At 36.0% G+C, this 72,089-nt stretch overlaps 1 protein-coding gene across 1 annotated transcript; it reads right to left on the minus strand.

Moving 5' to 3' along the window:
• Window positions 1-18,467: 18,467 nt before the first annotated feature.
• LOC148954862 (uncharacterized) lies at window positions 18,468-54,790 on the minus strand. The gene is made up of 5 exons (XM_089107971.1): window positions 54,611-54,790; window positions 46,265-46,842; window positions 44,069-44,219; window positions 21,576-21,834; window positions 18,468-18,658 (listed from the first exon to the last, which is right to left on the minus strand). Exons 1-5 carry the CDS (start codon window positions 54,759-54,761, stop codon window positions 18,616-18,618), a joined length of 1,182 nt encoding a protein of 393 aa, XP_088964097.1. The 5' UTR covers window positions 54,762-54,790; the 3' UTR covers window positions 18,468-18,615.
• Between the last annotated feature and the right edge of the window lie 17,299 nt (window positions 54,791-72,089).

Below are 72,089 nucleotides of genomic sequence, written 5' to 3' on the forward strand. Positions count from 1 at the left end.
TTTTAAGTTTCAATATCGCTTCTTACTCTCAGTTAGAAAAAACTTGTTTTTTTATTTAATTTCATAAAGACGATACTTTTGTCAACATATGAGGAACCGTGTATATTGCAATTGTATCTGTCTCATTTATATGCAAAATAACACAGGAGACGAAATTTATTGAACAAGAGAGTAGTGAAGAATTCTGGTATACAAACATTAGGCAGAGCAAGACCAGCCATCTTGAATCATTGCACTATGCGTGTTGTCTGAATGGCGCCAAGATATCCTGGAAACAATGCATTGTTCCCAATAGTAAGCTATATTTACATACTGACGGTACGCCATTTATGGAAGACTAAAAATAGCCGTAGACACTATATCTTGTCAATGCTACTGACTGGACACCATATATGGGACACTGAACCTTGCCAGTACTACACCGGTAAGAGCAATGAGACAGAAATTCTAGTCTTAATATACTATGGCTATTCGGGCGTATAAATATAGCTTACAATTGCTTTTATCTCTAACAGTTGAAAAGATCTTTGGTGATTGAACAAGTAGTTGTTATGAACAGACAATCTTTTGCTTACACTATGTGGTGGAGGGGGGGGTCTTACACCCTTTTATTATATATATATATATATATATATATATATATATATATATATATATATATATATATATATATATATATATATATATATATATATATATATATATATATATATATATATATATATATATATATATATATATATATATATATATATATATATATATATATATATATATGTATTACGTAAAGCATTTAATTACAGTTCAAATTATTGGGCTGAAATCTGTCAAAAATCCGCAATGCAGAAATGTCATGTAAATGTCTCGTATATGCATATATCAATTGACATTTAGACAAGGTTAAGCCAGGTCAATGCTTTATTAACAGACTTTCTATGACTAGGGGGAAAATGTTTTGGCTCAATTTTTAGAATGTAAATAGCTTTCATATTTGAAAGGAGATATTTGTAAATGTGAATGTATACTAACTATTTAATTATGAAAGTAACTTACTTCGAAAAAACGTTCATCTTCAGTCTGTCTGTCCATAATAATTACTTGTTCAATCACCAAAGATCTTTTCAACAGTTAGAGATAAAAGTAATTGAACGCAATATTTATACGCTCGAATAGCCATTGAACCATTGTATATTAAAACTAAAATTCCTGTCTCATTGCTCTTACCGGTGTGTTACTGGCAAGGTTTAGTGTCCCAGATATGGTATGCAGTCAGTAGCATTGACTAAATTTAGTTTCTTATGCTATTTTTGGTCCCCTCATATTTGGTGTACTGTCTTTAGTATTGACTAGATTTAGTGTCTCATGCTATTTTTAGTCCCCCATATATTGTGTACCGTCAGTATGTAAATATATCTTACTACTGATCTTAATGTATAGCAGCTGTTATTTTCTATGACCGTGTGTTATAAAACTCTCATTATCTGTCCAAATAGCTATAAAGGTGCAAAAAGATAGGGTTGTGCTTGAATCTATAGAGCCCATAAGAGGAGTTAGTAACTCCAACTGTCTCTGGTACACCGGGATAGGGCTGCGCTCGGACTTAGAGACTCTATACGAGGGTATAGTAACTCCAAATGGCTCCAGGTACATCCCCTATGTGTGTTGCAACATTTGTTGAAGGGATACGAGGGGTAAGCAATTCCAAATAGATACAGGTGCTTAAGGGAAAGGGATTCTCCTGGAAGACTGAATAGCATACTACTTATGTGTGCTAGTTTCCCACTTTTGTAAAACTTTTGTATCCCCCATTCTGAAAACCTGGCGTGCCATTATCAGATCGAATTGGGCAGGCAATACTAATCCATCGATATAGAGGAGACAGTCATCCACCACTCGTCAGTCATCAGTGGTAAGCGGCAGTTTATCCTCACAACCTGTACTAGCACAGAGACCTTCTTTCTTTCCACGTCAGATTGCTCCTCAATGGATCTTTTCTTGCACCATGGCTGGCGCTTCACATGTTCTGGAAAATTGACACACCTCTTCCCTTAATCATAATTTTGGCAGTCATTACTGGCTTAAATCCATGCAATCTCAGAAGCGTTGTCCTCAAAATACCTTGCTTCATTGTCAGACACTAAGGCAGGGCAACTGGGAGCTGGATGGTGACTGAAATTAACAATGGCAGGCTCCTAAATGTGTCTATTACTCTCAGGTATCACGGAAAATTTGTCAGCACTACCTCTGTATCCGTAATTTCTTGGGTCAACATAGCCTCAATGCACAAGAAAGAAAAAAAAAATAATATTGGTTCCCCTCCAAAAAGGCTGGAATGGGGACAAACATTTTTTCCCTGTGGCTTGAAACCCAAAATCCTAAGTACTTGCATCAAGAATACCCTAATATACTAAAAGAAAATTGGGGGCAGGGGCCTACCAAAAATGAACGAAAAATTTGTTTTTTTTACTCACTTTAAATTTTTAGTAAGATTATTTCGGCCAAGAAGGCCCCAATTCACAAAAAAAGAAAACATATCGGTTCGCCTGAAAATTTGTTAAAAAAAAGGCCAGCGATTTTTGGCTGAATTGATTAAACCACTCCCCTTAAACTCTCTTTAGGTCTGAATTTTATTTGCGCTTTGCAATAAACACAACCAAAGGTGGGACTAGATCTTTTCCTGTCTACTTACGACTCATTCCAAAGGATTAAATGTAATGTTATACATCTTAAAGCATCAAAGACATCAAATAAAAACATTTCTGTCCCCTGGACCAAGCTTATGTTTATTCATTCGTGAAAACTCTGATTTTCAAATATTTTTCTTTTTTTTGTTTCAAAGTTATTAAGCTTTGAGAAGTGTCGTTGACACGTTGAACTGTGACAATAACAATCAAAGCCAATTGGCTAAATCTGACAGCACTTCGTTTGTAAAAATCCAAATAATAACAGTCTTATTTAATCTACTAATCTACTTAATTAATTTAGTCTATTCAATCTATTTAGTTTTCTTTTCTATAGTTTTTATTTTATTTGTATTTTCTTTTCTTCTCCTTTTTGCTCTTCTTTCTTTCTAAATCTGACAACACTTAGTTTGTAAAAATTCAAATAATAATAGTCTTATTTAATCTACTAATCTACTTAATTAATTTGGTGTATTCAATCTATTTAGTTTGTTTTTCTGTAGATTCATTTTATTTGTATTTTCTTTTCTTCTCCTTTTTGCTCTTCTCTCTGTGAGTAACTCATTATTTTACTTTTGTCTGTTTTTTTCTTCTCTGAGTAAGTGACTCTTCTGTCTTCCCTCTCTCCCCCTTCCTTACAGGCCAAAGAGCCTTTGGGGGAATAGTAAAATGTAATATTGTATGTTTATTTCGTGATGAGTAAATCTTATCTTTATCCTCTTATTGATTCCCAAAGGCAACTACACCTTCAAAGGAAAGCTAAACCTTCTTAAGATGTTTGGTGCTTTATGATTTTTTTTTTTTTTTTGCCTATTTTTTACCCACGTTTTTTTTCGAAATTAGGCACCAGCTACAACCAAAAAAGTGCCTACCTGCATTTGGAGGTCTTAGTCATTAAAAACAATTTCCCGATTTTTCCTAATTTTAAAGAATTAGGAGAATCCCCCTTTCCTAATTTTAAAGAATTAAAGACATGTATAAACAATTTTTAAGTAAATATATGGTTGTGTAAGTTTTAACTGAACCAGTACAAATTATTATATTTCACTATCACTATCCTCTAATGCTTTAAAGCAGTGGTTCTCAGCAGATTTTGGGCCATACCCCGACTAGGCATCTCAAAGATTTTTAGTCCCCCCTCGTGATACTTAAATTTTGTTCTTCAAAATTTAACGTGTATTCACCTGAAAGAATCTTAAAACTCCATTAAATTGGTATCTTATGAAAAACATTGTCTGAATAGAGCAACTTTTGCACAATCTATAATGCCATTGCAATGCTATTATGCATCTTTTTCGTTCTTTCAATGGATTTAAATTTGACTTCAATCACATAAAAATGTTTTATTTTCTCAAAATTCAGACTAGGTTATAGTCAGCCAAAGGATCCACGTAATGATCGTTAAAAACCAAAATATTGCGATGCCCTACCTGTGTTCGGTGCCACGGATTTAACGTTCGGAACCACGGATTTTAAGTCTTTCTTAACCAAATTAGCCGACCTAGCAAACATGTTTTGAGCAAAAAGTTTCATCTTTAATTTTTTAATTTTCAAAAGCAATCAGCTGTTATGAGTCATGTGCGGTCTATAGTCAATACCTAAAATTAACTGTAGTCATATTTTACTTAGTGGGGGACATGAGTAAGGTGGTGAACCAGCGGTCTGGAAAATGATGTGAAGTTACAAAAGCAGGTGCTTCGCTAAAGGGTACTGATACATTTGACACGCTTTGGCGAGCATGATAATTTATGGAGTGGCGTCTTGAAGCTGCTCATCCTCTTTGTCGCTTTTACTGAAAGGGTTAGATCTACTTTAACAGTTTCAGTAGTTGGGGAAGAAAGTACCAAGGACAGTGAAAATAATCATCAATTGTTTGAATTTGTTGAGTAATGCGGCCGTTCAAATGTGAAAACGCGTATATACACTTTTCATTATTCCAAGAAAATCGTCTTCAAAGTTTTGCGGCACTTTTCCCACCCATTGCGCCACACTAGAAAGACGACTGAACTGGAAAGGTGTTAGGGTTGGTTTTAGACAGTATTCTTTCCAATGATGCAATTAAAATGTATGCCAAAGTTCACTGAACCTGCTAAATGTCGATTTTTCAACTTTGGCAAACGTGGCAAAATGTTACAGATACGTGTTTTTGCAAGAGATTTTTTTGCAGGCGATTTTATTAGGGTAACTCGGGAAGTGACTTTTCATGTATATAGGCCTACGCGTTTTAACCTTTGGACGGCCGAGTGGTGGTTCTTGCCTCTCTTGCACCCGAAGAAAACTATTGATTAGCGTCCCCCCCTCTGTCTCCAAAAAATAAAAAGCAAGTTTTAACAAAATTGTCATTGATTAGCAAAATTTTCATTTATTACAATATTTTAGATTTATTTAAATCTGACTTTTCTTGCAGTGCATGAGAAAAGATATGGGAAAAATAGAAATTTTAAATTCAATTTGCTTATACTTACTGCCAGCTGCGCCCTCTACTTTATTTTAATTAATTAAAAAACTTTTTCCACAAAATAAGTTTGTCAAAGAAAAGTAAAGAACTCCATTAAACAAAAAATGAGCAAAAATAAAATCAAATAATCTACCAAGTATGAAACTACCACAAATCAGCATCAATAAATAAATGAAACCTAAAATTAACAGAAATTACAATAAATAACCGAGTCAAACTCAAAACTAGCAGAAATTAACATAAATTGGGATCAAAACCCCTATGCCTTCCCAACGCCATAGCAAAATCTGCACTTTACTGAAAAAAATATAAATGTTTTTAATTTTATAACTTTAATAAATCAAATAAAATTAACATTTTTAATACTAAATATCAGTAAATGTAGCCTATATTAAACTGTCAATGCACACTCATTTGTATTTTTTTGCAATGCACATTCATTGCCCTTTTTATTTCCAATTGAATGAGCCCTTTTGAAGTTTCTACGACAACGCTTTCAATAAAAACCTTATATGCACCCAGGGCATAACTTACAACCCTTGCCCTGAGGGCTGTGGGGGGGGAGGGGTTGTCACCCTCAAAGACCTAATTTCCTAAACTTTCAATTGCGTTGAACAAAATGGCTATCAAAAAATTTTGATTAGATGTGTTTGGGGAAAAGGTGGGCGTGAGAGGGGGGGGGGTCAATTACTCTCCAATAACTTTCGACTATTAAAAAGGGCAACTTCAATTTCAAAACAAATGAACCCTTTTTGAAATTTATACAACAACATTCTATACTAACCTTAAATGCCCCCAGGGCATAACTTACTTGCACTGAGAGCTCTGAGGGGGTTATCATACTAAAAGACCTAATTTCCAGAACTTTCGACTACGTTGAACAAAATGGATATCTCCAAATTTTGATTGGATGTGTTTGGGGAAATGGTGGGCGTAAGAGGGGGGTTTGTTGCCCTTCAATCACTTTCAACTATTAATAGGGAACTATCCCAATCAATTTTCAATTGAATGATCCCTTTTAGATGTTTTTACGATATCGCTTTCAATAAAAACCTTACATACTTCCAGGGCATAACTTACAGCCCTTGTTCTGAGGGTTGTGGGAGGGATGGGTCGTCATCCTTAAACACCTATTTTCCAAAACCTTCAACTACGTCCAACAAAACGGCCATCTAGAATTTTTTATTGTATGTGTTTGGGGAAATGGTGGGCGTGAGAGGGGGTTTAGTTGCCCTCAAATCACTTTTGTCTATTAAAAAGGGCACTAGCCCTTTGAATTTCCAATCAAATGATCCCTTTTCCAAGTTTCTACAACAAAGGTTTAAATAAAAACCTTATATTCACCCAGGGCATAACTTATAACCCTTGCCCTCAAGACTTTGGGGGGGAGTGTCTTACTCAAAAGTATAATTTCCTAAACTTTAAAAAGCGTGGAATAAAATGGCTATCTGAAAATTTTGATTGGATGTGTTTCGGGAAATAGAGGGCATGGAAGGGGTATTAGTTGCCTTCCAATTACTTGTGACTACTGAAAAGGGCACAAGCCACTTCAATTTCCGATGGAATGAGCCCTTTCCGAAGTTTCTATAACAACGCCTTAGAAGCGAAGTACCCATGTCTAAAGAAAAAAAAAAAATAATACATTTTGCCAACATTGTTTTTATATACCCCCAGGGCATAACTTAATACCCTTGTCCTGACGGTTGTAGGGGATAGTGTCCTCTTCAAAAACATATTTTCTATCTGGAAATCAACTACGCTGAACAAAATCTAATTTCTCAACTGAATTGAATCAATCTTAATATTCTTTTACGCTGAAGAAGGCAGTGAACAGTGGTCCTGTTAAACTTCCACTTCTTCATTTCAGTAAGTTCAAAGACATAACTTTCATCATGAATATTCTAATTTGACACGGGTATCAGACAAACAGATTGCTATTTGACCACAAGATTGCGCTTCAGTGAAAACTGACGCTTAAATCACACAATCGGCGCGTGCCACAGATGTTCGAATCTTGGTCAATCTCTTGGTAAACATGTTTTTTCTTCAAGGAGAGGTGAATTTGTTGAATCAAGTGGTTTAATGTTCTGTAAAGTATATTTCGTAACCACCGTGGTAATTGGTCTATGGCTGTAAGTAAAGCAGCTCGGTTATCACTAAATCCCCAAAATATGCGACAAAATGGAACGAATCATGCAATTGAATTATCTGTCTGTCATGGTTCACGTATGGTTACTTTTGGCCTACCCTTGATTTGTTTTACTTAATTACGGCAATATTGGTGTCATCTAACATCGCATTATTAAAATGAAAAACACACGTTATTGTCGAATAAAAGATAGGTACAATCCCATTTTATGGGCCTCTCGGCTTAATCACTGTAGACTAGGCAATGATAAAACCCGTTTTTCACGTCTTAACTGTTATAGAGCAGGCAATGATAGCAAGGTTTTCATTGCGTATACGATATTAAACTGTGTTTTTTTGGAGTTTGGATGGGGAAAAAGGTACCTAGGTTAGGTTAGGTTGCGTATTTAATGTATGCAATGCTTTGCCCCCCCCCCCCGCCACTAATGTGCAAGTATATAGCCCAAATTTGTTTCTAAACTATTATATATTCATCCTAATTTATTTTATTTCATTAGCATCAACTAAACTTGACTTTTTAGAGAAGCCCATAAAATGGGATAGTACCTAAAGATATAAAGCCAAACTGGCCAGTCATGATAAAAAACAAAGATATGAAAATCAAGACGACAAACGGATCTATGGCCAGTAAATGAAAAAAGAAGAGAAACAACAAAAATCGAACGAATATTTTGACCGAATACAGCAAGGAGTCTTCAGTGTAGAAAAAAAAAACTAGAAACTATAACGAAAAAATGTATATAAACTAGAATAGTCTAACATAAAATATCTAATATACAATTACTTACTTTTACAATTGGCAGCTACCTTCATGAAAACTCATTGTTTTATAGTTACAAAGCTTTATACTCATAGTTATGAAAATAGTTTTATATATATTTCTTAGTTTTATTTTTTAGTTTTAGCTCCCGTTTATTTTGTTTTTGTTTTTTTACGCTGAACATACCTTGTTGTATACGGGCGAAATATTCCTTTAATTTTTTGTTGTTTCTCTTCGTTTTCATTTACTAGCCATAGACCCGTAAGTTGGAGCCAATTTTCCCAAATCAGGTGAAAATTATAGTAAAAACTTAAAAATGAGCTATTTGGTTCCATAATAGTCAGGGTTGCCACCGTCACTAGGATTTTACTAGATTTAGTAAAAAAAATCTAGTAAATTTAGAGGATCTAGTAAATTTCCCGGAATCTAGTAAAAAGTCATGATTTATAGTAAACAAACTTATCGTTATTTTCCATGAATTCAGGGGGGGAAAATTAGGGTCCACTCATTACAAAATCTGATTTCGATTACGTTAGATATTAGGGCTACTATAAGTTTCCAGAACTTTCAATCATACTATGAAAACGAAAGAAAAGAGGAAAAGACAGAGAAAAGAGGAAAAGAGAAAAAAAGAAAAAAAAAGGAAAAAAGATTGTGAAAATCCCATTGATTATCCTCCTATAGTAAAAATCGATGATTGATGGTGCGATGATTGAAATACTCAGATTTTTTTTTTTTTGACCATTTAGTAAAAACATATGCGATTTAGTAAATTTTTCCTTTCAGATTTAGTAAATTCTTTCAGGCCAGGGTGGCAACCCTGATAAAGGTACTATTTAATACTATAAAAGTACTATAAAGGTACTTAATAGTACTATAAAGATAAATATATACAAAAAAAATTGATCTGTTTCTGTTGATGTTTGAATTATGCAAGTTTACCATAGTCTTGACAAGATTTTGGAAGAAACTAAGTTTCAGTGGGGCTGGTGTAAAGTATTTAACATCAATTCGAGACGCTTTTCCCGGTATCTCATTTCGTAGTTAGTTGGGGATTTATGTGTCAACAATAGCGGTCCAGGGGGGGGCTCTTGGGACTAAAGCTAGTCGTGGGAAAGTGGTCGTTCCCAGGCCTGGAACTTCCGTTCCAGGAAAGTTACATTCTTCGCTCATTTCTAAAGGGAGTCCATCTCTCGCCTTCGTCTTAGCTAGTTGTTCTTGTGCTACCTTATTTTCTCTATGTGTATTCTCACGTTATTCAATAAAGACCTTATACCAACGTTTATCGTCTATCTTTGGAATTTACGTAAACCATCACATCTGCCAGGATAAAAAGGCATATAGAAAGGACCTAAATATCCAGTTTACAGAGTGGTGGCAAGCGGTTAAGACTAGTGGAGCATATATCACTAGTGGAAAACCACCAAGTGACATTTGAGTGACCTTTGTAAGTATTTAGGACATCTTACGCTAAATACTGGCAAAATATTGAAGAGATATGTCACCCGCTAACAACATTACTTGTGATATTGAGCCGCAAAGATTAAAAAAGACTTAGGATAATACGTAGAAATGTTACTGCGTATTGACATTTTTTATATTCAAAGAGAATTTTTAAGAAACACTTACTTTTAAATGAACATTTTGAAATCGGCTGTTCCACAATGCCTAATATGGATTTCCTCGCGAGAGCTTCTACATAGTAATTCAAATTTCTACAACTGAGAGTCTCCGGTTCATTTCTACCTTCACTTAGCCATTTTACGTTTGGTTTTTTTTTTTACATGATTTTATAAAGTTGACGTGTGATCTATAATTTACAGTTTACAAAAAAAATTTAAATGTTTTAATTCTATAAACGAAGATTAATTCTCAATTGTGACTCCATTTGACGCTAGTGATTTAATTGAGACCAACTACAATTAGATGTAAGACAGACGACCTTTCGTAAGTGATTTAGCACGACTAAACAACCCAGTAAATTTTATTAGACCCAGTTAAATTTTATTTTATTGTTGTTAAAGGTGAAGTTTATTGCCCAAAATCTGGCGTCCGTAATTAAAGAACTGTGTTTAAAACAAATATTTAAATTTTTAGAATAACTGCTTTTCAAATTTTAATCTCAATATGTCAGTTTTTATTCCTATTCTCGATCCGGCGGAAACTAGATATAACAAAAAGGTTGCTTTTGATTTTGTAAAACAGTGGAGGGGAGATGGCATATTTCCACCTCTTTTATTTGACTCAAATGATCCTAATTTCGATCAAGATGAACTTTATGATTACCTTCAAAAGATCAAGACATGGGTCCCAACAAACCCTCCAACTCCCCTGAGCACCACCCCAATTAATCCTCCAATAGAACAGCCTCAACAATCCCAAGTAATAGGATCGCTAATTGACCCTTTTTTTTTAGTAATAACGCCACTCACAAAGTCAGAAAGTGGAAAAATAATTAAATTTGTTACAAAATTTGTTACAAAGTTACAGAAATTGAGTTTGTTGCAAAGTTACAAAAATTTCAGTTGTTGTTAAATTGGTCTGATTCAAAAGCTTTGCGTCATTTTTGGCCCATGGTTTGTTTCGCTCATTTTTTGGGAATCTGGATCCCTCGATTATAAATTTGTCAAGTTTAAAAGGCGGATTACTTGTAGTATATGCCCCAGGCACAATAGTAGGCAAAATGGTTGCAGAGTTTGTAGGCGTGGCTCAATTTAAGGATGAAAGGGTTTATCTATTCTATAGAAGGATGCAAAAATTAGGAAGGTCATTTAGGGTGTCCTTATAAGCCAGGGATGATGGTGCAGTTCTTGGAAGATTTGCTCTAAATTTATTCAAGGAGTGGATCAGACCGTCCTACAAACGGTATTTGTTAGAGAATAGTGCAGAATTTTTTTTTTGGTTAGGTGATGCGTATAAGGTTGCAATACAATATGAACAGATAGAACAGATAGTGGGGAAAGGAGACACGTCTTCTTTTTCCGATGAATTTCTTTCTGCGCTGACGAGGGTGAAATTTGAACTCAATGATAATGAAAAGGCACTGCGAGATGGTACTGAGTCCTCGCTGGGCGGTTTGTCTACCCAGGAAAAGGGAGCTTGGTTTGTAGTCCCGTGGGTTGGTACTGATGCCTCACGGGATGGGTTTTTGTTGAACTGCGAGATGGAACTGAGTCTTCGCAGGGAGGTTAGGATACCCAGGACCAGGGCGCGGGTTGTCATGTCACGTGTGAAGTTCCTGATGCCTCACGGGATGGTTTTTTTGTTGCACTGCGAGATGGTACTGATTCCTCGCAGGGCGGTTTGGCTACCCAGGAAAAGGGAGCTGGTTTTGAGGTCCCGTGGGATGGTACTGATGCCTCACGGGATGGTTTTTTTTGTTGCACTGCGAGATGGTACTGATGCCTCGCAGGGCGGTTTAGCTACCCAGGAAAAGGGAGCTGGTTTTGAGGTCCCGTGGGATGGTACTGATGCCTCACGGGATGGTTTTTTTTTGTTTTTTTTTTGTTGCACTGCGAGATGTTACTGATGCCACGCAGGGCGGTTTGGCTACCCAGGTAGAGGGAGCTGGTTGTAATATCTCGCGAGATGAGGTTGATGCCTCACGGGATGGGTTTTTTTGCGTAGCGCTAATAGTTATGTAGAGATATCAACAGTAGTACTGCCATTTGTCGAACCACAAGTTGTAGAGAAAAACCAAATAGGTCTAAACCGAGGCGTTCCGCAGCAATAAAACCCCGAGGATTTTATTGGGAATAATATCTTAACGTCATTGCTGCATGGTATGATTTTTAGAGTTTCTGCAATTTCATTTATTTGTCGCTGGTATTTTCAGGATTAATTAGCCTTTCCCGGTCATTCCTTTTGCCCTAATTCAAAGTTTATACATAATCCCAACTTTCCTTGTCCTCGTCAAATTCAGGAGATGGGGAACAAGTCTATTTTAAAGTATACAAAGAAAAATGAAGTGTTAAAATATCCAGTTTTCGACTACGGTTGTTAGTGTGGTTCGTTTATACTATGTAAGTATTTACTTATGCAAGTATTGTGTAGTGTTTATATTATGTAATTGTTTACTAGTTCATGCTGTAGAATGTTAGTAGGTGAGAAGTGAATAATTTGGGAAGGGAATGTTTTGAATTTAATTAAAGTTTGGGGGTTTAATGAGAAGGGGATAAGCCAAATTTGGAAAATTTAACTAAAAACAGGGGGGAGAATCTGTAAAGTATTAAACATCAATTCGAGAAGCTTTTCCGGGTCTCTCCTTTTGTAGTTAGTTGGGGATTTATGTGTCAACAATAGCGGTCCAGGGGGGAGCTCTTGGGACTAAAGCTAGTCGTGGGAAAGTGGTCGTTCCCAGGCCTGGAACTTCCGTTCCAGGAAAGTTACATTCTTCGCTCATTTCTAAAGGCAGTCCATCTCTCGCTTTCGTCGTAGCTAGTTGTTCTTGTGCTACCTTATTTTCTCTGTGTGTATTCTCACGTTATTTAATAAAGACCATGTACCAACGTTTATCGTCTATCTTTGGAATTTACGTAAACCATCACATCTGCCAGGATAAAAAGGCATATAGAAAGGACCTAAATAGAGGTTTACACTGGGAGGGACAGTTGCCCCCCTGCCCCATAGAGAATTATGACGGAGCCTGTTGAAAAGAAGTGTTGGTACTTGTTAAGAATCCAGTAACACGTGGAGAACTGCATCTAGAATCATATGAAATCCTAATGAAAAACAGGTTTCCGCTGCTTTTGAGATACGGCTCACTCCGGGAAAAAGATTTAGAAATTAACTTTTTGGGGGTTAAAGCGACAAAAACAGGTATCTTGCTTCGGTTACACATTAAATATATGCTATGCTTTACCCCCCCCCTCCCCACTAATGTGCGAAATTATAGCCCACATTTGTTTCTAAACTATTATACTTTATTATACTTTATTTTATTTCATTGGCATTAACGAAACTTCACTTTTCACATGTTTACTGGATTCTTAACAAGTACCGAAGTGTTTTAAAAAAAATAAAGCACGGGGACTTAACACTAACGAAAATGAATAATCAACTCAATTTTAAAACCAAAGAAGATCATCATGAACAGGAGTAGGGATACCGCCCCCTAAGCCTTGTGAAGGCAAGAGCGTCATTTTCGCTTTACTGAAAACAAAATATGTTTTAAAAAAAATTATCTTTCGTACCTATAACATTAAAAAAATACGAAATTGACAAGACGTCCAGTACTTAATATCATAGTATCTCAAACAGGGACGCACGTAGTAGAGGGATCCTCTAGCTACCCCCTCCCCCTCCCCCGATATGCTAAATTATCTTAAATATCTGGGTACGTCACATTAAAATTATAAAGAAAATTTGTTATCCCCCCACCCGGTTTATTATGGCCCTTCCCCCGAAATGATTTCTGGGTACGTCTCTGATATTAAATAATCAGTCTAGTTGCATTAGCTTTTTCCAGTAACCTTGACTTATAGTGGGATTTTCGTTTTCGTATTTTTACTTTCAAACCAATTACTAGTGGTTTTACAGCAAAATAAGCAGTGGAACGAAACGAAAAATTTGCATATTAATATTATTGATGTCTTCAACTGCCTGCCTTCATCGATCTTGTTATTCGGTACTTATCGGTTACACTCGAGAATTTCGATCGCGAATGATGCAAAAATGACACAAGAAACTTGTCCAGCAACTTCTTTATACCACACAATTGGCTCTGGTTTTGTTGGAAAATAAATTGTAGCTATATTTTACTTAATTATTTAGTTGGTATTTTGGTTAGGTTAGGTTACGTATTTAGCATATGCTCTGCTTTATCCCTCCCCCCTAATATGCAAATATTTAGCCCAAAATTGTTTCTAAACTATTATGTTTTCATCATATTTTGTTTGTTTTCATTAGCATTAACCAAACTTCACTTCTCGATTGTTTATTATATAATCGATAAGTACCTGTTATTCTTCTAAGTTGCTTTTACCGTCTTTATTGTTTTTGCTATTTTTGAAGGGAGATCCATAGACTTACCTGGAACAAAAGGAGTCCAGTTAGGTCACTGGGGGCAGTTGTTTCAATCGGATGGGGCTTCCCCCCTAAATTTTTGCACTCATCCTAGATTTAGGAAAATATCTGTTTGGGGGATACTTTCATTGAAAAATTAAATTTTTTGTGTTTTGTTGAAAAATTGATAAAGTGAAAAATATGCCGCAAAATAAATCCCCCCCCCTGAATTTTCAGATTTTGACCAAATTATTGGGATTTACACAGTGGCGTCATTGGGGGGAAGAGGGGGCAGCTTCCCCCCAGTAATTTGAAAAAATTATGATTTATTACGTAGCTTTAAAATTGTTGCTCGTTTTAAGTCGAATTTGCTCTTTAATTTGAGCAGATAATTTTTATAATCAATCCAAGCTCGTTTTAACACAAGGAAAACGAGAAAAATAGGCGCCCATTACGCTTCATAATATGTTCCATATTAATATTTTCCCAAATATACTGCTTTTGAAACCTTATCATCAAGTAAAAATGTGAACCTAGTTAATTGCAAAATTGAAAAATGTTCTGTTTCCTGTTTCGCCACATTTGCTCAGGTCAATTTTCCCCCTGATATTTAAGGTGCTATTTAAAGTGGAAATGAATACACCCTCTACATCTGTAAATATGACAGCAATGGAATCATTGAAGAATACGAAATGTCCTCCGAGAATAGAAAAAATTGAATTTAAACAAAATATTTTTATTTTCCTCACAGTTTCAGCATTTTGTGTGCACATATAAGAGGTACCAACCCATTCTATTTTTCTATTAATATCAGTTTTATCATGCATCACTAGGAGACAGAGTTTTGCTTGTGAAGGGAATTATTTACATAAAACGAAAATAATTAAAACGATATGCATAAAAACGATGTATAGTATTCGATTCAATCGAAAATACATAAAAACGATATTCAGTGTGACCCCCCTCCGGAAATGTATATCCCTCATACCCCATACCCTGATTTATGCAAGAAAAAGTTTTGTGTAATTTTTATAGAATTCGTTTTTAAACAAAGATAAAAAGGAGCGTATAATTTTTAAACTTTAAGAGTAAACTCTACCTTCCAGTTAGCATCCCTGGTAATTTTTAATTCTAACTTCAACTTTTTCGAGTATTTTCAAATTTAATTGTGCGGAATAGGTCACTATATAATGTTACACAATCTGTGTGTAATACTTAGACTTATCTTGCATCTTTACTTAGACAGTGCTATTGCGTTGCCTATGATTTTTGTTTCGGCTTTGTGTGGCCCCCTGGAATCAGTGCTGTTTATTAACATAAATTTGCGAACCCAAAAATGAATTAATTTAATAAAAATCCTAAATAATTTCAATAAATCACGTATATTAAAAGTTTAGTACAACAAATTAAACCTTAAGTCAAAATCCATTCAAAATTACGAGCAAAATGACTATTAGAATAAAGCTTGGTTCAATTATTTGATTGAACATCCTGTGCTGGGCGTGGGGATAGGGGAATTGGAGAGGGGATATGTACTGCAGTATTACTGGTGAATCTGGCTGAAAAAGCCGAGTGTATACGACATTTACCTTACCCAATGCATTGACATTACCATTGGATCGTTCGGGGTGCTCTTAATCGAGTGTCCTCTGTGGCCTATACGTGGCTTCGGTGGCCTCGATGGCTTTGGATAAACTAGAGTACACGACATTTACCTTCGCCCACCCGAAAGCTTGTTTACGCTGTACTACCGTCGTCTGCAGTGAAGTCTGCAGTGAAAAACTCATTTGCTGACAATTTTAGTAAAAAGCCAAGCACCAGAACTTATGTTCATGACTGTTCAACGCGTGTGTTTTGTTTATAATGTTTTGCATAGTTTTTTTTAATTCACCGTGTAACGTGTTTGTAAAATAGTTACTTTTCTTCGCTACCGCCTGAATAGTAATTACTTCAATAGCACCCCCTCTTGCCCCCCCTAACACAAATACTGAAGCTACGCCCCCAGTTTAAAAATATCATGTAACATGTTATTTTACAAATTTGTCTCAGTGTAAGGGGAGGATTCAGAAAAAAGATATTATTGATAAAAGTTCATTGACAATGTAAAAAAAAAAAAAAAATCATATCAGCGACGTATTCACTCATTAAACAATTCATTAGAACTTGGGAAAATCCAAATTGTATTTTAATCTGTTCTTGAAAACACCAAATCGTTTTATGAAGAAACTCGGTTTATAGTTCAATCATTAGATCATCAAATACCATGTTAGTTACATATGCCCCTTGAAAATAACTTGGCTGCTGACCCCATATTAAAGCATCAATCATGTTGTCCGGCACATGCTAAAGTACACGAAATAATTCGATTGCCAACTGCTACCGTCAACAGTTGGTCAGCGGGTGCTGATTCCAAAAGATTCACCAAACGGAGCAATTAACTTCGATGTGTCAGATTGGGTGCCAATGAAGCTGAAGTTTTAGCATATTAATTTACAATAAATCTAGTCCCGGATTGCTTGAAACTCAAGTTTTCTGACAGGACAACCAATGTCACATAACAACCAAAACTTACAAGACGGTTTTTTTTTCAGGAAAACCTCACATCCATGGAAATACAAAACATAGGCTATGCAGAAATGCGTCACCTTTAAAGGGGCACAGGAGATTATTATCTTTGTATTGATTCATTGTGATCTTCCCTTTTCGTATTGGTCCATTTTTGTTTTCTTTCCAACTTCTGTATTTAACTATTCCACAGATTTAATGCCTTTGGCTTACTTTTCCCCTGCCTTTTGCCCATTGTCATTAAAAATACGTCTGAGCCTTTTTTGACGATCTAAAAATACCCTGTGTGCTGAGTCAGGTCCAGCCCCCTCGTTCCAACTATTTGAACATGACAAAGGGGACAGTGTTTCCTAGAATACTCATTATTTCGGGGACGCTAGGCGGTGGGACACTGTCCCCCTCAAAAATCCTAAGTTTTCAAGAATTTCTGGGTATTTTTTTCAAGTAATGAAATAAAATTAGTTTTCTTATTTTTTTACCCCCTCCCCCCGCAAAAAAGTCTTCTTGTGGGTATTCCAACATCGTTCCCCTAGAATCATAAAAAATGAATGCGAAGCTAAATCCCGATAAAAACGGCTTTCCCGATAAAAAGCTGGTCACACGGCTTTCTCCAACGAACAAACCTAAAAATATTATTATGAACCCTCTCCCCTGCTCAATAATAAGAAAAACCGAAATTTGCCTATTATACTGAAGATACAAGAAATTATAGTAAAATTGTTAACCTCTTGAAATATGGAGGGGGCACACATTGCAAAAGGCCCCTCTTTATGCATGCTTAGGAAAAGGCTATCCTTTGTACAGAAAGAAGATGGGAGGGCTCTTGAATTCCCGTTATCAGTTTTTTTTTTTGGAAAAGGGTTTATTGGACCTCAGACAAACTTGGCTGCAAGAGAGACAGTGTCATAGTTATTCCTCTTGTTCTGTTTGTTTTTTTAACCTCCTTTATCTCTTTAGGGGTGTAGGTCCTTAAACTCTTTTCTTTGCTACATTCACCAGAACTGGTTGTCAAATCTCAACAGAACCTGGTGGGTAGTAGGAATAAGTATCCTACTTCTGGGAAATCGTACATCATCAAACCTATGTCAGGGAACGAGTGTCAAAGTTCTTGTCATCAGGACATTTACTTGAAGGACTCGTTGGATCTGAACAATGACCAATTCTACACCTCTGTGAAATAAGGGTGGACAATCCTATCTCTTGTTGTCAACACATCTTTTAGAATAGGCATTCAAATTTTCAACACTCTTTGAAAATAAAAGCTAGTATCGTAAACGTGCCTTTTCGGAATCTGGGCTCATTTGGACCCCTTTGGGAGGGGGGAGAAGGGGGTTCTTTAACACTTGTCATTAGGATGTCTACCCTTGTCATCAGGATATATAAAATAATGGGTTGTCGGATTTTGACCAATGTTTCGGAAAGAAAGAGTTGACTAATTGTCACTGAGTTGCCTTTCTGTGACCATCACCTGGTCAATAATTTGTAGGATGGGGGAGTGGGGGGCATTTGTAGGAAGGGGAGTAGGGGCTTTATTTGAACAATTTTTTCGTTGGGACATCATGCCGTACATGTTACCGAAATATGTTTGTAACAGCCTTTACGAGAATTTCAGGTCAGTTATCAAACAAACTTGCTGCATATGACCCGTGGGTCAAAGCTTTTGTAACGCTTCGTAGGGCTTGACATCCGAGGTCTAGTTTCCTTTATGTCTGATTTTATAAAACAGGCTAATTTCTGCTCGCTTTAATGTCTAGTACTGACTTTCAATTTTCGCTGAAAAACTTTTTTTCTTAATTTCATGCAAACTAAAGTATAAAATAAAAACTTAAAAAATTTTAAGCCATTATTGAATGGACTAGATTGACTTTTATTTGTTATTCAGGAACAAAAGGCACAGTAAGAATCGCAAAATGTATAATATAAGAAAAAAATGACCAACAAGCTTTTTGGTCCAGGTAAAGGAGAGTAACTAGTTGACGTTGTTTCACGCTTTGTCGAATCTAGTAGCTTCTTTTCACTGAAAATAATTCTTGACTAGACAGCCTAGAATAAAAAGTATGACAATTATAGTTGTACTAGTAAAATAAAACTAGCTAAAGTCAATGACAGTTAATAGTCAAAATATACAAAAGCTGTTGGCCTGCTGAAGTGTCTTCAGAGATATTGCTTGTACCTCATCTCCTATGCGCTCAGCCACTCAATCAGCAAAGTTCGTTTAGATCGTAAAATTTATCACCCTCTCAACAATTTTTACTCCGATTGTATTGTATGCCAATTTTGGTTCAATTTTATTTTTTTTAATCCCTAAAATTCGATCGGACTCTGTTTAGTTTCAATTATGATACTTCTGCCAATGACATATACGCAATACTGCATATACCTGAGGTCGGTAACTTGGCATACCCAGGATAATTGTGAACTGAGAGCTAATAATCAAGAATCGTGAACTGAAATGTGAATTGAGGACCATCTGCTCGAAACCTCATTCTGAGAAAAAGACGATGAAAGATTTCGAACGCTTCTTTTGAAATGCTCCATCAGCTAGCTTTATCTTCAGCCATTAATAATAGAAAAAAAACAAAGAGGTGGAATAGGATAATTTGCCCGTGGGATGATTTCCCTCGCTACAAAAAAAAATTGCAGACATGTTAATTATAATAAAATTAGTTTTTCTTAGAATAAAGCAATAAAAATAAAGTTCCTTAGAATAAATGTCAAAATACAAATTTCAAAATTTTCCAAGAATTAAACGTTGATTAGAATAAAACAACAGAAGGACCACATAGAATCTCCACATATACTCTTCGAAAGAGTGGGAAAAAAATTCAAAATGGCAGAAGATCCCCAAAATGTAGTATCTTACGAAATAGGACAATTTCGCTCTAGGGCCACGAAATAATCAAAGTTAATTTCAATTCAATAAGCATATTTCTAAAAGCCCTCTCTCTCACTTTGCTTCTATATATAACAGCGCTCAATGCCAGTAGTACGCATGACCAATAAGTAAATGATTCCCTGTGGTTACAGAAGGGGCAAGTAGGAATCGATCACTATATTTATCGTCTGTTGGTTAAGATCCTTGCTTTCTAATTGCATAAATCCTATAAAAAATTATGTAATTTAGCAATCAGTTATACCTCTGCAATTTTGCGAGAGAATGCAATGGCTTTCAAATTTTCGAAGATTGATTCAAATTAGCAATGTTACGAATATCGATTAAAATATGGTTGGTAAGTCAAATAGCCCTCTAAATTATATAGTTATGTCATTACAGTAATAATTATGTGACATTTTAGCCCCCAAGCCTTCTATAGTACATTTCAGGGGGAACAGGGTGAACAAAAGAAGGGACGTTTTTCAGGAAGCTCATTCTGACCTTTGATACATCGTTACTAATAGCTTTATCTTATATATATTCGAAGATGTCCAATGTATTATTTAAAAAAAATCAACATGTGTTGTTGTTGAGGGGTTTAAAACATTTATGTTGAGGACTTTAACTGCTTGGGCTCTACTAAAAAGAAAAGATCCAATTATTGAGATTAAATATGGCTGAACTTTAAATTCTAAGGAAAGTTTATCTAACAGCATATTATGATTAATTTCATCAAATATAAGTCCACCACTACAAGATTGAGCCTGCATTAGACTTTTCAAGCTTATTACTTTATGTGTCCAGGAAGTGATGAAGGTAGTGAGTGTTATGTAGTGTTTTATGAGTAATTAAGGATTATTGAACTATAAGTTTTGACGTCTCAAAGCTTTGTTTCCATGGCACAATCAGACCTGATTTAAGAGATACGAATTCTTATAGGCTAGCAGGGGTACAAGTACAAGTACGGTACAAGTAGAGCATATGTCATTTAAGGTAAACATTTAGAATATGTTTTTTTTTCAACCAGCCAGTTCAGACAGTTTTCATACAGGTTTAGAAGACGAGCTTAAGTGGAATGGGTTGAGCACCAGAAAAGCACTGTTCGTTACTTTTCTCTTTCACAAGGGTAATCAAACCCTATGTCCAACAATTGAGGAATTTACCAGATAGAGGGAGTTTCATTGTAAACTAAAAACAATGAGATTAGAAGATATTGCAAGAAGGTTTTAATTAGTTTGATGGGAATGTCAAGTGGATTGGTGCTGTAATTTCCACGGTTTTAACGTTTTTTTTTACGTAAAAGGATGAAATAGTAGGAAAGCCGAGCGGCATTAAATAATCGGAATTTTTTTAGATAGGCAAAGGAATCTTTGCGTAAAGGAGGAATTAACCCCGTACTTGTCGGTTATTGGAAACACATTCGAGAATTACACACAGGTTACATCTCAGAAAACCGGTTTCATAGCTACAAAAACCAGTGGAGGATGATACAATGCATTAGACTTAGACAAAATGCTTTGAAGTTGAATAATTTGGGCTATATTTGCACATTAGGGGTGTGGATGGGGTAAGGTTAGTTTGGGTTAGGCTGGGTTAGATTAGGTTTCCATAATTTTGTTTCTAAAGTATTATTTTATCATCATGTTTTGTTATTTTTCCTTAGGATTAGCCTAAATTCGCTTCTTGGGTGTGTTTCCAATAACCGACAAGTACCATTAATTCACCCCCCCACCCCTCGATGTTGGCCCCATAACAAAATCTTTTGTAAGTACCTACTTCCAGTCCTGTTTGAAATGAAAAGGTAAAAACATTATTTGTAAATAAGAAAAAATGTTTTGTGTGGTGAAAATCCGTAGAAAAATAGTTAATAACTTTTTTTTGTCGAATAAATCCCGCTTTTCAAAAAATACTTATCTGTTTCAGATCTGAGTTCCCGGTATCACATAGGTGCGAAATTTGTCCAAAAGACTTAAAGTTATTCGATTTGGCAGCCATGGTTCTCAATATTGCTTTGCAATAGCCTAACAAAAAGTCATACAAGCAAAGTTAGAGTTCTCTTGAAAAATAGTTTTTGTAGATATATACCTGTCACTGATGTCTGACGGAGAAACTTCTCTGTCCGAAGATCGTTGGTGAAACTGGAGCGGAGGTGGCAGAGGCAGGTGTGCTAAACTCGGATGCTGACTCTCTCTGTGTCTTCTAAGGTCAACTTTTCTTTGGAAAGCTTTCTCACAAAGACCGCAGCCGAATGGCTTATATCCAGTGTGTTTCCTCATGTGTGTGATGAGGTTCGAGGACTGAGAAAATGCTTTGAGGCACACAACACATTTGTGAGGTTTTTCACCTGGAATGAAGGACAATAATTAGAAAAACTTATATGTATATGATGGTTTGACGATAAAGACGTAAGAAAAGAAGATGAAGTACTAAAAGGTGAGAAAACGAACAGTTTGATGGTTGCTAGTTTGCTGAAACTTGTATTAGGCCCTAAATCTGACATTAATACGTCATTATAGACCGGATGATTTGAAGGAGGTTCGTAGAATTAATTTTCATTCTAGATATTGTAAGTTCTGCTACGTCTACCACTTTGATAAATAAATAAAAGTTCAAATAGGGATCAAATCATTTTAATAGACAGTGATTTTCACAAAAAGTAATAAAATTTCACAAAAAATACTAGATATTTCGGTCACATATGCAGTGAGCTTCATTAGCAGTAACACTCCTGATGACGGAGTTTTATTACTGTTTCGATATTAACATGATATTACTGTTTGTAATATCAAACAGTAATATCATGATATTACTGTTGATATTAGCTGATATTACTGTTTCGCTTAAGCAGCACAGTGGCACGATTGTCCAATTTACGGCCTTTAGCCTTATTCCTTTTTTATTTACTTACCTGTCTACTTAGCGCTTCGTTTTTGTCGTTTAATAGGCCAAATTGTGTTTGTTTCTTGTACTGTAATATTATGTTGCTCTGTGTTTATGTTGCGTTTTTTTTTTTTTTTTGCGTTCCACTTGTATTTTGTCCTAATTGAATAAACCAAGTATTATTCACTATGTTTACTCTTTATCTGCAGTGTATATAGGGAGCCGTCCGAAAGGAAAAAATGCTTATTTAAATCTGTCGTGGCTTCGGTTTAGAAACAAAATTAAGTAAGCAAACAAATTTTTTTAACTGAAAGTAAGGAGCGACGTTAAAACTTAAAACGAACAGAAATTATTCCGTATATGAAAGGGGGTGTCCCCTCCTCAACGCCTCGCTCTTAACGCTAAAGTTTTTTATTGTTTAAGAAAATAGAGTTGTGAGAAAGTCAAACTTTAGCGTAAAGAGCAAGGCGTTGAGGAGGGGACAGCCCCTTTCATATACGGAATAATTTCTGTTCGTTTTAAGTTTTAACGTCGCTCCTTACTTTAGTTAAAAAAAACTCTTTTTTTTATTTAATTTTTGAACGCTTTTGAATTAATGCAGGTTTTGATTTTTGCTCGCCGTACATGAATAATTAAAACAAAATATACATATTAGTTTTACTTTTATTTGGTTAAATGGCTTTCTCAAAAGTTGTTTAATTTTATTTACTAGCGTTTTCATTAGTAATAAAATATACGTAACTTACGAATTAGCTTACGTAACGAACTTCTATATTCATATATTTTTAATACGTATATTAGGGGGTTCGCCCCCTAGTCAATACCTTGCTCTTAACGCTAATTTTGTTCGAATTCTTTACAAATGACCCCTTAATCATAAAGGCCGTTAATAAGAATAAATAGCTCTTATGAAAGTACTAAAAATCTTTGGCTTAAAGAGCGAGGTATTGACTAGGTATTTGGCTTAAAGACTAGGGGGTGAACCCAATCATATACGTAATATTTTCTGTTCTTTTAAGTTTTGATGTTGCTCCTTACTTTCAGTTGAAAAACTTGTTTTTTTATATTTAATATCTGATCTTTTTTTAAATAATGCTGGGAAGTCCGGCACCCCCTTCATAGCAATGTACTTTCCCCCATGAAAAATTCCTCCCTGGAAAGATCCTCCCACATAACCGCCGACCCCCCCCCCTACCGGAAAAATCCCCCCCTGAAAACGTCTGTATACTTCCCAATAACCAATAGCCTACTATATGTTAACATTGGGTAAAGTTCATAACTTTCAGCCCTCCCACCGGGGACTTCGGGGGATTAAGTCATCCTAAAAGACATAGTTATCATATTTTCGACCATGCTTAACAAAATGGCTAACTCAAAATTTTGATCGGGAGACTTAGGGAAAAGTGAGCGTGGGAGGGGGCCTAGCTGTCCTCCATTTTTTCGGTCACTTAAAAAGGGCACTAGAACTTTAAATTTCCGTTCCAATGAGCCCTCCCTCTAGGATCACTGGTCTAGGATCACTGGTCGATACGATCACCCCTGGGGAAAAAAACAACAAAAAAACAAATAAACACGCATCCGTGATCTTTCTCCTGGCAAAAAATGCAAAATTCCTCATTAAGGTTCTATAACTTTTAGGGGGTATTCCCCCTTTTTTCGAAAATCAGCCAAATTTGCTCAGGCACGTAAGTTTTGATGGGTAGGACTAAATTTAGTTTTATAAAATAGTAAGTTTTGATGGGATGAAACTTATATATTTAAAATAAGCATTAAAATCTGATTCTTTTGATGTATCTATTGGTATCAAAATCCCTTTTTCTAGAGTTTCGGTTACTATTGAGCCGGGTCGCTCCTTAATTACAGTTCGTTACCACGAACTGTTTGATACAAAGACATAAGCCACCTGTAAAATAATACTGTAAACGTCTCTTTTTCGATCGTGCCTGTTACATTTACACCAGAAAGTAATATATGTTAAATCAGAATAGTAAAATATCAAAACCAAGTTGCGCCATCAAGCCATGGCTAATTGGAGCAAAAACCCTTTTTCAGGATTGTATAAAAATTATGTCATTTCACTTGTTGATCACTGGTGGAAAAAGTGCTTATTTAAATTTTTCGTGGCTTCGATTTAAACACACAATACAGAGACATAAACCACCTATAACATAATGCCGTAAACCTATCTTTTTTTATCGTACCTGTTACATTTACACGAGGAAGTAATATAGTTACCGCAGCAGCATCAATGGCTTACTTAGCTTGCCATTTGGGTTTAACCTTAAAGCCACACGATTTGGTCTAGTAAATGATTTCAAACACAATGTTGGAAAAACATATGGAATGATTTGTCTTGGGTGTGCCTAAATTACCGTCAAATTTGGGTAGAATTTTCTTTCGCTACCCTTCATATTCTAGCCCTGTCGCCTATCCAGATCATATTCATTGCAGATAAGGAAAATGCGACCCATAGGGCGTTTAACTTGTTTGAAAAATCCATGCTTAGTCTCCCTTCCCTCCAACTTTGGTGGAAAAAAAACACCAGAAATCAGTACTCTATGATTTCAGCGATCTCTTTGTTGCGATCACGATCAGGAGGGAGAAGTTTCTCAAGCAGGTCAAGCCCCTTGACCGACGAAGAGCATGGTATGTACAAAGCGTTGGTCAGCAGCAGCACTATTACAGCTTAAATCTATATACGGATATATATTCGTATACACATTTATGCTGCGAGCACTATGCAGAGGTTTTTTCTTGTGCACTGAGTTATTTTCGTTCGATACTCTTTCGATCAGTGAAGTATTAATTTAAGACTTCATTAATTTCAGTTCTTGTGCTATGGTAATTTCTTTTCATTTTTCTTCAATCCATTTTTTATTGTCAAGCATAGTCATTAATGAATAATAAAATTCATGCATTCAGGTTGATTGATTGTTACTGATCAGCTTTATAGCCATATGGCTTTTAAAATGTCGAATAAGCCCTGTTCATACCAGACAATTTGTTTGGTTAGTTTTCTTCCTAAGTGTTTATTTCTTTTTTTTTTAATCTTATTTTTGAGCATATTATTTCTATATCTTTTTACGGCTAATGGCCTTTTTACAATTACAAGATCATGGGCGTGAATCAGGGAGGAGGAACAAGAGGGCATTTGTCCCCTTAATCTTTTTGGCTCTTCCTAGATTGCGAAAAATACCTTTTTTTAGCAGATACATTAAAAAATTCTTTTTTTCAGAGAGGGGGAGCAAGAGGGTATTTGCCCCTTTAATCATTTTGGCTCTTCCCAGGTTGTAAAAAATACCTTTTTTAGCAGATACATTGAAGCATTCCTTTTTTATGGCATTTTCATTGAAAAACTATAAATTGAAGAAAATTTCCCCCCTCCTTCTCTAGATTTTGAACAATAAGTTTTGCTTTTCCCCCTAAAATTCTGTGAATTGGTGCCACTGCTCAAGATGTTCGATTAATAGTTGTTATCTGAATAAACGTGACAACGCACGTGTTGATATTCCAGAGTTTCAGCTGAATCGTATTTTGGCTCTATTCGAGCCAAAAATACGATCTTGGGGAACAGATAGCAGAGATCGGCCCTCTTGCTGTGGGGTGATCTTTTGTTCCTTGAAAGGGGAATAGGAACTTTAAATTTCCACTGAAAAAAAACAGCAACAATACCAGCTATAACTAATCACACAACTGTAAAAGGCTGGAGTGTCGTTTGAACTTCACTGAAAGCAAAATGTGTTTTATGCAGTTTTATTTTTCAAGCAGCATCTAGAAAATCTTCCTCTGTTTTTCGGAGTGCCCATGCTTCAGAACCTATACTACCAAAGATTATCCTTTTTCGGACAACCGCCTAGGGCTAAACGGAAAGCAGGTCTTCCGTGATTGGGGTGGAAGGATATCGTAAAGAAAGATTTAAGGGAAATGGAACTTCCTGTGAGGTTGTAAAGAAGGAGGCCTTGAATATATTGAGATGGAGGAGGAGCGTGCGTAGCTGTGTTTTCCAAAGGCGGCTTGGTGCTGCTATGAGTTGTTAGTAGTATTTTATTCTTTAATCTAACATTAATTTAAAAAACTTTTTGAATGAAACCCAAAACGAACAGAAATTACAATAATTAACCGAGTCAAACTCAAAACGAGCAGATATTAACATAATTTGAGCGCAAAACCTCTAAAGCCTTCCCAAGGCCAGAACAAAATTTGCACTTTACTGAAAAAATATAAATGTTTTTACTTTCATAACTTATGTTAATTTCTGCTCGTTTTGAGTTTGACTCGGTTAATTATTGTAATTTCTATTTTTCTCGTTTTTCTCGTAATTTCTCGTTTTGGATTTCATTTACTTATCGATGCTGATTTGTGGTAGTTTCACGCTTGGTAGATTATTTGATTTTATTTTTGCTCATTTTTTGTTTAATGGAGTTCTTTACTTTTCTTTGAAAAAATTATTATGTGGAAAAGTTTTTTAAATTAATTTCAGTTCGTTTTATATTGACATAGTCTTTTCAGGGAAAAAGAAAATAACACTTTAAATCTTTTCGTTTTTTATGACTTTATAGTTTGGCCTGCTATTTGTATGCTGGAGAAAAATTTTCAGCATTTTTTAACAACATACACCCTTTTAAAAATCTGGACACAAATAGTACTGTTTAATTTAGTTTCATACCTCTTCTAGTTGACCTGAAATGGAAAACTTGATACCATTCGCAAAAAAATATGTTTACTTTCTTTGATAGCTTGGATACACTTACGCTATTTTGATTTGGTTAAATTTTAAGAGCAGAATTGGGTGGGTTGGGATGGGAGGGTGGGAGTGGAAGAGGGATTAGTTGCCTTCAAATCACTTCCGACTATTAAAAAGGGCATCAGCCCTTTCTATTTTCAATCAAATGAGCCATTTTTGGAATTCCCACGACAACTCCTTCGATACGAAGGGCCCTGGTCTAAACAACAACAACAACAACAAATAATACATTATACCCACTTCGATCTTTACTATGAAAATGTCAAGCCTTCCAATCACTTTTGACTATTAAAAAGGGCACTAGGCCTTTCGATTCCAATCGAATGAGCCCTTTTGGAAACGACAGCGCTTTCTATAAGCACTTTATATGCCCCCAGGGCATAAATTACAACCCTTACCCTAAGGTCTGTTAGGGTGGTTGTCATCCTCTAAGACTGAATTTCCAGAACTTTAAACTACGTTAAACAGCATGGCCATCTCAAAATTTTGATTGGATGTGTTTGGGGAAATGATGGGCGTTTGAGGGGCTGTAGTCGCTCTCCAATCATTTTCAACTATTAAAAATGGCCCTAGCCCTTTCAATTTCCAATCAAATGAGCCAATCAAATGCTGGAGGGGGTCATTCTTAAAGACCTTATTTCAAGAACTTTCTACTACGTTGAACAAAATGGTTATCTGAAAATTTTGATTGGATGTGTTTCGATGAATGGTGGGCGTGAGAGGGGGGTTAGTTAACCTCAAATTAGTTTCTACTATTACAAAGGGCACTAGCCCTCTCAGTTTCGAATTGAATGAGCCCCTTTTGAAGTTTTACGACAACTCTATCTATAAAAACCTTATATGCCCCAAAGGCAGAAATTAAAACCTTTGCCCTTGGGGCTCTGGGGGGTTTGTCATCCTTAAATACATAAATTCCAGAACTTTCAACTAGGTTGAACAAAATGGCTATCTTTGAACTTTGATTGAATGTTTTTGGGGAAATTATTCTCCATTCACTTTCGACTATTAAAAAGGGAAATTTCAATTTCCAATCAAATTAGGCCTTTTTGAAATTTCTATAACAATTTTCTGTATAAACTTTATATGCCCCTAGGGCATAACTTAAAACTCTTGAACTGAAGGCTCTGATGCGGTTTTCATCGTAAAAGACCTAATTTCAAGAACTTTAAACTAAGTTGAACAAAATAGATATCTGACAACTTTTATTGGTTGTGTTTGGAAAATTGCTGGGCGTCAGAGAGGCGTTTGTTGCCCTCCAATCCCTTTCAACTATTAAAAAAGGCACTAGCCCTTTCAATTTCCAGTTGAATGAGCCCTTTTGAAGTTTCTACGCCTTCAATAAATACCTTATACAACCCCCCGGGCATAACTTACAACCCGTGCCCTGAGGGTTGCGGGGGGGGGAGGGGTTGTCATCCTTAAAGACCTAATTTCCAAAACTTTCAACTACGTTGAATAAAATGACTATCTAAAATATTATTGAATTTGTTTGGAGAAAAGATGGGCGTGAGAGGGGATTAGTTGCCTTCAAATCACTTTTGACTATTTAAAAGGGCACTAGCCCTTTGAATTTCAAATCAAATGAGCCCTTTTTCAGGTTTTTATGACAAAGATTTCAATGAAAACCTTATACGCCCCAAGGTCATAACTTATAACCCTTGCCCTGAAGACTGTGGGTGGAGTGTCCTGCTCAAAGGTATAATTTCCTGAACTTTGAACTGCGTGGAACAAAATGGCTATCTTTTGGGGAAATGGTGGGCGTGAAAGGGGTGTTGGTTGCTTTCCAATTACTTTCGACTATTAAAAAGGGCACTAGCTATTTCAATTTCCAATCGAATGAGCCCTTTTTTTTAAGTTTCTACGACAACGCATTATATAAAAGCCTTATATGCCCCCTGGGCATAATTTACAACCCTTGCCCTGAGGGTTGTGGGGGGGGGGGTTGTCATCCAAAAAGACCTAACTTCCAGAATTCAAAACTACGTTGAATAAAATGGCTATCTCAAAGTTTTGATTAGATGTGCTTGGGGAAAAGGTGGGCGTGAGAGGCGGGATAGTTGCCCTCTAATCACTTTCGATTATTAAAAAGGGCATTAGCCCTTTGATTTTCCAATCGAATGAGCCTTTTTCAAAGTTTCTACGACAACGCCTTCTATAAAAAGCTTTATATGCCCCCAGGGCATAACTTACAACCCTTGCCCTAAGGGCTGGGGGGACTGTCCTCAAAAACATAATTTCTATCTAGAAATCAACTACGCTGAACAAAATGGCTATCTCAGAAATTTGATAGGATGTGTTTCGGGAAATGGTGGGCGTGGAAGGGGTGTTAGTCACCTTCCAATTACTTTCGACTATTAAAATGGGCACAAGCCACTCCAATTTCCAATTGAATGAGCGCTTTCCGAAGTTTCTACGACAACTTCTTCGATACGAAGTGCCCTGCTCTAAAGGAAAAAAATTAATAAATAATACATTGTGCCAACATCGTTCTTATATGCCCCCCAGGGCATAACTGAAAACCCTTGCTCTGAAGGTTGTGGGGGAATGTCCTCCTCTTTACATAGTCCCCGTTTCTTGTCTCGTTCTCGAGTGTCCCCGTTCTTTACTTAGGCAGCGCGATCCTGCTGCGTATGATTTAAACAAAAACTTTCTATTTAAACCTTATATGCCCCCAGGGCATAACTTACAACCCTTGCACTGAGGGCTCTGAAGGGATTATAATCCTAAACGACCAAATTTGCAGAACGTTCAACTACGTTGAACAAAATGGATATCTCAAAATTTTGTTTGGATGTGTTTTGGAAAATGGTGGGCGTGAGAGGGGCATTAGTCACTATCCAATCACTTTCAACTATTAAAAACGGCACTAGCCCTTTACATTTCGAATTGAATGAGCCCCTTTTGAAGTTTCTACGATAACGCTTTCAATGAAAACTTTATATGCCCCGGGGCATAACTTACAACCCTTGCCCTGAGGGCTGTTGGGGGAGGGGTTGTCATCCTTAAAGACCTAATTTCCAAAACTTTCAACTACGTTGAAATAAATGGCTATCTGAAAATTTTGATTGGATGTGCTTGGGGAAAACGTGGGCGTGAGACGGGGGTTAGTTGCTTTCAAATCACTTTCGACTATTGAAAAGGGTACGATCCCTTTGAATTTCAAATCGAATGAGCCCTTTTTCATGTTTCTACGACAAAGATTTCAATAAAAACTTTGTATGCCCCCAGGGCATAACTTATAATCCTTGCCCTGAGGGTTGTGGGGGAGTGTCCTCCTCAAAGATATATTTTCTATTTGGAAATCAACTACGCTGAACAAAATGGCCATCTCAAAATTTTTATTGGATGTGTTTGGGGGAATGATGGGCGTGGTGGGGGGCTAGTTGCCCTCCAATCACTTTCGACTATTATAAAAGGCACTAGCCCTTTGAATTTCCAATCGAATGAGTTTTTTTGAGGTTTCTACGACGAAACCTTCTTTAAAAACTTTTTATGGCAACAGGACATAACTTACAATTCTTGCCTTGAGAGTTGTGGGGAAGTGTCCTCCTCAAAAACATATTTTTTATCTGGAAATCAACTATGCTGAATAAAATGGCTATCTCAAAATTTTCATTGGACCTGTTTGGGGAAATGATGTGCGTGGGGGGGGGGGCTAGTTCCCTCCAATCACTTTCGACTATTAAAAAGGGCACTAGCTATTTCAAATTCTCAATCGAATGAGCCCTTTTTGAAGTTTCTACGATAACGCGTTACATAAAAACCTTATATGGCCCTGGGCATAATTTACAACCCTTGCCCTGAAGGGGGGGGTTGTCATCATCAAAGACTTAATTTCCAGAATTTGAAACTACGTTGAATAAAATGGCTATCTCAAAGTTTTGATTAGATGTGTTTGGGGATAAGGTGGGCGTGAGAGGCGGGATAGTTGCCCTCTAATCACTTTCGATTATTAAAAAGGGCACTAGCCCATTGAATTTCCAATCGAATGAGCCTTTTTAAAGCTTCTACGACAACGCCTTCTATAAAAACCCTTATATGCCCCCAGGGCATAACTTACAACCCTTGCCCTGAGGGCTGTGGGGGACTGTCCTCCTCAAAAAAATAATTTCTATCTAGAAATCAACTACGCAAAACAAAATGGATATCTCAAAATTTTGATTGGATGTGTTACGGAAAATGGTGGGCGTGGAAGGGGTGTTAGTCGCCTTCCAATCACTTTCGACGATTGAAAAGGGCGAAAGCCACTCCAATTTCCAATTGAATGAGCGGTTTTTGAAGTTTCTACGACAACTTCTTTGATACGAAGTGCCCTGCTCTAAAGGAAAAAATTAATAAATAATACATTGTGCCAAAATCGTTCTTATATGCCCCCCCCAGGGCATAACTTAAAACCCTTGCCCTGAGGGATGTGGGGGAGTGTTATAATCTTTACTTGGTCCCCTTTTCTTGTCTCGTTCTCGAGTGTCCCCGTTCTTTAATTATGCAGCGCGATCGTGGGTCCTATGATTTATACAAAAACTTTCTATATAAACCTTATATGTCACCAGGGCATAACTTACAACCCTTGCACTGTGGGATCTGAGGGGGTTCTCATCCTAAAAGACCTAATTTCCAGAACGTTAAACTACGTTGAACAAAGTGCATATCTCAAAATTTTGATTGGATGTGTTTTGGAAAATGGTGGGCGTGAGAGGGGCATTAGTCACTATCCAATAACTTTCAACTATTAAAAAAAGGCACTAGCCCTTTCAATTTCCAATTGAATGAGCCCTTTTGAAGTTTTTTACGACAACGCTTTCAATAAAAACTTTATATGCCCCAGGGCATAACTTACAACCCTTGCCCTGAGGGCTGTTGGGGAGGGATTGTCATCCTTAAAGACCTAATTTCCAAAACTTTCAACTACGTTGAATAAAATTGCTGTCTAAAAATTTGATTGGATGTGTTTAGGGAAAAGGTGGGCGTGAGAGGGGGGTTAGTTGCTTTCAAGTCACTTTCGACTATTGAAAAGGGTACTATCCCTTTAAATTTCTAATCGAATGAGCTCTTTTTTAGGTTTCTAAGACAAAGATTTCAATAAAAACCTTATATGGCTCCAGGGCATAACATATAATTCTTGCCCTGAGGGTTGTGGGGGAGTGTCCTCCTCTAAAATATATTTTCTATCTGGAAATCAACTACGCTGAACAAAATGGCTATCTCAAAATTTGTATTGGATGTGTTTGGGGGAATGATGGGCGTGGGGGGGGGCTACTTTCGACTATTAAAAAGGGCACTAGCCCTTTGAATTTCCAGTCGAACGAGCTTTTTTTGAAGTTTCTGCGACAACACCTTCTTTAAAAACCTTATATGCCCCTAGGGCATAACTTAAAACCCTTGCCCTGAGGGCTGTGGGGGAGTGTCCTCGTCAAAAACATTTTTTTCTGGAAATCAACTACGCTGAACAAAATGGCTATCTCAAAATTTTTATTGAATCTGTTTGGGGAAATGATGGGCGTGGGGGGACTAGTTGCCCTCAAATCATTTTTGACTATTAAAACGGCACTAGCCCTTTGAATTTCCAATCGAATGAGCATTTTTTTAAGTTTCTACGACAATGCCTTCTAGAAAAACCTTATATGCCCCCAGGGCATAGCTTAAAACCCTTGCCCTGAGGGTTGTGGGGGAGTGTCCTCCTCAAAAACATATTTTCCATCAGGAAATCAACTACGCTGAACAAAATGGTTATCTTAAAATTTTGATTGGATTTGTTTGGGGGAATGGAGGGGGTGGGGGGGCTAGTTGCCTTCCAATCACTTTTGACTATTAAAAAGGGTACTAGCCCTTCAAATTTCCAATCGAATGAGCCTTTTTTTAAGTTTAAACGACCACGCCTTGTTGAAAAACTTTAAATGCCCTCAGGGCATAACTTAAAACCCTTGCTCTGAGGGTTGTGGGGGAGTGTCCTCCTCAAAAACATATTTTCTATCTGGAAATCAACTACGCTGAACAAAATGGCTAACTCAAAATTTTTATTGAACGTGTTTTGGGGAATGATGGGCCTGCGGGGGGGGGCTAGTTCCCCTCCAATCACTTTCGACTATTAAAAAGAGCACTAACCACTTCAATTTTCAATCGCAATAGCCCTTTTCGAAGTTTCTACGACAACTCCTTCGATACGAAGCGCCAGGATGAAGAAAAAAAATACATTGTGCCCACATCATTGTTTATTGAGGTATTGCTAGCGCGCTGCCTATGATTAAAATTAGATACTACCCTAACTTTCAGGGATTATTTTTGTCCATAGCAGTATTTTTATAACAACTAATTCAATTTTACTAATCAATGGAATTAATTTTTGTCAATTATTTCTACCCTTTATATCCATTCTTTTCAAATGTAAAGGTAATCTATTGGTTGAATTAGAATTTCTATTTACATTATTTATTTAGTTTTGAGGATAGCGCAAATGACTCTTTGGGAGGATTAAATAAAAAAAACAGTTTTATTTTAACTGAAAGTAAGGAACGACGTTAAAACTTAAAACGAACATAAATTATTCCGTATATTAAAGGGACTGTCCCCTCCTCACCGCCTCGCTCTTTACGCTAAAGTTTTTTATTTTAAAAAAAAATATAGTTCTGATAAACTCAAACTTTAGCCTAAAGAGCGAGGCGTTGAGGAGGGGGCAGCCCCTTCCACATACGGAATAATTTCTGTTCGTTTTAAGTTTTAACGTCGTTCCTTACTTTAGTTAAAAAAACCTTGTTTTTTAATTATTTGATTTTTGAACGTTTTTGAATTAATGCAGGTTTTGATTTTGGCTCACCGTAAATGAATAATCAAAACAAAATTTGCATATTAATTTTACTTTTATTTGGTTAAATGGCTTTCTCGAAAGTTGTTTAATTTTTTTTACGAACGTTTTTATTAATAATAAATATACGTAACTTACGAATTAACTTACGTAACGAACTTCTATATTCATATATTTTTAATACGTATATTAGGGGTTCGCCACCTAGTCAATACCTTGCTCTTTAAGCTAAAGTTCGAATTTTGTTCCAATTCTTTAATAATGACCGCTTAATCACAAAGGCCGTTAATTAGAATAAATAGCTCTTATGAAACTACTAAAAAAATCTTTGGCTTAAAGAGTGGGGTAGTGACAAGTGAGTAAAACAAATACTTTAGATATTATTTCCGGCTGGCTTGAAGTTTTGATGTTGCTCCTTACTTCATGCAGAAAAACTTGTTTTTTTTTATTTAATTTATTATCTCTTTTTTAAATAATGTTGGGAAATCAGGCGTCCCCTTCACAACAGTGTCCCTTCCCCCATGAAAACTTCCTTCATGGATATATGCTCCCATATAACCCCCGACCCACCACCCCACCCCCACTACCAGAAAAAATCCCCCCTGAAAACGTCTGTATACTTCCCAATAACCAATACTATATGTTAACATTGGGTAAAGTTCATAACTTTCAGCCTTCCCCCCGAGGACTTTGGGGGATTAAAAGACATAGTTATAGCATCTTCGACCATGCTGAACAAAATGGCTATGTCAAAATTTTGATCGGGTGACTTTGGGAAAAAATGAGCGTGGGAGGGGGCCTAGTTGCCCTCCATTTTTTGGTCACTTAGAAAGGGCACTAGAGCTTTTAATTTCTGTTCCAATGAGCCTTCCCACGATATTATAGGACCACTGGGTCGATACGATCACCCCTGGGGGAAAAAACAAACAAATAAACACGCATCCGTGATCTTTCTTCTGGCTAAAAATGCAAAATTCCACATTTTGTAGATAGGACCTTGAAACCTCTACAGTAGGATTCTCTGATACGCTGAATATGATGGTGTGATTTTCATTAAGGTTCTATAGCTTGTAGGGGGTCTTTCCCCCCTTTTTTCGAAAATCCGCCAAATTTTCTCTGGCGCGTAACTTTTGATGGGTAGGACTAAACTTGATGAAACTCATATATTTGAAATCAGCATTAAAATCGGATTCTTTTGATGCATCTATTGATATCAAAATCCCGTTTTCTAGAGTTTCGGTTACCATTGAGCCGGGTCGCTCCTTACTTACAGTTCGTTACCACGAACTGTTTGAAACAGCAGGCTTATTTTTTATAAAAAATTTCGACAAAACAGTTTTACTGTTTTAAAAAGACATTATGTTCGTCAATATTTTCTGTTTTTTTTTTAATGTATTCGTTTCAAATGTATAAAAAAAAAATCAGTAGCTAAATAAAAATCACAATTTCAGCTATATCTTTAGTTTTCAGTAAATCTCCATAAACACAATTAGCAGACAAAAGATTTTTCAAACCTTTCTTTTCTAAAGCTCAGTATTTATAAACAAAGGACCCGATCGTTGACTCTTAAGGTTTCTTGAGCTCATGGAAAAATAGACGAATCAAAAGCTCAACTATCTGATTAACTAACAAGGAAACCTTACAATAGTACGCTTGACTCGAACTCTGAAACAAGATTTCCCCAGGAAGCCCTAATAAAGGGGAAGGACCATATAAGGAATTTTTAAATCCGTTTCATGAAAATGTATAATATAAATAAAAAAAACTTCAAATATTGTTAAAATCAGAATAAGATATTTTATAAACAGTTCGTGATAACAAATTGTAAATAAGGAGCGACTTGGCGCAATACTAACCGAAACTCTGAAAACGGAATTTTAGCAATAAGAAATACATAAAAAAAATAGCTTTCTCGCTGATTCCAAATGTTTAAAAGTCAGTGAGTTAATTTTTACCCACCGAAAACTACGAACCTGAGGAAATTTGCCTGATTTTCAAAAAAAAGAGAAACACCCCCAAAAAGTCCCCTTGTTGGCCAAAATTTGCCCCTTGTTTACATATTGTAATTATTATTGAGAAGTGTACAGACATTTTTCGGGGAGGGAAAATTTTCTGATGGTGAGGGGTTGATGGTTTCTAGCATGAAGAATTTTCCGTTTAAAGGGAAGTTTCCGGGGATACACTTTCAAGGAAAAATTTTACATGAGTTGCCAGAATTCCCATACAAAATTCTTTGATTTGTTTTACTTTTTCATTAGTGACTCAATTTTATACGTGTAGCTGTTCCGGAGAGAATGCTCAGGTGATTTTTTCATAGGCTTTGGGAGTGTTTAGGGTTTTTTCCCGTGGGGGCCACGGGAAAAATTCTGTTACTTGTTAAGAATCCGGTAAGTACGCCAGAACGACTGCATCCAGAAAGACCGAGATGCTACAAGAAAAACAGGTTTTCTCTTGCTTTTGAGGTGTTGCTCACTCCGTGACAAAGATCTAAACTTTAGGTTTTTTTGGTTTAGGGGGACTAAAAGGTACCTAGGTTGGGTTAGGTAAGGTTAGGTTAGGTATTTAATATATGCTATGCTTTACTCCTCCCCCCTAATGTGCAAATATATAGCCAAATTTGTTTCTGAACTATTATATTTTCATCATATTTTGTTTTATTTCATTACCATTAACGAAACTTTGCTTCTCGCCTACTTACCGGATCCTCAACAAGTACCAAAATTCTCCATGGAGGAAGTTTCCACGGGAAGAATTTTTCATCGGGGATTTTTCTTCGAGAGAAATACTCCATGGGGGAATTTTCCGCGGTAAAGAAACTTTCCATTGGGGGACGGGGATTTCCAGGAAAAAATTTCCACGGAGGGGTATTTCCGGCATGATTTGAAAAATGATCAGAAAATCAAACGAAAAACAAGGCTGTTTGCAAATGAAAGTAAGCCAAGGAGAATTTTACAGGCGGAATTGTCCATAAGAAATTTTTTGGATGGGGAAATTTTCAGCGAGGATACAAGTGTCCAAGGGAGGGGAATTTTGCGCGGGAGGATATTTCCACGTAAGAAGTTACGTGGGGTGGGAATATTCAATAGAGGGGGGAGGCGGATTTACCGGCATTATTTAAGAAACGATCAGAAACACAGGCGTAGAGTACGGGGGGACAGGGTGCCAAGGCCCCTACAGGGTGACGCCCGGGGGGGGGGCTCAGACCCCCAAGAAATTTTGAATTCTGCCCTGTAACGTTCAGATTATTAGCACAAGCACACTTCACAGTTATCTTCTCAGTCTTAAGACTGATTGTTTTGACTTTCAGTAGTAGCAATTTGTCTAGTGTAGCTGATAGAGTCAGTGTCAGCGATTTCGGTAGTAATAGTACTACGAAGGGCAGAACATTTCAAGCTAGCTGAACTCGAAAGTACCAATGGTTACGACTCGACACGACTCAGAACGGTGCTGTGTGTACAGTCTGCACAGAAGCAGTGAATATGAAATTGTCCCTTCCAAAGACTTCTTGCGATAAAGACTCCCTTGACACATTCGTAACGAAAGGGTTCAGCAACTGAAAAAGGACGCTTGATCGCTTTAAGTCGCACGGAGCTTCGGGATTTCACAAAGCAGCTATCTCAACCACAGACTCTTTGCACCGCGGTAATGACGTGAGTCAACAGCTAAGTGCACAGTACAAGCAAGAATCACACGACTCTCGCAAAGCTCTGAGGCTCATATTCTCGTCTTTGAAGTACCTTGCCTCACAAGGAATATCTATAAGAGGTAAGCAAGAAGAGTCTTCGAACTTCCGACGCCTTCTTGAACTAAGGGCAAATGATATTCCAGTTTTAGAAAAATGGCTTGTCAGACCAGAAAAGTACAAGTGTTTGTCACCTGACATTCAAAATGAAATATTACGAGACACGTGCCATGCTACGATGAGACTCCTCATAGATCGAGTAAAAAAGTACAAGTATTTTGGAGTGATGCTTGACGAAACCGCTGATGTTTCCTGTAAAGAACAGATTTCCGTTTCTCTTAGAACTGTTGATGACAACCTCGACATAAGCGAAGCGTTTTTTGGATTTTATGTAACTGAAAACACAAAGAGTGAAACACTACTTAAGTGCTTGATGGATGTCCTTTGTCGTTTCGGTCTTTCGTTACAAAATTGTCGTGGACAATGCTACGACGGCACTGCTAACATGTCTGGGAGCGAAAGGGGGTCTACAGCCTCTGGTGAAGGCCCAGGAGGGAAGAGCCTTATATGTACATTGCCGTGCTCGCTGTCTGAACTTGGTTGCTCAGGATGCGGTGGAAACTAACATCAATATGAGGAATGTTATGAACATGGTCCAGAGATTTATCGCTTTTGTTAGAGGTTCCGTCAAAAGGCTATCAAGTTTCAACAGCGTAAAGCTGGATGAACGGGTGGCACTCCGACCATTCTGTCCAACTAGGTGGATCTTAAGAAAGCCCTCTATCACGGGAATCACTAGCAATTACTCTGAAATAATCCACTGGATTGAGGACTTCAGCAATCACCCAGAAAACCTAAACAGACAGCCGAAGCTGATCGATTTCTAGATACCTTTACCAACTTTGATACATTCTTCAAGCTATAAATTCTTCACATTATCTTTACTGCAGTTGAAGACTTCAATACTGCACTTCAAAGAGCGCAGCTCGATTTCAGAGATGCAGAGGAAATAATTGATTGCCTCCGTAAGGTCTTGAAAGGTATGAGGAATGAACATCGCTTTAAACTGCTATGGGAGGCAGCTGTCTCATGTGCAGACATTCTGGGTCTCAATGAACCAAAGCTTCCGAGAAAAACCAAAGTTCCTAGTCGTTTTGATGGAAGCAGGGCTCATCACCATCCGTCTAAGCCTGAAGATACTTATCGCCAAGTTTTCTATGAAGCTATCGAATGTATACTGATGGGCTTGACTACAAGATTTGAACCAAGCCAAACAACTCGACATCTCTTTAAAGTAGAAGAGTTCGTCATAGATGTATCTGACGTTTCGTACGTGCAAAACTTCTATAAAGTGAATTTTGAGGACTACGCCCAGTTGCAGCTGCATCAAGACATACTCCTTGATCAAGCTAAAGCGAACAAAAAGGAGATACAGAAATTTGATGCTGTTCTCAGTTTTCTGAAAGAAAATGATTCCTTGCCAAAGATGCTCACCAGATGGGGAAGTTAATTAAGATAGTGTTGTGTATGCCAGTTTCAAACTGTACTTCGGAAAGATCGTTTTCAGGCCTTCGAAGGCTAAAAACATACCTTCGGTCAACAATGACCCAGGAAAGACTGAATCATTTTGCTATTTTGTCAGTGCAGAGGAAAGTCCTAGAAAGCGTAGACTTCAACAAACTCACAGCCGAGTTCATCAAGCGAGCTCAAGTTTGGATGAATACGTTTTCACTATCCCATTAGATGTGCGTTAGAACTTAGAAATGAAGGAACTCTTTGTATTCGACCGACCCGTAGCATTGGTGAGTACCAACTATTCATGGCTTAAAGTCAAGGGGAAATTTTGGCACCTTGGGGCAGGTTCATTCTAAAACAGAAATATTTTGCAAATTAACGGCGAGATTCTATTCATATAGTAATTTTAATCTTATGCTAAAAGCATCTAGCTATTTTCAGAAGAAGGCCAAAGAAGCCTTTAATGCAGTGATACATTCTTAAACTTTTGCTTTTATTCTTGCTCGACAAGTCTCGATGTTGTACTTCGGATTTTTGTTCAAACACAAACAGTATTTTTTCTTTACCTCATCTCCGGTAAAAAAAAAAAAAAACTTCCACGCTTGTAAACCGAAAATCTGTAGTGAATTTAAGAGACTTATGAGATAAAACGACATGTCAAAATACACGTCCCATCTGACCCACATCTCCCCTAAGGCAAACACAGCTTTTATGTTGCTTTGCTTTCGGTGCAAGGGCTGCCCCCCCTCCCGGAGAAATCGAAACTCTACGCCTATGATCAGAAATGAAATAGAAAAAGACAATATTTTTCAACTGCAAGTAAGGAGCCACGTTTAAAATTAAATGAACAGAAACTGATCTGTATGTTAGGGGGATACCCCCTCCTCAATATCTTGTTCTTTACGCTATAGTTTGACTTTTTGTCCCAATTCTTTAACAAAGACTCCTGAAGTGCAAGGGATGTTTACTTAGAATCAATTAAAAAAAAACTTTCCGAAAAAGACATTTTTCAAAGAAAAGTAAAAGCTAAAAGCCATGTTAAACTTAAGATCAGCAGAAAAAAATTAATAAAACACAAAAAATAAATAAATAATATAATAAATTAATAAAACAAACAATCATAGCAAACAAAGATACAACGGGTACTAATACAAAAAAAAGTAGATCTTAAGACGTGTAACACTTAAATTTAGTATGCAAATCAAGCTCCAAAAGAACATAAATCACTATAAACAAGAGTTTGGCTATTATCCCCCTTCCCTAATTGTAAAAGTCTAAAACCAACTGCGTCATGGGGGGGGGGAATTACACTCCGATCACTTTTGGCTCTTAAAAAAGGGAATAGAAATTTCGACTTCCAGTCAAAAGAGCCCCTTCCGAAGTTTATACGACCCATCCATATAAAGTGCCTCTGGGAAAAAAATACAATAAAACTTTGAAGGTATATAAGATTTATTGATTCTTCTATATTTGCACCTGTCATCCTTATGTTTGCTATGATCGTTAATTTTAATTTCTGTTCGTTGTAGGTTTCATGTATTCTTTAATAGTAATTTCTGGTCGTTTTGAGTTTGAGCTATACTAGGATTTAATTTCCGTCGGTTTTGAGTCTAATGGCTCTTTACTTCTCTGTGAAAAACTTCTTTTAGGAAAAGTTTTTTTTTTAATGTCTGTTCGTTGTGGGTTTCATGTATTCTTTAATAGTAATTTCTGGTCGTTTTTAGTTTGAGCTATACTAGGATTTAATTTACGTCGGTTTTTAGTCTAATGGCTCTTTACTTCTCTGTGAAATACTTCTTTTAATTTTTTTTTTCAATTTCTGTTCGTTTTAATTACCAGAGTATATTGTTGGATTATAAAATGAATATTTCTACAGCTTTTCACGTCTTACACTTAAGATTTAAAATATACGGTTATAATTTATTAGTTACTTATTGGGCTGTTGAATTTTATTATCATAGGAACTCATTTATGTTTGTTTTTAGTTTAATGCCCTTTACTTTTCTTAGACAAACTTCTTTTTCGTAAAGGTTTTTTATTAATTAACTTTCCTTTGAAAATTTTCTTTTTATGGATTTTTTTTTAATTTCTGTTAGTTTTATTAAGTTCTTTATGTGTTTATAAAAAGAATTTTTCAACGGTTTTCACGACTTAGACTTAAGCAACACTTACAAGACTTGTAATTTATAGACTTATAACTTACAATGCTTACCGTCGGGCTCTGGGGATTGTGTCAAACCCGGAAGCATTGTTATATGATCTTAGGACTATTCTGAATAAAATGGTTATCTCAAAATTTCAATCAGATACATATGGGGAAAATAGGACCTGGGGGGAACTAGTTGCCCTCCTGTCACTTTTGACTCTTAAAAAAGGAACTAGAACTTTCAATTTGTACTCAAATGAGCCTCCTCCAGAGTTTATATGACAATTCCTTCCATAAGACTTCATACGCCCACAATCCTTTCCCCCGGGCTCTGAGGAGGGGGGGTATCAATCCCGGAGGCATTGTTATATGATTTTTGAACTATTTTGAATTAAATGGTTATCTCAATATTTCGATGGGATCCATTTGGAAAAAAGAGGGCCTGGGGTTGGAGCTAGTTGCCCTCCAATTACTTTTGACTCTTGAAAAGTGAACTAGTACTTTCAATTCCCAACCAAATGAGCCTCCTCCAAAGTTTATAAAGTGACCTCTTCCACAAAAACTCTTTAAGCCCTAAAACCTTGTATCTGGGTTCTGGGGGGTCACATCAACCGTGGAGGCATCGTTACATGGTCTTTGGACTATTTTGAACAAAATGGCTATCTCAAAATTTCGATCGGTTGTATTTGGGGAAAAGAGGGCATGGGGTGGGGAGTGAGTTAGCCTTTGATCACTTTTGACTCTTAAAAAGGAAACTAGATCCTTCAACCTCCAACCATACAAGCCTCTTCCAAAGTTAATGCGACCACCCCTTCCAGAGAAATCTTATATATCCCCAATTTTAACTTAGGCCTACAACCCTTGCTCCAGGGCTCCGTCTTTTTTCTTCAACCCTGGAAGCATTGTTATATGATCTTTGGGCAATTTTGAATAAAATGACCATCTCAAAATTTTGATTTTCTGCTGTTGGGGAAAAGAGGGCGTGGGGCGGGGGTTACTTGCCTTCTTATCACTTTTGACTCTTTAAAAAGGAACTAGAACTTTCAATTTCCAACCAAATGAGCCTCCTCCAAAGTTTTTATAGCCATCTCTTCCTTAAAAAAACTCTATATACCCCTGCGGCAAAACTTTCAATCCTTGCCCCTGGGTTATGGAGGGCTGTATCAACCCCAGACGGATTGTTGTATGATATTTGGACTATTTTGAAAAATAGCTATCTGAAAATTGAGACCAGATACATTTGGGGAAAAGAGGGCAGGGAGGGCTGTTTGCCCTCCGATCAGTTTTGACTCTTAAAAATGGCCCTAGAACTTCCTACTTCGAATTAAATAATTCACTTCTAAAGTTTATGTGTCTACCCCTTCCATATGGTGCTTCTGGGAAATACAACAACATTGAAGCCTTATGCCTTTTCTAACGCTATACCGATGCCTCTGATAAGAAGCTTTTAAAGTATTGAAAAACGTTTGTCTGAAGAGCGAGGTATTGAGGTGGGGGCATCCCCCTTATATATGGGATAATTTCTGTTCCTATTAATTTGTAACGTTGCTCCTTACTTTCAATTGAAAAAAATTATTTAATTACCACATGAAACGTTTAAAACTCCTTTTCAACGAATTAAAGATAACATCTTAAGAGTTTCTTATATCGGGAAATCGCTCTGTAAGGTAACATATCTCAACATCATGCTCATAAATATGAGCCAATAGCCATAAATTAAGGACTTTTGGTATGGCCTTTTGGTCCATACCTTTCAAGACTTCTTGATATTTTGATAATGTTTGGCGCTTTCACATTTTCATACAATTCGGGAATTTTACATTTTTTTTTTTTTTAAACTGCCATTCTTAACACTTTAAGAAACTTAGTCCAGTTAGGGGGTCACACATTAAAAAAAAATTATTGTAAGGAAATCATATTCTCGTTTTCAGCTATGTCATTTATTTTACAAATAATGATGTGGCTAATTATTCCTTAAAATAGAGGTGACATGGTCTTGGCATTGAGTTACGTTTGGGTAAAATATGTAAAAAACTACTTTTCTGATTCTGTCCTTAAAGATTAACCAAAGACAAAAAACAGTCAAAATGAAATACTATAAAAATAGAAAAAAACGCCTCTGTCTCGTAATAAAGTAAAAGGTGAAAAATTTTCTGCTAATTAGAGAATTTTAATTTTAAATTACTAAAAGTGAAAACAAGGGGCAGCTATGACATGTTTCAAGAAGATTCATAGACGATTCTCTATTAATGACTCGCCGATCCTTTGTTTTAGCGTCTTACAATTTCCTGATTGCAGGAACGCCTTTTTTTATACTTTGTGTACATTTAGAGATAAAGCATTAAAAAAAGATTGTTAGAAAAATTCATTTTACAGTATAAGCTATGTAAGTCGTTTTACTAATGAAAAAACACAGCTGTGATAACCTAGTAGCCTATGGAATTAGAGAAGCTGATTAAAAACAATATTTATTTATGTATTTATTATAAGCTCCATTTTTGAAAGAGTTAAATCGTGCATAATGACAACCATCATTTATAACTTGATTTCATGCATTTCCATCGTTCAAGTCAATCAATTAATAATGCAGCACAGATCATATAGCCTACTTCTACTATTATAGGATCCACTTTATTCAATAAAGCAAGCAGATTTTCCACCTGCCTCGTAAAGTTGAAAAAAAATCGGAAAAATGTAGATCAAAAAGTTATTAAATTGAAAACACATGGCGAGATGGCAAAGGAACAGCTGCGTTGATGCAAGTGAAATGCGGGCAAAATTAACTAAGGTTTGAGGAAATCTCGAACTATACCTGTATGTATGTAGGTATGCTTTTTCATGTCCGACTTCTGATGAAATCTCTTCCCGCAGAATTGACATGGGTACGGTCTTGTATCTGAGTGAATTAATAAGTGGGTCGACAAAGTCGATGACCGTTTGAAGCATTTCCCGCACTGCTTGCACTAAAAGAAAACCAACATAAACTAATGCAACTACAAATTCATTGAATCACGTTAAATCACCAGAAATCAAAATATTGACCAATCTGGTCCTCCCTCTTGCCTTGCTAAAAGAATAGATCATAACGAAGGATTAATGAAAAAACATAAGAGCGGCGTAAAATCGTTTCAACAAAACAAATAGTTTTCTTTCATCTTTAGCGGCTTCCCCAGTATCCCAGTGGCATAACCAAAATAGGAATATGAGAAATATGAGAATATAAACTTGCCTGAAACATGAGAAACTATCGATCAAAATAAACTTTTGGTGATACGATTCCAGCTAAAATGTACTGCATATAGAGATTTATGCATCCCCCAAAAACGTTGGAGGCCCTTCAAAATGGAATTCCAACTACACCCCATTATCATTGAGATCAATCAGGAACATCAAAGGATTGAGAGCTTTTAATGTTTTCAAGCAGGCCTCTTTGGTAGAGTTCCTTATATAGACTTATTTTACTTGTTATAGTAAATAACTAGTTAAATAACTTGCCAGGATAAACCCACCACGTAGATCGGCCCTGTCAAGTAGTCCACCCAGGGCTTTAATAAAATCAAATGTTTTACAACGTTCAGGAAATGAAGTTTTAAGTTTGGTTAGGCATTTGTCAGTTAGTAAGGGAAGCTTATCAGTCTTCGAAAGGTGAAATTACCAAAGGCCTCTACTTCCAGAGGCATTATATGTTTAACGACAAGGCATAGTTTTTTTTTCGTGTTTTCGTCCAACTGTTTTATACTGCAAAAATTTCAGCCGACCATAGTTGGTCAAATAGAATGAATAATAAATCCACGTCAATGCGTCAAAGGAGATGTTTTTGTTCTATGGCGTACCACAGGTACTTTCCAGCCGACGATTAGACCGTTTGAATTTTTAGTCTTCTCTTGCAATTATATCTATGATCCCCCTCCCTCTTTCTGTAATTGTCTTTATAACGAAAACATCAAAAGATGCTAGATTGCTAGATGCTAGATGCTAGAAAAGGACTTAGGATGCTAGATTCAATTTTAATTTTGGTTTAGTTAATGACCGCGCTGGGATGCCCTCCACTCTTTTTTCTCCTTTCTTTTGTCTTCTCCTTTTTGTTGCCTCTTTTTGCTTGTTTTCTTGGTCTGTTCTTAATTTTGTGTGAAGATCAGCGTTGCCAACGCTTTGAAGTAAACTGTACTATTTTTCCAACTAAAATGTAGCGCAAGAAAACCATCTGAACAGCAGCAGGTTGATAGTTTACCGTAACAATAAGAAAATTTTCGACAGTCCAAAACTTGAACAGATATCCGAGTCTGAAAAGAACATGTAAACCAAAACTTCTGGATTATTTGTATTGAACCAAAAATTGCAGATGTACCGCATTATGCTTGAACCTCTAAATTGTACTAAAAACGGTACAATTGTACCACGTTGGCAACGCTGGTTAAGATGTATTACTTTGGAGTATTATTTCCTTACAACTGTTGTACTAACAAAGATTGCTAAAAAAAAAAAAAAAAAAAAAAAAAAAAAAAAAAAATATATTTCAATGCGTATATTTTAATGCTTTAATTTGTTTCCATATTTTTGTATTTGTAATTATACACTATTTTTGTGAGTGGTTTTTGCTATTCCTTTTTTTTTGTTTTTATTCATTTTTTTAATTTTGAGGGAGTATCTTTTCTTGTTTTGCTTTGAAAACCAAACACAACAGTAGCGTGAGGACTGGGCAAGAAAGAACTAATTAGTACTTTCAAAAAATTTCTTAGCGGCCTCTATCTTTTTTTGACAATTTTCTACCAGTCTTACAAGATTGATAATTCTTTCAAAAAACTCCTGTGGAATAAAATGTAATACGTTTTGTTCCGTTTCAAGGATGTTAAAACAGATTTTACGACAATATCCTTCAGTAAGAAACTGGAATCACGAGAAAAAAAATGAACGTATGCCACAAATTATTAGGTAGGTTAATTTCATCCTTGAAGCGTATCTTAAAGATTTCGCCCCCAACCACGGTTTAAAATGTCGCTGTACTTACCGAATACGTTCTGTCTGACGATGTCGACTCTAAAGAACTATCTTGTGACAAGCTATCTGAAAATGATCTTGCAAACGTTGTAAGCATATCATCGTGCGATTTTTTCACATGTTCCTCATAATCTGCAAATGAAGGTAGTTCAAGTTCACATACACTGCACCGAAAGTTACTCTGGGATCGTTCTGGAAGTCTTGCAGCTAAAGGGCTTGCAGCAACACCCAGCTGCAATCGCAACCTTGCAAACGGATCTAACGGACGGAATAACACCGGGTAGAGAAGCTGCTGAGAAAGCTGATAGAGTCCTGATGAAAATCCATTGTAAAATGCAGCATAAGGGTTTAATTGTTCTGAATGATAACCGGAACTTGTGGCGACACTGCTTGTTTCATCTGATTCCATTTCTTCTGGATTATCTTTCCTACTTAGAGACTCCCCTTCACACATTGATGCAGGTGACCAAATGGAGCCTTTTTTAGTTGAGGTTTTTGTACTGAGATTTAATGGTCTTTCAGATTTTGTAAAATGCGTAGAATTGTCATTTTCTGAGTCAAATGTTGTACTGACGCTGGATTGAAAACCTATAAGAAGAACAATTTTACTTTAAAATATAAGAAAAAGTATAAATTCAGTAAATACAAATACAGGATTTCTTGTGGAATTAAAAAATCACATTAGACACCTTTCTGAACTTCGCTCATTAGCGGAGCTACCCTCACGTTGATCTCTTTGGTGTCACGTATTATCAACAGGTTGTTTTCAAAACGCAAAATGTATCTAACGCTAACAACGGCAAAAACTTATGACAGTAAAGGTGTGAAGAGTTCCAGTTATTTGTCGTTATCAAGCATTTATACTATGTTTGATAGGCTTAAACCTTTACAATAAGGACACCTAAAAATGTGCTTTTATTAGTTATTAAAAACCATTCACAGTCTTTAAAAACATAATGTTAACCACAGTTTAAAACAGAAAAGAAATCAGGCTTATCTTTTTCTGTCTTGTTTTTACATTCATTTATGGTAGGCAAAGTGTGGACTTACTGAAAAATATCTTGTCGTCGGTAAAACACATTCAAAAACAATGCACAGTTCACAGTACAGTTGGGGACATGCACTTCCGCTGGGCCTCCCAGGCTTTTGGCGCCGAGCCCTCCGAAGTCCCAAATTTCCCGAATTTCTTCGCACTTCTTTTTTCAAATTATGAAGCAAGATCTTTTCTTATTATTGCAACCACTCCCCCAAAAAAATTGAGTGTGCGTACCTATTTAGGATTCCAGACCTGGAAATTGCTCTCATTTTGATAATTGCAGATCAGTTCAAGTTCACAAGTTCTTAATAAATTTTGTATTTGTATGGAATGTAGCACTTCAGAAAAAGTCGTTAAGAATAATCGTTAACGGTTCGCTTCCTCCTAAATCGTTTGGGTATTAACCAAGGGCGTCTAAATATGGGGGGGGGGAGCAATTGCCCCCTTAATTTTTAAACCCCCCTCTAGATTTTGAAAAATACTATTTTCAGGGTAATTTCACTGACAAACGTCTTTTTTGAGCTTTTATTGAAAAAATTAAAAAAAACTGCGCCCATTCCTAGATTTAAAAAAATACATTTTGCCCCCCCCCCTCCAACTATAGTTCCGTAAATCGACGCCACTCTTATTAGTTTAAAGCCTACAAAAGTGCTTAAACCTTTAAACCATTTGATAAAATGGAGGGCATGGAGTAAACCAGACGAATGCCCAATAGTAACTGAACAACTATGTAACTCAAAACAATCAAAAAATACCACAAACAGAAGTAGGGCTACCCCCTCAAACCATTAAACTATTTAAAGGCTATTGCGTTATTTGCACTTCACTGAAAATCAAATATATTTCAAATATTTTCTTCTAAAGTTATTCCATCGAAAAATAAAAATTCCTTTAAACAAAATCTTAAATCGAAAATCGCTGAGATTTCTAGAAAATAATGTTGTCATATATTGGACATTCAGTTTATCTGAATAAGCTATTTCTAGTCATCTTGACTATCATGCTGTTTTATATATATATATATATATATATATATATATATATATATATATATATATATATATATATATATATATATATATATATATATATATATATATATATATATATATATATATATCAGCAAATAAATTTGGACCTGTTTAGAAGGATGCCATGAATTTTTGTATTGGCCTAGGTTGGTTCAAAATCTTAAAAGAAAATTAGCATCTTAGATATTTTATTTTATGCTTCTTTTCCATATAGGCTTATAGTCCTAGGCTACTCTGACAATGCACTCAATTCCCTCCCATGATGGTCCCAATAATGTGGTTTACCATTGGAGTTACATACCCCATAGCAAGACAGCTAACCACCACTTCATTGGTTAGATCACTTTGAAGCCTTCAATAAATTACCTAGAAAGTAGATTGTTCCAGAATTTAATTTGTCTGAATTTACTTAATTGCCAAATATCCAATTTTTCGAAATTGCAGTTAGCAAATTAATTTAGCAAGGATGAAAGTAAATACATTACTTGATGGCTCTTTTATGTTTATTCATAATTTAGTAATTGCTTCTGAAGGAAATTACATTTTGAGCCCTTGCAAACGCTAAGAGGGCTCACTGCAGCCCATAGTAACCAAAAGTTGAATCTGGTTGTTTTTCAGATATGAATCGACCTTAGATGGCTCAAAAAGCAAACAAGGTTTTATTTTCTTGTCCTTGGTACTTTAATAGCCATTAGCTTCGCATCTTAAAAAAAAAAAAAATGTGTGAATAATTGTGGTTTCTCTTTTTTAAATGAATTTTTTTCTTGGACTGAATGGAGTGTGCAGTGGTGTAGCAAGGGGAAGGGAAGGAGAGCAGCTGCCCCTACTGCTGCTCTGCCTCTGAAGGGGGACCAAACTAAGTTTTTTTCCACTTATATTGTGATAGTGAAGGTGGAGGGAGGGATCAAAAACCAACATTGTCCCCGGTCGCTGAAAACCCTAGCTACCCCTCTGAGAGTCTGTTCAGTTTTTACTGAGTAATCTGTAATCCTAGGCCTTTCTTTTCTTTTTATCTGGGTTAATGTTTAATTACCGTCAAGGAAACAGCTGTGAAAATAGGGTTTCCCAGGAAAACTTGTTATTTTTAACAATGAAAAAAGAGAAAAAACTTCTGTGAAAGAAGTTTTATTCTCCCGACTTTCGTAAGATTCTCAGTATAAAAATAATTGAATTCATTTATCGCTCGTTAATGACACTTGTCGACTACAAAGTTTGTGCGTCGGCCCTGCGTTATCTCTGATTAAACCCTGGGTCAAGCAGCGTCAATCTGGTTTGTCGTTGGACGAAAATATTGTAACATATTGAAGATTATCGTATTTAACATTTTTCTGCAGAGTGAGATGAAGCGACATTTTCAGTAACGTCGTATTTCACAAAGTAGTATATATATATATATATATATATATATATATATATATATATATATATATATATATATATATATATATATATATATATATATATATATATATATATATATATATATATATGTATATATATAATATTAAATTTTTTTTAGCGCCTTTGCATAAGCAAAACAGCGACAATGACACATTAATAGAGTTTTCCAATGCAAAAAACAACGTACCGAAACCTCCTCTGTAGCTCATTCAATTTCGACGATGCTGATGAATAATAGCGTTGGATTCTTAAGTTACGAAAATCTTACTTTTGTAATATACGCTATTTTGAACGTTACTATTTTAATAACCTTAATTTTTAACGATTAATGTAATTTTTAGTGTTTGCTATTTTATGTCACAAATCTCTCTAATAAATCAAGGAGTAAATAAAATTGCTGTTAGGCTATATTATTATTTTATAATTATTATTATTATTGCTTTTCACTTGTTAACTCTGCACCAGTGCACCGCAATAGATATGGACCACTTGGTGCCCTTCTGACATTTTTCTTAATGAACATTACGGAGCAATACGAAGGTAAGAAGAATTTAACCTCTCAACTCAACCCCATACAGTTTATAAAAGAACAGGCTACCATTTGGATTTTATTTTCTTTGATTACATATTCATTCATTAGAAAACACAGTTTGCTCAAAAAAACCTTTTTATGCATACAATCCTTACATTGAATTTGAATATGCAACGGTGAATATACCACCTACAGCTTCTATGTAAAAAAAATTAAACAGTTTTTCTACGAGATTTGGGGGTTTCATAATTTTAGAATAAAAAAAAATCAATTTTTTCAACCAATTTTTCTTATACTGTTTTGTATTCTAAATTCAAAACCGCAATCAAATCTTTTTAACACCCAAGATTTTGGAGTAATTTTTTTCCGTTGCTGGTGTCTCAGACGAAAACAAGACTGCCCGCTAAGTTTATTTAGTTTTTTTCTTATCTCTATGTCTTTTAGTTTATTCATATCCATTCTTTATTCTTATTTTTGAGTGAGGCAATGGCTATCTTTTGTTGTTGTTGGTCTTTATATTGAATTAAATAAATAAACAATGTTCTTTCGACTGAATATGAGGAGCAACATTAAAACTCCAAACGAACGGAAATTATTACGTATATTAAGGGGTTTCCCCTTCCTCAACACCTCACTCTTTACGCTAAAGTTTTTCGTATTTTTAAAAAGCTTCTTATTGTTCTAATTAAACGGTCCTTGTGTTTCAGGAGTCATTCTTAAAGAATTTCGACAAAATTCAAACTTTAGCAGAAAGAGCGAGGTGTTGAGGAGGGGGAAACCCTCTTGATATACGTAATGATTTATGTTCGTTTTAAGTTTTAATGTTGCTCCTTACTTTCAGTCGAAAAAACTTGTTTTTGTTTTTTTATTTAATTTCTGATCGTTTGTTAAATAATGCCCGGAAATCAGGCCCCACCTCCACAGAGAAACCCCTTCCCCACTGAACTATCTTCTAAACAATTCAATCCCGGTGAAAATTTACCCCGAACAATTACTCTTAACCACTCCGTGCGTAAACTTGAGACGGAAAAGAAAAAGCAAGATATATAAAAAATAATTTTTGTAAAAGAATTCTTGCAAATTCCCTCAGTGTATAACTTCCCCTGACAAGTTCACTCCCTAGGAGCTTCCCTCTCAAATTCACCCGCGAGAAACCCCTTAGCACAAAATTTGAACCTTTCCTCCGGAGCTCTGGGGGGCAGGTTTCATGTTATACCCGAAGGCATAGTTATTTTCTCTTTCAGCTATGATGAACAAAATGGCTATCTAAAATTTTGATCGGACGAATTTGGGAAAAAGGGACGGGGACGGGGCCTAGTTGCCCTCCAATTTTTTGGTAACTTAAAAATGGCACTACAACATTTAATTTTCGTTCAAATGGGCCATCTCCCGATATTCTTGGACCACTGGGTCGATACGATCACTCCTGGGGAAAACAAAAAACAAACAAATAAACACACATCCGTGATATATCTTCTGGTAAAAAATACAAACTTCCACATTTTTGCAGATAGGAGCTTGAAAACAAAATAGTAGGGTTCTCTGATACGCTGCTGAATCTGACGGTGCGATTTTCGTTAAGATCATTTGACTTTTAAGGGGGTCTTTCCCCATTTTTTTCAAAAATCAGGAAAAATTTTTTCAGACGTGTAACCCTTAATAGGTAGGCCTAAGACTAAACTTAATGAAATGTATATATTTCAAATCAACAGAAAACTCCAATTGTTTTGATAAATCTATTGGTATCAAAATTCCGTTTTTTAGAGTTTCGGTTACTATTGAGCCGGGTCTCTCCTTACTTACAACTACGAACTGTTTGATTGAATTTATTGAAAGTAAACATCTGCTTACAATCAAATTAAATTTTTTGACTCGGTGGCATCAATTGCAGGGGAGGGTAGGAGGAAGCGGGGAATTTTGATTTTTTGAAATCTAGATTTTGAAAAATATATGGTGCCCACCTTCATTCATTTTCGTGAACTGACTCCACTGTTTTAGATATTCCAAACGCTCAAAAGTACAGTAAAAATAGTTAACAAAATTAGGTTGTGAAATTTGTTGCTTGGTTCTCTTATTGTAGCTGGTTTGATTGTCATTGGAATAGACTGTTTTGGTCAGTAAGGTTGGATAAAAAGAAAAGTAACAAGAACGTTTATACGGGTTTCCCTCAATTAAAAGTTTTCCGTAATTCAAAGTGAAATAATTTATTTTGTGATGATAATTGATACAAATAAATAGAATCTAAGGTGAGTGTAGTTAAAATAATGCGAGTAACGCAAATCTTCTTCAAAAGCCGTGGATGTTAAATCAAATTGTTTTGCAGTGACGAAAGCGTTAAAGTAAAAGGGTGTAGGCCCAGGCCGTATTCAGGGGGTTTTACCCCCCCCCCCCCCCCCCGAAAATTTTGCTCGACTCGTAAGAAACGTAACAAAAATGAATATAAAAAAACTTTTGATAGTTTTTTTTTAGATTATTTGTAACCCCCACACGCCAAAAAAGTTATTTTGTAAACCCCTCTCCCCCAAAAAAATCCTGGATATGGCCCTGATTTCGTGAAGGAGTCACTTCAGGGGATAGGATTTGCCTAAACAGTAGCAAATGGGCATGTCGTCGGAAAAAATAAGCTACCAGATACCCCCTCACCCCACCTGGATACAGCCTTGTAAGCTGCAGAAAAATCATAGAAATCCGGACGTTTTGAATGAAAGACGGTTTCAGAATAAGGTGAATCTAGAGCAAAATCTTGGGAGGGGGAAATGTGACAACGGAGCCAATAATTGACCAAATTGTTTTAAAGAGTATTAAAGAATAATTGACCAAATATGTTTTTTTAAAGAGTGAAAAACAGAAAAAGTATGGAATGAGGGCTCAGGAAAAAAGGGAAAAGTCTTCCCCCGCCTCTTGGATCCGGCATTGGGCAAAGAAACCCCCATTGCGTGTTCATTCGAAAAAAAACCGCCAATAAAAAGTACAATTGTTCCTATCAAGTAGAGACGGATGAAAGGGAACTTTAAGTCCCTCTCCCACTCTCACAATACGTCCAGGTTCTTACAAATACCCCTTTTCTTTTCGTATAATTAACCAATTTTGAAGTTTTATCGAATTTTCTTCCCATGAACCAGGAGCCACCCCCTCTAAATAAATTTTAGTGTACAAACCAGACACCCAGTTGTGCTGGTTTGACTTTAACTCATCTTGGTTTGGTAACAGATTTGTTAATGTCCTCTTTGCAAGTAAACACTGGCATAACAGAGTTTGTACTTCATTTCATTCATAAAAAATTTATTTTTTGGATTATCAGAGTTGCTTTTACTTTAACTGTGCTCCCTCCCTAGTTGTCTGGGTATACCCCAGGTGTACATGCAAAACTTTGCTGAATTTGTTGGTGGGCATTTTGGTATAGATTCAGGGGTTTGCTCCCTCAGAAGGAAACACTATAAAATTCTGAAAACTACTTTAAAATGTTAAAATACTTGAGCGGTTTTAGGACTTAGGGTACGTAAGTTAGTATTTTACAATTTTAAAGCTAGTTTTTAGAATTTTATATAGTTTTCTTTTGAAGGGACAAACCTCTACAGTAGAACCCATTGTTTTTCTATAATTTTTCCCATCAACAACAGATTCACTAAATATTACTAACTAAAGAAAAAAAAAAAAAAAAAAATGCAAAGTTTTGAATATGGCCAAGGGTATTTATTGGCATTAGAAGGAGGGGGCTGGGACAAACCTCAAGTCAAAACGAATGCGTTCTGGGCGGCCTGCTTTCCACAATTCTCTGTTGTCGCTTCCATAATTTTGCTACTCAAGTATTATATTTTTATTATATTTCATTAGGGTTAACCTAACTTCACTTCTTTGGTGTGGTCGCTATAACACGTATGTACTTAGAAGGGTAAATTTTTCGTAATTCATATTATTGACTTGCGAATAAAGTAAACATACCACTAGATGCCTTTTTTATGCTCTTTCCTAATATAATAATCATTTTTGTCGGAAATGAATTTTACCCCCACCCCTATATATACTTGCTCAGGGTGTATATTTGCACATTAGGGGGGTGGGGGTAATGTTTAAACTTACCTCCCATTTACACCACAAATAAAATTTACCCCCCCCCCCTACTGAGCAAATATATCACCGGAATCGGTCTGTATATTGGTGGGGGGTAAAATTCATTTCCGACAAAACTTATTATTATATTTAGAAAGAGCATAAAAAAAGGCATCGAGTGGTATGTTTACTTTATTCGCAAGTCAATAATATGAATTACGAAAAATTTACCACCAGAAGAAGAGATATACCCATGGCTTTATTCAAACTGGCATTTAATACAGAAAAAATTATTGCCGTTATTACCTCTTTTGTTCAACGGCTCAACAACACTAAATGCACTATTTTTAGACGGCCGTATGTTCAATAGATTATATCCTTTCGTAATTTCTCCAGTGCCAGACGAGAGAGTCTCAGAATCACTATCATCCGCTAAAGCCGGTGTCGGTGGTGCCATTGATTACACTTAATATTCAATGTGCTCGTTAAAACAGCTTACCACCTTCTGAAGTTAAAAGGTACGTTTGAAGAAATTAGATTCAGATTTCATATTGTAAAGATTGGCTGCTTCTGCTTGGATTTGAGCAAAGGGATTGGCTGAAACAATAACAAACAAGCCAATCACAAAGCAGCTTCAACACTGGATTCCAGGTGTGCGCCTAATTTGAATGCTGGAAATGGTTAATCTTGGATATGAAATTGATTAGAGACTGGGGGATTGAGTTTCAGTCAATAAGGTAAAATAAGGGAAAAGTTTTTGCCCATCAAAATGAACTGAGTTTTAGCAACGAGGTATTTAGCATGCAAACAGTTAAATAGCCCATAAGCGGTTAATTAGTAAAAAAGGGAGAATTCGATCATCGAATTGGTGGAATTGATGGCATGCAAAAGCAACAGCAGTAATTTATTTAGGGCTAGGATAAGACTTAGTTTTTTCTAAGCGGATGGGTGGGGGTAGCCTGTCAGCCAGAGAACAACGATATTTTATACTTCTGAAAATTTACTGGTACTCCTGTACTAAACGCACTCTTTTATATAGTGCTAGTTTGGTTAATGCTAATGCAATAAAATAAAATAGGATGAATATATAATAGTTTAGAAACAAATTTGGGCTATATATTTGCGAATTATGGGGGGGGCGGGGTGAATGTAAAGCATAGCTTATATTAAATACGTAACCTAACCTAACCTAGGTACCTCCCCCCCCCTAAACCCCAAAAAACAACATTTTAAATATAGTTCTTGCCTTTGTTTATATCCCACAAGCCAGCGTAAACCTGTTTTTCACCACGCGTCTCGGTCTATTTTGTGACTGGTTTGTATTGCAGTATATAAAAGAGTGCCTTTAGTACAGGAGTGCCGATTTACTATATTAAAAACAAAGCAAATATAACAATAAGCTGAATTTCAGGGGGGGGGCTATGAATAGTACTTTATATCCTTGAATATCCGCATACACTTTATTATTTTCATCAGAGGGTATCATATTGTACAAATACACGATTTTCTCTCTAAATATGTAAAATATAAAAGGTAGGAGAGGGGTGGGATTGGCACCACCCCTCCTGCCTCACCCTCCTTCTGGACTATCAGGTTTTTAATTACTTATTCTCGATAAAAATTACAGAGATTTTTTTTTATTGTTTTTGGCCTTGTTTGATGTTTTTCTTTGAACCAGTAGTCACAATATCCTTTGGAATTTGGACGAAGGGGCCTGTCACCAGCATAGATATCTTGAAAGGGTACTACGCAGTGTTGCGTTTATAAGTTTGCAAATTTACAAATTTGCAAAAATTTATAAATCCTTTTTTTTCACTTACTATGATGAATATTTCATGAATCAGAAAACACACCTTCAAAAGGGGGAAGGATCATCATGAGGATTATATTATCTAATATCAGTGTATTGAAGATGTTATTGCGGAGGTTTCAAGCCCCTATCTATAAGAATACTAAGTTTAGCATTGTTTCCAAAAAGGGTGATCATAGAGGTGTGTTTATATGTTTGATTATTCCATGGGTAAACTTTTCGAACGAATGGGCAGAGAATCTCAAGAGAGGGCTCCTTCGAATTAAAGTTAAAAATTCCAGTATCCTTTTTAAGCAGTGAATGGCGTAGCACCACAACAGGGGCGATAATTTTCTTTGCACGAGGGGCAACTGCCCTTCCCAGGCCAAGGGTTATCCTCCCCCCCCCCCCCGAGCCCAGTTTGCCTTCCATCTGAAGTTACTAAGATAAGATAAAACTTATCTAAGAATTATAAGAAATTATATTATAAGAAGTTATATATAAATTATATTATATATATTATATATAAATTATTATATATATTATTATATAAATTATATTATAAGAAGTTACTGATAAGATAAAACTAAGATAAAACTAAGATAAGCCTGCATAATTCAAACATCCACTGAAATGGGTCAATTTTCTTTAGTGTATTCTAAAGAAAACTGACCCATTTTTAGTCTTTAACTTAGTCTTTAACTTTATGAACTTTATGATATTTCTTAGTCTTTAACTTTATGATATTATATGGTCCGTTTTCCAGGTTTTGCTGCCATTTTCACTTGATTTTGAAAAATGGCTCCAAATTTGCCCCCCCCCCCCCCCAGTATGCCACTGCAACAAAGTAGCGTTTTCTACCATTTTGTGGCATGAAACAAAAATCATGGCATAAAGAAAAGCAAAAAGCTACCGAGTGAAAATTTTGAGATAGTTAATTGATTTAAAACCACTGAATAACTATATATTGTGCTTCCCAATCTCAGAGGCAGTATTTCTGTGCGGTAGGGTGACTGTTCTTTAAGAGTTATTCATTCCATTTAAAATAAATGGTTTGCATAGACAATTATTTTAATGCTTCATTTATACGCTATATGTTGATTAATTTGAGGCATGCTAAAACCTTGTATATTGGTAAGAGATTATGCATCAAGAACTATTGAGGAAGTTCGGATCCAGTTGATCTTTCTGGGGAGGGGGGACCTTAGAGTCTCAAAAAGATCCACTATATTTCTCCAAAGGCATTTGATCCCTTACTTTCGCATCTATGTTCTTTCATTCGCGGATCGGACTCTGTTACAGTTTTATCCTAGGTTGTATTCTCCTATTTCTTTCATTTCATTCCTGAATTTGACTCTGATATAGATTTATCCCAGGTTGTATCCTAAGTTGTATTTTTCGAATTAATTCAATCGTTTTAGTCACTTGTTACTGATGTATAAAAGAATATTAAGTAACAATTTAACAACAAGCAGTTGGATTATATGAATGTAGTGCCCCCTCATATTTGGATAGGTATGGGCATGATTTCGAAATTGGTAGGGAATTTAAAAAAACATGTCAAACAGTTCGTGGTAACGAACTGTAAGTAAGGAGCGACCCGGCTCAATGGTAACCAAAACTCTAAAAACCGGAATTTTGGTACCAATAGATACATCAAAAGAATCAGATTTTAATGGTGATTTCAAATAAATAAGTTTCATCGAGTTTAGTCTTACCCATCAACAGTTACCCGCCTGAGAAAATTTGGTTGATTTTTGAAAAAAGAGCGAAACACCCCGTAAAAGCTATAAAACCTTAATTAAAATCACACCATCATATTTAGCGTATCAGAGAACCCTACTGTAGAGGTTTCAAGCTCCTATCTACAAAAATGTGGAATTTTGTATTTTTTGCCAGAAGAAAGATCACGGGTGCGTGTTTATTTGTTTGTTTTTTTTTTGTTTTTTTTCCCAGGGGTAATCGTATTGACCCAGTGGTGGTAGAATATCGTATGAGGGCTCATTGGAACGGAAATTAAAAGTTCTATTGCCCTTTTTAAGTGAACAAAAAAATGGAGGGCAACTAGGCCCCCTCCCACGCTCATTTTTTTCTCAAAGTCACCCAATTAAAATTTTGAGATAGCCATTTTGTTTAGCATAGTCGAAAATCTAATAAATATGTCTTTTACGATGACTTAATCCCCCACTGTTCCCAGGGGAAGGGCTGCAAGTTGTGAACTTTGTCCATTGCTTGCATATTGTATTGGTTATTGGGAAGTATACAGACATTTTCAGGAAGAATTTTTTTTTGGTGGGGGGGTTGGGGGGCTGGAGGAGGGGGTTACTCGGGAGAATCTTTCCGTGGAGGATGTTTCTTTGGGGTAAGGGACATTTCTATGAAGGGGGCTTGATTTCCAAGCATTATTTAAAAAACGATCAGAAATTAAATTTAAAAAAACAGGTTTTTTCAACTGAAACTAAGAATCAACATTAGAAAATAAAACGAACATATCTTATTACGTATATGAGGGTGTTCACTCCCAAATTAATATTTCGCTAATTACGCTCCAGTTTTTTTTTTATTGCTTTAAAAAGTTCGATATCTTATAAATAAAAGGCGGTTGGTATTGTTGGGGGTTTTAATCAATTTTTTTTTTTACTTTCTAATTACTTTTCGTTTTTTTTACTAAGGGTAGAACCCCATAATATAATAAATAAAATCTACGTAATAAAAAAAAAAACAATAAAAAAAAACAACCGATACGGCTCAAAAGTTAGCGAAACTTTTAAAAACGGAACTATGATGTCAATAAATGTATCAAAAGAATGGGCTTATAATGCTGATTCTAAATATATAAATTTTGTTAAGTTTAGTATTACTCATCAAAGGCTACGAGCCTAAGAAAACTTACCTGATTTTTGAAGAGGGGGGAAACATCCCCTAAAAGTGAAAAAAATTTAATGAAAATCACTGTCAGATTCAGCGTATCAGAAAACCCTATAACATAGGTTTCAAGCTCATATCTGCAAAAATCTGCAACTTTGTATTTTTTTCCAGAAGAAAAATATACGAATATAGAAGTTCGTTACGTAAGTTAATTTGTAAATTACGTCAGAACCAAATTTAGAGACTGCCATTTAGCAAAAGAAAAGTAAAATTTTTATGCAAATTTTGTTTACTTATTCAATGACGGCGAGCCAAAATCAAAACCTGCATTAACTAAAAAACGATCAGAAATTAAATAAAAAAACAAGTTTTTTAAACTGAAAGTAAGGGGCGACATTAAAACTTAAAACGAACAGAAATTATTCCGTATATGAAAGGGGCTGTCCCCTCCTCAATGCCTCGCTCTTTACGCTAAAGTTTGACTCTGTCTCACAACTTTATTTTTTAAAACAATAAAAAACTTTAGCGTAAAGAGCGAGGCGTTGAGGAGGGGACAGCCCCTTTCATATACGGAATAATTTCTGTTCGTTTTAAGTTTTAATGTCGCCCCTTACTTTCAGTTTAAAAAACTTGTTTTTTTTATTTAATTTTCATTCAAATGAAGCTGACGAATGGCCTTAAAACTTGAAGTGAACAGAATTTATTCCGTATATGAGGGGTTTGTTCCTCTTTACGATAAAATTTTACATTTTGTCTGAACGACAGCTCAAACACAATGGCTGTTGAATTGGGGATTGAGGGATGACGGATGGGAAGCCCCCCTCATATACGGAATAATTTCTTTTCGTGTTAAGTTTTAATGTCGCTCTTTACTTTTAATTGAAACAAGTTCTTTTTTTTTATTTGATTTCTACATGGGATGTTGACATTTGCTTCTGTAATTAATTTTAAAAACTTTTTCCACAAAACGAATTTTTTAAACAAAAGTAAAGAGCTCCATTAAGCCAAAAATGAGCAGAAATAAAGTCAAATAAGCTTTTTAGCGTAAAACTACCACAAATCACCATCAATAAATAAATGAAACTCAAACCGAACAGAAATTACAATGAATGACCGATTCAAACTCAAAATGGGCAAAAATCAGAATGATTAGGGCTGATAACTCCCATGCCTTCTCAAGACCAGAATATTATTTGAACTTTACTAAAAAAAAAAATAATAAAAAAAATAATAAGATAACCTATTTATTCCTTAAATTCTTAACAGTTTTTTTTATTTATTAAAGCCAAAAAAGTGAAAATATTTAAGTGTAGGTCTATTTTGTTTTCAGTAAAGTACAATTTATGTTCTGTTCTTGAGAAGGCATGGGGTTTGTCAGCCCTACTCATGTTAATTTTTGCTCATTTTGAATTTGACTCGGTTATTTATTGTAATTTCTGTTCCTTTTAGATTTTATTTGTTTTTTGATGGTGATTTATGGTATTTTATGTTTGCAGGATCATTTGGCTTTGTTTCTGCTAAATTTTGGTTTAATGGAGCTCTATACTTTTCTTTAAAAAATTTGTTTCATAGAATTTTTTTTTTTTAATTAATTCCTGATCTTCTTTTATTGACATAATCTTTTTCGTAGAAAAAATAATATTCTGTATTTTTTCGGTTTGTTTCTATTAGAATCCATAATTCGGCTTGCTATTTCTATGTCGGAGAAACTTTTCCACTAATGTTTAATCCTAACACAAGAAGTACTGTTTAATTTAATTTTGTACCTCCTCAAGTCGACCTAAAAAATAAAACATAAGATCATCTAAAAAAAAATTCTTTTTATGCTCTTTTACAACCCGGATACTCTTACACTCTTGTGATTTATTTAAATTGTAAGCGCAGAAGTAGCCCCGAAAGTTTCAACTTAATACCCCCAGTCATTTTCGATATATTACTGATGTGTCTTATTGGCAACCATAAACACAGTGCCTTATGATTTAGTTTTAAAACAACATTTAGTTTTAAAGCATAATGGGTCAAATACATATTTGTGGGGGGTTGACATTTACCCAATATCCCTAGAGACATAAGTACTGGACCCTTCTACTGTGATAATAACAATAATAATAATAATAATAATAATAATAATAATTTATTATAAGCCAAAAAACAGGCCATACAGAACAGTATTCTTAATTACACTCCACAAGAAAAATAACATAAATATCAAGTTTCACTCATTGATGTCAACGCTTCATTTATATATTTACATAACTGCCTGATTGTCCTTTTTACAGTCGTTTTCAGGATCCCCGAGAACTCCAAGTTATCACCCTCAAAATACTTTCCCCTTAATAGAGAAATTCGCTGGCAGAATATGGGCCATATCCTCAATACCTAGGCTACATCTGGGGCAAGAGTAATCCGCATCTGCATCTGGGGCCACCCTTTTTCTTTCAAATACTCTTTTTCTATTTTTTAGTGGCAGGCAATTCGCTTTGAGCAAATTTTGAACAAATTATGTTGAACAAAATAGGTGTCTCAAAATTTTGACTGGATATGCTTGGATAATGAATGGGATTGGGAGGAGTGCTGTTCTCCCTCCAATCTCTTTTGACTCTTAAAAATGGCACTAGAACTCAACACACGCTGAAAGTTTAAACGTAATACCAGCAACCGTTCCTGAAGTATTTCTGACATGTCCTCTTGACAACCTGTATGGGCATAGTGTGTTTCGATTTAGTTCTATACAGTTTCAATATTTCCTAAATTTTTCACCTATATATCCTTAGTTTTATTAGCAGCAGTTGTAGCAGTAGCAGAAGAATTAATAGTATCAATCAATCAATTTATTCAACCAATAAATTTACGACAAAACGCCTTAGTAGTAGCCTTAACTTTATAGGTAGTAGTAGAAGTAGAAGTAGTAATAACAGTAGCAGTAGTAGTAGTATGAGTAGAAGCAGTATAGTATTATGATGGAAATATTTTCTTTTGGTTAGTTCAACATCTCCGCACAACAAACCCCATTAGTTTCAACTTCATACTCCAAACTCATCGTAAGATCAAGGGTCATATTCAGAGATTTTTTCTGGGGGGGGGAGACCTTAAAACGCATAAAAAATTCTTTTATATTCAATTTTGTTACGTTTATACCAACAAATATTTTGAAAGGGTCAAACCCCTACCCCTCCCCTGAATAAATCATTGCAAGATATTGCTGTTATGCCATTTTGACAACCTACATACAGACGGCGTGTTTTGAATAAATGCACCCAACCCCCCAAAAAAAAGCCTTGAAAATTTCAACTTCATACCCCTACGCGCAGTAGTAAGTGGCCACAGTAGTAGTATTGGTATTTCTAGTAGTAGTATTGATAGCAATAGCGGTAGTACTAGTAGCAGCAGTAGCATCAATGTATTGCCTTTACAAGTAGTTACAGTAGAAGTAGTAGTTGAAGTAGGAGTAGTAACAGTAAATGAAGCTGTGATAGTATTAATAGTAGTAGCGTGAACATAATGCCTCTTGATCAGATGATCTTCCCGTTTTAAAATTCTCTGAAAGTTCCAACTTAATACCCAAACCAATTCTTGAGATACGCTCTTTTGACATTGTACAGGCACATAGTGTCTTTTGGTTTAATTCAAATTTCCCCTCAATATTGTAAATGGAGTAGTGTTGTAGTAGTAGCAGCATTAGTAGTGGGGGTGGTTGTAGTAGCAGTGGTAGCGTGTAAATATTGTCTTTTTGATCGTCTCCCTTATCATTTCCTGAAAGTTCCGAATTGATATACCCAGTCATACCTAATTTGCGCCCTTTTGACAATCCGTATACACATACCATGTTTTGATTTAGTTCAACACTCCCCTCAACATTCCTGAAAGGCTCGCCTGAATGCCCTTCGTCTTTCTGAAAAGTAAAGTTCAAACATGCATACATTTAATGCATGTTTGCATGTTAATGCATGTCGCTCAAATAATGAGCGAATTTCCTAACTTACAGCCCTTGCCCTGAGAACTGTTGGGAGGTTGACATCGCCAAAGACATAATCACTGGACCTTCCAACGATGCTGAACAAAATAGATCTCTTAAAATTTTGATCAGATGTATATTGGGGAATAATAGGCTAGTGGGTAAAGGCTGGTTGCCCTCCATTTACTTTTGACACTTAAAAAAGGCACTAGAACTTTCCACTTTCTATCAAAAGAGCCCATCTGATCCAAAGTTAATAGAACCACCCGTTCCACAAAAACCTTACATGTCCCGGGGTATAACTTACAACCCTTGCCCATGGGCTCTAGGGGTTGTGTAAACTTTGAAGGCATTGTAATATGCTCTTCGGGCTATTGTGGACCAAATTGATGTCTCACAATGTCAATCAGATGAGTTTGGGGAAAAGAGGGTGTCATGGAGCGGGGCTAGTTGCCCGCCATCACTTTTCACTCTTAAAAAGGAACTAGAACTTTAAATGCTCAAATCAGTCAAATGAGCTTCCTTTAAAGTTCACACAACCACTCATCCCATAAAAACCATACATAACCTGGGACATAGCTTACAACCCTTCCCATAGACTCAGGGCGACTATTTCAACCCCAAAGGTCTGATTATATGAACTTTGGACTACTTTTGCTCTCTGACCGCTTTGACTCTTAATAAGGGCACTAGAACTTCTGATTTCCAATCAAATGACCCCCCCCCCTCCGAAGCTTATGCGAACAGCCTTTCCATAAAAAACTTTTATCCCCCGGGCATAACTTACAACCCTTACCCTGGGGCTATGGGAGATTTTTTCTGCTCAAAGACATAATTACTGAAGCTTTCAACTACACCGAACAAAATGGCTATCTAAAAAATTTGATGAAGGGTTTGAAGAAATGATGGTACCGAAGGGGGGGACTGTCTGCCCTCCAATCACTTTTGACTATTAAATAGGGCACTAGAATTTTCAATTTCCAATCGTATGAGCCCCTTTCAAAGTTCTACGACAACTTCTTCTATAAGAAGTGCCCTGGTCTAAAAAATAATGAAATGAAATAAATGAATAAATAATTAATTGTGCTCACATCGCTCTTTACTTAGGTAACACTATTGCGCTGCCTATGGCCGTGGTTAAAATTCATCTGAGTAACTATTGAATCGATTAGTCAGTTCTTCAAGAGCAAATAACTCTGTGACCGTTGCTTTACACTTTTTAGTCCTAGGTTTTGCAAAAATTTACAAGAACTCCATCCTTAACACTTCCCAATCCTATCAAGAGTTAGAAGCAAGCAATCCTACCTGTCATGGCCAGGGATCAAAGACCCTTTATCAGGTATTTACAAAGTGCTGAAGCGTACTCACGACGAGCCAGCAAGAAGTTTCCAGGACATATTGCTGAACGGAAGCTTTGCGCGAAAATAGACCATCTTTGGTCTTTATTAAATAAAAAAAACAAGTTTTTTAAACTGAAAGTAAGGAGCGACATTAAAACTTAAAACGAACAGAAATTATTCCGTATATGAAAGGGACTGTCCCCTCCTCAACGCCTCCCTCTTTACGCTAAAGTTTGACTCTGTCTCACAACTTTATTTTTAAAACGATAAAAAACTTTATCGTAAAGAGCGAGGCGTTGAGGAGGGGACAGCCCCTTTCATATACGGAATAATATCTGTTCGTTTTAAGTTTTAATGTCGCTCCTTACTTTCAGTTTAAAAAACTTGTTTTTTTTATTTAATTTCTGATCGTTTTTAGTTAATGCAGCTTTTATTTTGGCTCACCGTCATTGAAAGAGTAAACAAAATTTGCATAAAAATTTTACTTTTCTTTTGCTAAATGGCTGTCTCTAAATTTGGTTCTGACGTAATTTACAAATCAACTTACGTAACGAACTTCTATATTCGTATATTTTTCTTCTGGCAAAAAATACAAAGTTGCAGATTTTTGCAGATATGAGCTTGAAACCTATGTTATAGGGTTTTTTGATACGTTGAATCTGACGGTGTGATTTTCATTAAAATTCTTTCACTTGTAGGGGATGTTTCCCCCCTCTTTAAAAAATCAGTTAAATTTACTCAGGCTCGTAGCCTTTGATGAGTAATACTAAACTTAATAAAATTTATATATTTAGAATCAACATTATAAGTCCATTCTTTTGATACATTTATTGACATCAAAATTCCGTTTTTAAAAGCTTCGATTACTATTGAGCCGTATCGCTTGTTTTTTTTATTGTTTTTTTTATTACGTATATGTTATTACGTATATGAGGGGGATCTCCCCTTAGTCAATACCACGCTCTTTACTTTAAAATTTAAAAAAAAATTTAAATAACAAACCTCTGAATCACACATGCCGTTTTATTAGAATAGATAGCTCTTTTGAAAGCACTAAAAAAAAAAACTGTAGCGTAAAGAGCGAGGTATTGACTTGGGGGAGAACCCCCTCATATACGTAATATTTTCTGTTCGTTTTAAGTTCTAATGTTGCTTCTTACTTTCAGTCGGAAAACTTGTTTTTTTATATTTAATTTCTGATCGTTTTTTAAATAATGCTTGGAAATCCGGCGCCCCCTTCATAGAAATGTCGCATACCCCAAAGAAACACCCTCCACGGAAAGATTCATCCGAGTAACCCCCTCATCCAGCCCCCCCCCACCAGAAAGAAATCCTTCCTGAAAATGTCTGTATACTTCCCAATAATCAATACAATATGTAAGCAATGGGCAAAGTTCCTAACTTTCAGCCCTTCCCTTGGGAACTGTGGGGGATTAAGTCATCTTAAAAGACATATTTATTAGATTTTCGACTCTGCTGAACAAAATGGCTATCTCAAAATTTTAATTGGGTGACTTTGAGAAAAAAATGAGCGTGGAAGGGGGCCTAGTTGCCCTCCATTTTTTTGGTCTCTTAAAAAGGGCACTAGAACTTTTAATTTCCAATCCAATGAGCCCTCTTACGATATTCTAAGACCACTGGGTCGATGCGATCACCCCTGGGGAAAAAAAACAAAAAACAAAACAAATAAACACGCATCCGTGATCTTTCTTCTGGCAAAAAATGCAAAATTCCACATTTTTTTAGATAGGATCTTGAAACTTCTACAGTAGGGTTCTCTGATACGCTAAATATGATGGTGTGATTTTCATTAAGGTTCTATAACTTTTAGGGGGTCTTTCCCCCTTTTTTCGAAAATCAGCTAAATTTTCTCAGGCGCGTAACTTTTGATGGGTAAGATTAAACTTGGTGAAAGCTATATTTTTGAAATCAGAATTAAAATCTGATTCTTTTGATATATCTATTGGTATCAAAATTCCGTTTTTTAGAGTTTCGGTTACCATTGAGCCGGGTCACTCCTTACTTACAGTTCGTTACCACGAACTGTTTGACACGGTTTTCAGCAGTTGACGATGAGTTCCTATTGACGTCCTGTGCAAGCATTCCCAGGCCTTTTACTTTTGACTCATTATAAATCTATGCCTGGAAATACCATGCTATGGCGTTCAAAACACAGACATTGAAAAAGTTTTGCCGTCTGAAAAGGAATAAATATCACACAAACGTCTTCAATATTCCAGCTTAAAATGTAATTGCTATAAATAACGACATTTTGTTTTATCTTTATCTAAACATTGTAATTCAGCGTATTATAAACTTCCTCTCAAAACTATCATCCGTAGGTCGGGTGGGGGGTGTTACAACCGGAAAAAGTGAATTTTTAGCCAACGTTGATTGATATTTTCCAGGGTGAAGGGGATTGATTTTGCCTCTATGCCCCCTTCTACGGGCAAGTATGTATATCCATACTATATGAAAGTCTTTATTAAGCATTGTTACAAATCCACCTTTTAGCACGTTTTGGAGAGCTACTTAACGAAACTTAATCGTCTTTCAGTTTTTCTATACATCGGAAAGGTTTTTTCCTCCTGGAAAATGGCATAGCCTACATATTTTGTGATTTTCAAAATTTGGTTGCGACTTGCAACAAACAACGGCACAATTCTATTCATATTGTGCCTCTTTGGGAGTCGAAAATACCCTGGTAGTCAGGAGCCACCCAAGCCTCATTTTACTGGGGGGGGGGGCGATCTTGGTGCATTATACCGAAACGCTACCTGATTTATGCCGAATTTTCTGCAAAAATCAAGAATTTTGCTAAATTTCGGCCGATTTTGCTAAATTTCTAGCGAAGTTTCGCCTTCGGCGCAATATTTACCGAATTCCAAAAAATTTGGGGGGTGGCGCACCTCCCCCCCCCTCCGAGGGACGCCCCTGCTGGTAGTAGGGCACATAAAGTGCAGGGACCGTATTTAATACATGCTAGACCATGAATAATGAAAAAAAATTAGGTTAGATAACTACAAGCAACCTCTCAGTAACTTAAGAAAAAGCCAAGCCTTTTTCTCGAGGACAAATTGAAGAAATTGAAACACTGTTGTCCTTGTGGCTACTTGCGGCTAAGTGGCTTTGTCCTTGTGGCTTTTTACTTGTGGCTAAGGGTACCACTTGCTTTATAAAAACAAGTTTAAGGTCTTGGATATATTGGGCAAAATTATTTAGAATGAATGGACCGAACAGACAGTAAATTATTTCAAACCACAATGAAAATATAACAACCCATTAATCAATTCACGGAGTTAGGTTTCTATAACATTACTGATCTAAAAATATGCCATTGGCTAAGCATTTACCGGAAAATATCATTAGATGGCATATAAATATGACATTTTATCACAATTTATATATTCTTTATTATATTTGAAACTATCTCCTTCGTTAGGGGTTGTGGTTATCAGACTCATGGAGATCTAAGCAAAAACGTTATTTACATTGACGCGTTGATAATACCTGGTTATTTTTTCTGAATGAAGAGAAAGTATATCGCGTGCTTTAGATACCGAATCTTAGCCTATTATTTAGCCAGAGAGGTTGGGATTAACCAGATAATTTTACGCCAGGCCTTTTACTCACATGTGACTCATTTATGAACAGCCGTCGAAGTCTAAGGATTTTATCATGAGAATCATTTATGAACAGCCTTCGAAGTCTAAGGATTTCATCATGTGACTTTTATGAGATATGAGATATACATTTATTAAAAAAAGAAAACAAACACTATTCGCCTTTCGCCTGCCAAGAAAGGCAATAAGCTTGAAAGGGCAAGCGAGGTTATCAATCTCAGCTAATTAAAATAACATTCATACCTTGCTACTCAACACACAAGAAACTTATCTGATGAAGGAATAAAGGAAAAAAGAGAGAAAGAGGAAAAGACAAGAAGTAGATAGGAAAAAAAAAGCAAAGTAAATTTGGGAAATACCTTAAATAGAATGACAACCTGGAGTGGGCTCAACACCAAATTCCCTTACGAGATAAAAGAAACTTCTTTACCCGTGACTTGAAAGCCGGAAGACTTGGCGCATTTTTCACACACTCGGGCAATATATTCCAAACATGGGGACCATAATGGCGAATCACAAAAGATGCCCGAGTGGTGCTCCTAAACTCATGAGTTAAGTCATCAGCTTTTCTTGTATTATGATCATGACGGTCTCTATTAAAAGTAAAAATATTTTCAAAAGCAGGGGTGAGCAGCTGATTCAAATATTTATACGAGAAAATCGCGACTTGGTAATTTCGAATTTGGGATACATCCATTAACTTATTTTTTTTTAAATGCTCATGAGCAGGAACCTCATCAGAATCATCAAATTCAGATAATAATTTTACAGCTCTATTCTGAAGTTTTTGTACTCTTTTGAAACATGTTACAAAATTACTTGCCCATATAGAGCATCTGTAGCTAATATATGGGTAAAATATAGAAAAATAAATCATTTTCAGGATCTTTTTTCGGACTAGGTTTTTAATTCTTCGCATCACCCCAAGGCCTCTGCTTAATTTTTCAGCTATTGCACTTGAATGGTTTTTCCACGACAGGTTTTCATCAATCAAAAACCCCAAATACTTCGTTGTTGCTACTCTCTTTATCACATTTTCTTGAACCGTGATATGGTCATTTCCAGCACTAGACGAAGTCTAGAAAATATCATGAAAAAGGTTTTAGAAAAGTTTAGGGTTAACATATTTTGCTGAGAAAAAGTTAAAAATTCAGAAACTGCATTATGAATTTTATTATATAAAACATCAAGTGAAGGCGCTGCCAGAAATAGCAAAGTGTCATCTGCAAACAGGATGACACCAGCCTCTGACAGGTAGTGTTTCACTCGATCAATGAATATAATGAAAAGTAGAGGTCCAAAGATTGACCCTTGTGGGACCCCACACTCTACTTTCTTTTTTGAAGATAAAAATGACCCATTCTGAACCATCTGATACCGATTGTGTAGATACGATGAAAACCACTCCAGACTTGAACCCTTCACCCCAATCGAGTCAAGAGCTTGAATAACCTCTGAGTGTTCGCCCGTATTGAACATTTTTTTTGCATCCACAAACACAGCTGCGGGTATGAGACCAGCTTTAAATGTATCACTCATCCTATCATCCAATTTCAGAACTGCTATATCCGTATATAGCTCTTTTCTGAACCCAAATTGATTTTCCATTATAATTTCATTCGTTTCAATATAATAACTTAACTGGGTATGTACCACTTTCTCATGTAGCTTAGAGAAAAACGAAAAAGTAGATATAGGTCTTCGATTTGATGGACCATAATTTTTCCCTCATTTATAGAGAGCAGCCGCTCTTGCAATCTTTACTGCTTCCGGGAGGACTCCAAGATCTAGAGAAAGGTTGATGAGGTGCGTCAACACAGGTAAGACACTCGTTACGTCGTCGAGTAACGAGTCGTTTAGTCGTTTTCACTCGACGACTCGTTTTTAGTCGTCGAAGTCTAAGGATTTCATCATGTGACTCGTTTATGAACAGCCGTTGAAGTCTAAGGATTTTATCATGAGACCCATTTATCGTCGTCGAAGTCAAATAGTCGTTGAAGTCTGATTTCACCATGTAACTCATTTATGAAAAGTCGTCAAAATCTAAGGATTTCATCATCTGACTCATTTATGAACAGCCGTCGAAGTTTAAGGATTTTATCATGAGACCCATTTATGAACAGTCGTCGAAGTCTAAGGATTTCATCATGTGACTCATTTGTGAAAAGTCGTCGAAGTCAAAGGATTTTATCATGTGACTCTTTTATGATTATTCGCCGAAATTAAATTATTTATGAAAAGTCGTCGAAATCAAAGGATTTCATCATGAGACTCATTTATGAACAGTCGTCGAAGTCTATGGAATTCATCAAGAGACTCATTTATGAAAAGTCGTCGAAGTCTAAGGATTTCATCATGGGACTCATTTATGACTATTCTTCGAAATTAAAGGATTTCATCATGTGATCTTATTTATGAAGAGTCGTCGAAATCAAAGGATTTCATCATGAGACTCACTTATGAACAATCGTCGAAGTCTAAGGAATTCATCAAGAGACTCATTTATGAAAAGTCGTCGAAGTCTAAGGATTTCATCACTTCGTGAATGTCCTATTTTAAACAATTTATTCTATCCTCCTTTTTCTGATTTGACAGTAACCTGAGGGGCTGCCCGCTTCCTGTCACCTGGTGTACATGATGGAACGCAACATGTGCCACGTAGTTCCGCCACGCTTGGCACAGTTTAAAGTTTAGCGAAATTTGCGAAAATTCTTGAATTGGGACGGGTTTTGTTGGCAAAAAATCGACAAAAAAGTTGTGAGAACAGTTCCACCACGCTTGACACAGTTCTGCCACGCTTGACACAGTTCTGCCACGCTTGGCATGCACCACCTAGTGCACAAGGTTTCTAATACTGTGTAACCCCTCACAGTAACATTTGGTACTATTTCAGTAATGTGTCTTCTATTGTTAATTCTTAGTTAAGATATAATAACGAAATAAGTTTCGAAATTTTAGTAATTGCCGAGGTAATTGCATTCTTAGATCGGAAACAACCGGATCAGAACCTGAACTTCTTGCGAGATTCTAAAAGTTTACTCTTTCTCTCTCTCTCTCTCTCTCTCTCTCTCTTTTCCTCTCTCTCTCTTTCTAGGGCTGCCAATCGATAAGACAGGGAGGGGGCAATTGCCCATCTAAATTTCGTAAAATTATTTTTTTTGAATTTCTACTTAATAAATCAAATTACACAAAAACTCTCCAACTACAATTTGAAAAGTATTTTTTTCGTATCCGTAAGAATAAAAAACAAATCCTCACCTGTATTTCTATGAATGCTCATTTCTTTATTTTTCAAAAAAACATATGCATCTCAGATAGTCAAATAGCTAGTGCTTGTGCATTTTATTATTTTTATAGTGGGTAGGCTAAACTTTGAAAAAAAGAGAAAAAAGTAAACCTGTCTTTAATCACGTACCAGAAATCTCAAAGGAAGAAGCACACGAGATCTTTCAAGTTCTGAAAACAAATACTCCATGAAATATAATAATTCTTGGGAAAATATGTAAACTCTTAAAATATGCTTACATAGGCTAATTTTGTAATGAGTCATTTTTAGCGTTACGCAGGTGTTGCGTTAATTATTAAGGCATCTGTTAAGACCTCCTGTAAGATGCGTGTAGCTTCTTTATAGCCATATTTTGGCAAAAACGGACAACATCTGCTTCCGATCGTTCTTAATATTTAACAACTTTAAGGGATCTAAGAAATGCTGATAATAGGCTATAGCTAATTTGACCTTAATTGTTATAGCTCGCATAAGCTTGAAATCGGGACGAATTATTGAAAATACTATCCAGTAATTTTCGAAAAGTATCACTGAATATCGGGAGTAAGCATCAAACCCTTATAATTAGAACACGTTCTATTTTTATCGGGGCAATTTCTTTAATTTGTTACTTCTACTGCTAGCATCTCACTGCAGCACCAAACTGCCCAAGGCCAACACATCTGTGCACGATCCTCTTTCTCCACCCTAGTCTGTTCAAAGCTCCAGTTTTTACTCTCTCCCCATTCAGTTTGGAACGAATTCAAACTTGGCTACGCTCTAAATTTATACCTTGTAAATATTCTACCTGTCTAATATAACATAAAAAATGCCCATTAATTCCTCATATATATATATATATATATATATATATATATATATATATATATATATATATATATATATATATATATATATATATATATATATATATATATATATATA

This window comes from Artemia sp. Qi Xiang Cuo, chromosome 2 (genome assembly GCF_049724085.1).
Source record: "Artemia sp. Qi Xiang Cuo chromosome 2, ASM4972408v1, whole genome shotgun sequence".
NCBI classification, from domain to species: domain Eukaryota; kingdom Metazoa; phylum Arthropoda; class Branchiopoda; order Anostraca; family Artemiidae; genus Artemia; species Artemia sp. Qi Xiang Cuo.

Coding starts and splice junctions, on each gene's coding strand:
- LOC148954862 (XM_089107971.1), bottom strand. CDS start 54,761: ATGGCACCACCGACACCGGCTTTAGCGGATGATAGTGATTCTGAGACT. Junction 46,843..54,610: donor TGAGCCGTTGAACAAAAGAG/GTAATAACGGCA, acceptor TTCTTCTTATAG/GTTTTCAATCCAGCGTCAGT. Junction 21,835..44,068: donor GCATACCTACATACATACAG/GTATAGTTCGAG, acceptor CCTTCATTCCAG/GTGAAAAACCTCACAAATGT.